This window comes from Desmodus rotundus, chromosome 12 (genome assembly GCF_022682495.2).
Source record: "Desmodus rotundus isolate HL8 chromosome 12, HLdesRot8A.1, whole genome shotgun sequence".
NCBI classification, from domain to species: Eukaryota; Metazoa; Chordata; class Mammalia; order Chiroptera; family Phyllostomidae; genus Desmodus; species Desmodus rotundus.
The window spans coordinates 63654986-63724899 of NC_071398.1; the positions used below are offsets into that span (position 1 = coordinate 63654986).

General features: G+C 54.8%; 1 protein-coding gene across 2 annotated transcripts; it reads right to left on the bottom strand.

Annotated features, from left to right (window-relative positions):
• Window positions 1-8687: 8687 nt before the first annotated feature.
• On the bottom strand, window positions 8688-60410 carry SYT6 (synaptotagmin 6). 2 transcript variants are annotated; one of them, XR_006656848.3, is made up of 8 exons: window positions 60248-60378; window positions 49099-49364; window positions 47128-47686; window positions 20448-20568; window positions 16982-17153; window positions 15447-15597; window positions 11787-11855; window positions 8688-10216 (listed from the first exon to the last, which is right to left on the bottom strand). XR_006656848.3 is itself a non-coding variant. In XM_045203671.2 (7 exons), the coding sequence occupies exons 1-7, from the start codon at window positions 60408-60410 to the stop codon at window positions 10145-10147; spliced, it is 1566 nt and encodes a 521-aa protein (XP_045059606.2). In that variant the 3' UTR covers window positions 8688-10144. The 2 variants fall into 2 exon arrangements, 1 of the variants encoding a protein (XP_045059606.2); XM_045203671.2 differs by lacking the exon at window positions 11787-11855 and having other exon boundaries at window positions 15468-15597; window positions 49099-49447; window positions 60248-60410.
• Between the last annotated feature and the right edge of the window lie 9504 nt (window positions 60411-69914).

Here is a 69914-nt window from a genome sequence, read left to right on the forward strand (position 1 = left end):
TGGAGAGAAACAATCGGGAGGAAACAATTGGGAGGAAACACACTGACTGTCTTTCTCTCGGCACGGACACCTTGTGTTTTTTACAGTCAATGGCGAGAAGGTGGGTGAAGGGCAAGGAGAATGGATCGGTGGGGGGACCCGAGGAGCAGCTGCCGTGCCTGGCTCTCTGGGGTGACGGTCATTGTCTCCTGTTCCTGCAGCCTCTAGGACTTCCTGCTTCTGAAATTGTGTGCCCGTGCTAACCCACTGGGCAGAAACTGGAATCGGTGCCTGTCGCTTGCACAAACCTTCCAGCTGCAAGGAAAAGGAGCTGTGAGATATTTGACATTTAAAACGACAGCTGGAACGAGAGAGATAACGACTGACACGTTCATTAAAATCACCACTTTTGTTTCTCCTCACGCTCCATGCTTACGTTATTCTAAATTAATTACACAGCCACTCGATTTCTTCCTTACCTCCCCCTGCCTGCTCCCTGCCACCCTCTCCAGGTTCAGGAGCAGCACAGCGCCATATTCCTTTTGTTCTCAGGTTGCCCAGTGTGCAAGGTGAACAGGCCTCCAAGGAAAGAGGGCGCTGTCCAGGCAGGTATGCTGTCACCTGCTCCCAGGGTGCAGATCAGACTGAGCGACAGCACCCCTGTTTTCCAGGTGAGACTAACAAGCCTCAGAGAGGTTATTTGACCCATCCAGGGTAGACTGGGGAAGCTCGGAGAACAGGACTTAACCCAGGGCTTCCGGCTCTCGGCTCTTGAGTTTTCCAGATGTGGAAGGGATGAATCCACCCTCATGTGGCAAAGCTGGCAGCACACAGCATGTCCCGTCAAGTGGCCCCTGGGATTAAAAGACTGGAGAATACAGTTCAACCCCTAGCTTCACTGCCAGGGAGAGAGTGAGCTGGGGGCATCTGGGCAGCTACAGGTTCGAAACAAGGAGGCAGAGAAGAACCCACGTACTAAGTCATATCATGCGTATTTGAACCATTGGAGAAAGAAAGTTGCTGGTCACTCAAGGAAGACAGTGTCTGGAGCGTGTCTGGTTCTTTGATTTCACAGGCCGTTTTAACTGCAGCGTGTCACTGCCAGTAATTTCTCCCGGGAGATGAAAGACCGTGGTACAAAGGGCCGTGGCCCTTTCAACTGTGATTAGCTGCTCATCTGCCGTCGCAGGGGCTCCTGTTCCCTGAAACACTCAGGGTTTCTAGCCACGGGTGTTCATTCCTGATTCCCCAGCCCGGAGGGTCCCCGCAAACCTGCTCAGGCACAGTCCGCAGGTGACGCCGCCGAGGAGAGAAGGGATGCTACCTGTCAGGCTGCCCGAGGCACCTGCCCACTCGGTGCTCTGTGTCTCTCTGGATAATCCCGGCTGTCTCACCACACTTCCCCGGTCTGTGTGGAAAAAAGAATCGCCTTGGGGGAAAGAGTCACATATGTACCCACTCCAACCCCCGGTACTAATTTACTGTGAGTTAGTCATCCTCAGCTCAGACCTCTGCAAGAGGAGAGGCGCGAGAAGGCGGGAGGGCTGAGCCAGCCGGGGTGAGTGTCTGAGTTTGCAGACACTCCGAAGTCTTCTGTCTGCCCTCTCCCGTGGCAGCTCATCACTGGATCTCCCTTTTCATCGAGTCTAATGGCACCAGCTTTGTCTGGGGCTGGATATTGCAGAGTGATCAGCCCTGACCGAGCTCAACACTGCTTTCCAGTTACACCCAGACTTCACTCTCCCTCACGTGTTCCAGCATACAGCATGTTTATGGGGTGACTGGCTGGGGTGGGTGAGGGCAGACTCCACAACACGTTAGCTGTTCCTGGAGGAGTAACAAGTGTAGGGGATCAAATCAGTATGCATGACAGGTGGCAAAGAGGTCATGCAGGGCACTCGCCAGGAAGGGAAGAGGCTGGGATGAGGCTGGGGTCTCAGAGGGTACAGGTAAGGGATGCATGCATTTAGGGGTATATGCATGAATGGCTGGGTTAGACAATCTCCAGGATGTCTTAAATCTCTGGTATATCTCTGGCACTGCTCTTACCACGGCATAGAGTAATTTTAAATTTGTGTGTCTGCCTCCTCTGAATTCTGAGCTCCTTGAAGAGCTGTGTTTTGAGAAGGCAGCTTAGCATTGTACTTAAGCATGTGAGCTCTGGGATTTAATTATCTAGGCATAGCTGTGTGACTCTGGGCAAGTTTCATAACTTAGGGTTGGAGAATTAAATGAGATAATGGATGTAAAGCACTTAGAACAGTGTCTGGCATATAGGAAGTGCTTAGCACAGGTTATTATTATTATTAATTTGTGTGCCCTTAGCCCAGCATGCTACCTGATGTGCACTAGGTACTCACCACATGTTTGTTGAGTGAATACCCGTGTGCATGCAGAAAAAGGGAGGAGCCTGCCTTCATGGGAGTGAGTCCAGCTGAAGTTGTTTAGTGTTCTGGGCTGGGCTGGAGGGTTGAGTTGGGTCAGTAGGTTGGGAGTTGGGCCAAGATGTTTGCAGGTGTGAACAATGACTTCTACAGGAAATTGGCAAGAGCTGACTTCAATGTGAAAGGTCTGGGTAACTGGTTTGACTTCCATGACTTGCTTGCTGCTGCACCAAGGACCAAAACTGATGTTTATCAGTAAGAACCCTGGAGGTGAGGATGGGTTTGTGGTCAGAATGTCAGCAAATGGCACCGTGTGGGTGATTATACTATCCTCAAGAGCTGGGCCCTATACATACTAATCAAAGTAATCTACAGATTCAATGCAATCCCTGTCAAAATCCCAATGATTTTTTTTTGTAGAAATAGATGCATCCTAAAATTTATAGAGAATTTCAGGGAACCCCAAATAGCCAAAACAATTTGGAAAAAGAACGAAGTAGAAGTATTAACACTTCCATATTTCAAAACTTAGTACAAAGCTATAGTAATTAAAACAGTGTGGTACTCACATAAAGACAGGCTTATAGACCAGTGTAAGAGAATAGGGTGCCCAGAAGTCAACCTTTACATTCATGGTCAAACTTTTGTCAATAGGGGGCCAAGATCATTCAATGGGGAAAAGACAGTCTTTGCAACAAATTAGGTAGGAAAAACTGAATATCTACATGCAAAAGGATGAAGCTGGATCTTACCTTACACCATATACAAAAATTGACTCAAAATGGATCACAGTTCTAATTATAAGAGCTAAAACTATAACACTCTTAGACGAAAACAGGGGAAAGCATCGTGGCATTGGGTTTCGCAATAATTTCTTGGATATGATACCAAAAGCATAAGTAATGAAAAAAGAGACAAATTGAACTTCATCAAAATTAAAAACTTTTGTGCATTAAAGGACGTGATCAACAAAGTAAAAAGTCAGCCCACAGACTAGGAGACGATGTTTGCACATCACAAATCTGACAAGGGCTTAACACCCAGAATATATAGAGAACTCCTAAAACTCGACATCAACAACAAAAAATTCCCAGATCAAAAACGGGCAGAGGGCTTGTATAGACATTTCCCGAAGAAGACGTACAAATGGCCGATAGCACGTGAAAAGACACTCCACGTCACTAATTGTCAGGACGATGCAAACGAAACCCACAGTGAGACACCACTGCATACCCGTTAGGACGCTTGCCGTAAAAAACAAAACAATATCAGCAAACAGAAAACGGCGAGTGTCGGTGAAGATGCGGAGAAGCTGGAACCTGTGTGCACCGCTTGTGGGGGTGCAAAATGTTGCAGCCACTGTGGTAAGTAGTATGGCAGTTCCTCAAAATGTTAAAAATGGAATTACCATGTGATCCGCAGTTTTATTCTGGTTATACACCCATGACTGAGAAAGCAGGGGCTTGAAGGGAGATTTGTGTATCCGTGTTCATAGTAGCGTTATTCACGATAGCAACCGCTCCAACTCAAACGTCCCTTGATGAATGAATGGAAAAGAAAATGTAGTATATCCGTACGATGGAATGTTCCTAAGCCTTAGACAGGAAGGAAACTCTGACACACGCTATAGTAGGGACAGGCCTTGAGGACATCATGCTACGTGAAATGCTCCAGGCACAAAAGGACAAACTGAGTGTGATTCCCCTCGGGTGTGGTACGGGGACTGGGCAAATTCGTGCAGACACGTCTGTGTCTGAGGTGGTTTCTGGGGGCTGGAGGGAGGCGGGAGCGGGGAGCCGCTGTGCAGTGCGGCCAGAGCGTCCGCTTCACCGGACGGGAAGGTCTGCGGACGGGCGGCGGTACTGGTGGCACGACAATGTGAGTGCGTTTAAAGCCGCTGACCTGTGCGCTCAAAAGTGGTTAAAATGGTAAATTTTATGATATGTATATTTTACCACAATTAAAAAAAATCCTCACCCAAGAACATACATATTGATTTTGGAGAGAAGGGAAGGGAGGGAGAACAAGGGACAGAAACATTGATCGGTGGCCTTCTGCACGCACCCTGACGCACCCCGACGCACCCTGACAGCGGACCAAACCTGCTACCTAGGCATGTGCCCTGCCTGGGAATTGAACTTGTGACCTTTGGATTTATGGGATGATGCTCCAACCAACTGAGCCACACTGGCCAGGGCTTAAACTACCTTTTTTTTTTAAAAAGGCAGGCACATAGCCGAGGAGAAAGAAAAAGAGATGGCCCCAGCAAATACGGGTGAAAATCGAGTTGGAAATCAAGTTCCATTTGAGCACTTTGGATTCGCTTGTTATGAGGAATCATTTTAGGAAGCCCTTGGTCGTGGTTCATCTGTTGTTGTTTGTCAGCATGTCCTTCGGTCAGCTTTGCTCGGGCAAGCCTTCGTTATTATTCACATGTTTACATGGCTTTCTTTGTCCTTGACCTCTAAGTGTTTATGGTTCCCAAAGAACCTCAGCTTGTTGTGTGGTGCCCGTGGGGCAGAGCCCGCCCCCAGTCTTCACATCTCGTTGCGGTGTGCAGGCTTTCTACAAATCAACCCACCACCCTGCCCCCCAACCGCTCGGCCAGGCAGCACCGGGCGCTGCAGCTGTCTGCTAGGCATCTCTCCGGTGTCTCTGACTCAGTTTGGCCCAAGTTGGACTCATCATTTCCCCTGGTTCTGCTGAGTTCCTGGTTTCTGTGGGAGGCACTATCATTTTTCTGGTGCTGCAGGTGTACAAAACATACGAGGCTTTTTTTTTTTTTTAAAGATTTTATTTATTTATTTTAGACAGATGGGAAGGGAAGAAGAGAGGGAGAGAAACATCAGTGTGTGGTTGCCTCTCGCACCCCACAACTGGGGACCTGGCCCGCAACCCAGGCATGTGCCTTGACTGGGAATCCAACCAGCGACCCTTTGGTTCCCAGGCTGGCACTCAATCCACCGAGCTACACCAGCCAGGGCTCATATAAGACTTTTGAATCCCTTTCCCCTCCCTGTCTTCCAGGTGTGCTCAGCTGTCAACCTGTCTGTGCTCACCACTTCCTGTACAGGTGCCTGTCTCCCGGGGCACTGCCCACGCCTCGCTCAGCCCTCCATCCCCCCTCGAGTCTCCAGTGTCTCCTTGGGGGCCTGCCATAGCCGTGCTGGCAGTGTGGCTGTGACCCAGCCAGGGACAGGCCAGTCCTGTTTCCTGGGCTCAGGGGGGCATCTGGAGAGTGCTCACCTCAAGGAGGAGTGGGACACAGCACAAATCATGAATTCCCAAGAGGCTTGTGGCTGAGCAACAGGCCGAGAAACTGAGGCTGGGAAAGTGGGGAGGGTGTGGAGCTCGACTGCAGTTCATAATCAGGCAGGTGTTGCCCCCACAGGTGACCCACCCATTTGGCAGCAGAAGCCAAGCCAGCAAGGAGGGAGGAGAGGCAACAGGTGCATCTCCAGTGGAGGCAGCTGGCAAGAACGAGGTGGGGCCACATCTATGGCCTGGTAGGCTGGGGTTCAGGGTAGAGGAAAGGAGAGCCCCTGGGGCCGAAGTCCAGCATTCTGTCTGGACCGACTGGTGCAAGCAAGGTGGCAGTTGTGCTCACAGCCCATCATTCCCCTGGGGTTCAGGATGCTCGGCAGCCCCAGAGATCCTCAGCTCTGGGCCCTCCCCTATGTGGACCCCTCAGTCTGGAGTGTGCACCCCCTCCCACAGCTCCGGGTCAGACGCCCCCTCTCTCTCGAAGCTGCACTTCTCCACACAGCTGGGGTGTTCTCCCTGGACTCCAGCGCCTTTTGTTTCTCCTCCCTCACTGCGCTCACCACTTCCTCCCTCTTCCTCCCTTGTGCGGCTGACACTCTGTTGCCAACTGACTAGACTGAAAAGCTTTTTGTGGGCGAGATGCAAGCCAGAGGCTTGCACAGTCGTGTAGCCCAATAGATAGTGCTCGACGTCATCAAACAATAAATAAACTACAGTTTCCCTTCATTAGTTCCTCTGAATCAGCCACTCAGTAGCTGTCACCCTCCTGGGGGTCTGCTAAGTTCACTGGTCTTCCTCCTGCTTCCTCCCTTGGGCGCTTGGACCCCTTCACGAGAGGCCACGTGAGTAAATAGTTCTGGGCAATGAACTGTCAAAGGAAAGTGACATGGGTTCCTTCCGGGCCAGAGCACCGAGGCCACTATGAGACCTTTCTGAGCCCTAGAAAGGGAAACCTTGGGTGTGGCAACCAGCAGCTGGCTGCTGTGTCATCCTAAGTCCCCCTGAATAAATCGGTGAGCAAGCCCCCCTTGCTGACCTGCGGTGGACACCTAGTGTGAATGACAAGTAAGCCTTTGCTGTTTTCACCCACTGGCCCCTGAAATCTGAAGGCTGGTATTGCTGCATGACCCAGCCCAGCCAGACGGGCACACTTACCCCGTTGGTGGGTCAGATCTACGTACCACTAGCACATGAACGGTCGTGCTAGCCACTGGGTGGCCTGCCGGGGAGGCAGAAACGAGGGGAAGTGGCGTCACTGGGCAGCACAGAGCGCTTCTCTCCGCAGTCTAGCTCCCTCGGTGGCATCTCAGTGTGGAATGCCAGTCACTTAGATGCAGAGGTGCATGAGTGGGTGGTGCCTCCCCCTCCTCTCTAGGGGCTGCCTTCTAAATTAACTAAGAGCTAGGGGTGAGCAGAGACGATAGCCTATGAAGTTAGAACGCTCTTTTTAATTTTCCAATCTGCAATCAGACCTTCTTATCACTCGGCCACATTGTGTTTTATGAGAATTATCAGTTCTCTCCCGGTGGGCAAAGCGTTGCGCTTCCCAGACATGAGTACGTGACCCACTTACTGGGGGAAGCTCTGGCATCCGGAGGGGCTGCAGATGGAGCCGAACAGCTGAGGAAACAGCCCAGCCCCGTGCACCTTGTGTCCCGTGAGCCACAAGCCTGGCAAGCACAGGAGGCTCCAGCCATGTGGGGGGTGCAGGTATTCCTTGGACAGAATGAAAAAACCAAGCAGCCCTCTTGCTGATTGAAGGAACGTGGTTGCCTATGTGGAGCAAAGATGAAAAAGGAAAGCTTTGCAGGGTCCTGTGTGTGCTGACTGATAAACCTCAAGAGCGCACAGTGACAAGAGGAATGGGCAAGAGACAGAAATTTAATTGAATAAAAACTCCGGGTTGTGACAGGGGTAGGAAGATGGGAAGCAGTAATTAACAACCTAATTTTTTAAATGACGATGCAATTAATTAACGTCCTGAGTGTGTCGCGGGTGGGGGTGAGGGGAGGCGTGTTTCAGCCTAGAAACGCCGCTAAATAAAGGCGAGGGGAACTCTGCATTTGCAAAGAAAACATCTCTGTGCAAAAGGCCCTGATTATTGCAATGTCAGCAAAGCTCACAAGAGCGACCCAAGAGGTTTCTCATGGCGGAGGAATCTAACAAATCAATCAGCCTTGTGTTTCATTTTATTCGGGAACTTGTAATTCATTTTATTCTCCTCTGTGGGGGAGAGACGTCGGGCTAGATAATGAAGTTGGCAGACATTTGTGTTTCTCTGAGGCTTCCTGTTGAGGCCCCGTCTCCCCTGAGCACCCCGAAAGCCTCCGTGGGGTGGGCTCCCAGCCTGTGGAAATTTACCAACTTACTAAAACAGCAGGTGGCTAGGGTGGTGAGGGGGCGTGCGCTGACCATAATCTGCTCCGGAAGTGATTTTCCAAAGCCATGGGTGAGAGAGCTGCTTGGGCAGAAGCAGGAATGAGTGTCTGAGAGCAGTAACTAGTCCCACTTCCACGCCAATCACACGCCCTTCTCCAAAAGGCTAGCGTGGTCACCCTCACCCACCCACGGGTTTCAGATGACAGCCGGACCTGCATGCATTGTGAGGTCACCTCTGGAAGGATCTCTTCACACTAATTTCTGGGCTCCATATGAGCCAGGAGACCCGTTGTCCCCTGCAGAGTTGCAGGACCCACAGCACCAGCTCAGTGACTGAGGTGGCTCTCATGATGGGGTCAGTCAAGAAAAATGAAGTTTATGGCTTGAGATGAATCTTGGGTTTTCCCCCTCTGAATCTCAAGAGAACATGCATCTGCAGGGCTGCCTGACGAGGGGGCCTATCCACCCCCAGGCACCTGTGGAGAAAACCTGTCTTTATACCAATGACTCAGTTGCCCATAGCCTAAGCCTCAGGGGAGTTGGGGTTTATCTACATTCACTTCTCTAAGCTTGAAACTTCTCCCGCCACAAAATCCTGTTACCTCATGCCCATCTGCTCCTGTGTACAACTAGAAGACACCACCCAAAGCAGAGAAAGCTGGTAACTCGGCTGAAAATGAAGGTTCCTTTATTGAGTGGCGGCTCCTAAAGCACATGACATAGATAAAGAGTAAGACTCAGGTGTGTGAAGAGCTTGTACGTTCTTGCCGTTCCATCCTTGAAAGAAGGGTTCTTCAGCAGACCTGCCTCTTGGAAGTCACACGCACGGCTCTGGGGGTGGGCGGTGACTGAGCTTGCGCTGCAGTGGAAACTCACCCCCACACATCCCCCAAGGCTGCGTGGCCCGATCTGGGCAAAGCAACGTGGCCGCAGGGGTCGGCAGGAATGCGACTCAACAGAAAGGTGCTATGACAACGCAGAATAGTTTAAATATCTGTTTCCTAAAATGAATGTGGCCTAAGGTAGAAATCTAAAGAAAATAGCCATTCATTACCACTGAAACAAACAAACAAACACAGAAGTACTTAGCAGTTTATGGAACCAGAGTTCAAGACGAATGCTGTCCCAGAGTCACGGGGGCGCTGAAACGGGCTGCAGCTGACTTGCTCTCAGTCGAGAAGAGACTCTTCGCAGGAAGATGGGCTCCAACTATTACTGGGATTTCAAAATGCCCCGCCCAGAAAAGGACCTTCTATCTAGGGTTTTCTTCGAGCTGCGCAGGTGTTTTAAACAGCTCGACAGTTCATGGAATTGCACGGCCATGTGTGGTGCAGAATTCATCCCACAACACACGTACCTCCTCCACGAGGACAGTTATTTTCTAGGCCAAAGCCCCTGTTTTCAAACGAGCATGGCCATTGACTGCGGGTGCAAGAAAACGCATGGCATATTTAGTTCCAGCAGAACCACTTCTAGAGAAAGTGCTTCACTTCCCATGAGGAATCGAGACATTTTCAAATCATGAATGAGTCCACGGGGAGGGGGAGCCAGGAGCCCTGCCGGCCGGCCAGAGGTTCCCAGACATCGCAGGGCGCTCGTGGTTTCCACACGGGGCCAGGGTCCGCATCGCGGCTCACGTCCCACAGCGAGCAGCTGCAAAGAGTCGTCATCACCGGTCATAAGCCCCCGCATGGGCTTGTACCTGCAGGCCCCGGAGGAAGCGGCCATAGCTCCATCCCACTTCCTTCCTCAGGGTGGTGGGGCTTGGTGGAGACACAACATTTCGGAAATTCAAACCACCTTCCCCCAAAAGACAACTATTTTACACTGTAGTTTATTGATCCGACTTCTGGGCTGTCCACTCTTCATTTTTGCATACTTTTTTTTTCTTTCCTTCCCTTCTTGACAGCAGATCCATAAAAAGTTAAAACCACAAAAAACATCACCTGGGGAGACAGAAAGACTAAGACAGATCTGACCTCGGGACAAGGATCTCGGCCTTGACCTACAGGGGAGCAGGCAGGGCAGCTGTGAGCGCCGCACGGCCCCGCCCAGTGACGGAGCAGCACTGTGTTTAGACGGTTGGACGGGCGCGAAAGAACGGTGCTGAGTCCCTTTGTGTCGCTGGGCTGTACAGCTCAGGGCGTCGGCGGTGGCTTCGGAGAGGGACACGTGCTCTCGCTGTCGAAGCTGGCGGCGCGGCCCTGCCACTGCGGGGAGAGGAGCAGCGGTTAGTGGTCGCCAAGGGCCTTGGCAGTTCAACTTCCAGAACCTGTGGGGCCCCGTGCACTGAATTCACCTTTGTAAGCCTTCTTCAGTGTTGCTGGCAGCCATGCAAAACAAACAAACAAACATATGGAGACAGCTTTAGGGCTTCTGGTGGGGAATACCTGATTTATCTGCTGCAGAGATAATGAAAGCTTTCTTCGGTGTGTGTGTGTGTGTGTGTGTGTGTGTGCACGGGCGTGTTAATGAGGTGCAGGGACTGGGCCATTTCTGAGTGCTTCGGCCATTTCTCACACTGAAAACCAGATTATGTTAGCGTCGAAAGAGGCAGTCTGCAGAGTGTAGCCTCGCTGCCAAGAACCCAATCATGAATTATTAGCAATTTGTCTGGGAGCTGTTAGTACAGCTAAAAACCTGATACGGCCTTAGCTCTGGGCGTTCTTCAGTCTTAATGCTTCTTAGGGGCATCCACGTGTGGCCTGCCAGGAGGTAGGAGGTGGGGGTGACGGCAGCCGCCTCCCCTCTCTGGCATCCCCCTCTGCCTCACGGGTGGGTGATGTAATGAGGCCCAAGGGGTGACAGGAGAGGGCTGAGGAAGGATGAACCTGAACTTGAGCCATTCGACCCTTGCTCAGATTGAAAAGCCAGCCAGTCAGAGCTAGAGCAATGCGTTCTGGGCAAGGAGCTGACCCTGTGAATGTTCTTGACCCATCCGGGGACCATACGACTTCAAAGCAAGACAGCCCAGCCTTTATGTCAGTGAGGAGACCCCGTATGCTACTAGGTGGCCGCAGGACAAGGCTCCAGAGAGAGGTCAGGGAGAGGTTGAGACAGCTTTTCCGAAACCGAACTGCAGCCCCTGTGCTCCTCGTGAGCTCCTGGGGTCTCCGCTGTGGAGTGATGGGGTGAGTGGGGGCTGCCTGGGCATTGGTGCCTGTGTGTGGGTCAGATGGGGAGGACCCAGAGCCCCCCTCAACACAGCCATCTCTAGACAAGGCCGAGCCACCTAAGCAATAGACCATTTGCCGTCCGGCGTCTCCTCCCGAGAGCGTGGGAGACCCACGACGCTCTGAGGAGGCTCCCAGGACACTCCCAGGCCTGCCGAACGCCATCATCTCCCCGCTCTAAGGAAAGCCTCTGCTGTCCGTCACCAGGCTCGGTTCTCGTGGCCCCTTAGTACTTCCTGTCCAGGCCAACCTGCAGCTAACTTTCCTACTGACCCAAGGCTGGGCAGTCAGGATCGACTACCACACCACGCTGTCACCCAGAGCTCAGCAATCTTAGCGTGCTACACCCGGAGGCCCGCCTGGGAGACACTCCAGTCTAACTGCTTGTTCTTGAAGATAAGAAAGCAAAGACACAGAGAAGGCAGACATGTCCAGCTTGGGGCCGAGCCAGGATCCGAAATCAGGTCTCCTAACTCCCAGCTCAGTGCTCCTTCCACGCCGCCCGACTGCCATCTCGGCATCTGCCACACCAGGGGAAGAAGGAGACACGAAATATATGAAATGTAGTAAGACACCTAACCTCTTGGGGTCCACACCAGGTACTTACTCCTAACTCCGGGTGGCACTCTCGCTGCTTGCAGCCTCCACGTGAAAGCAATCACAACCGAGGGGTTCCCTGGTGAAATATTTTACATAAATAAATGTCCGGTTGTCGAGCCCATTGCGGCTTCTGACTCAAATGATTCTTAACCAGAAGGTGACATCCGATGATTATTCGTTTCAGAAGGTGCACTTTTTCTCTTATAACCGTTCATGTTAGTAAAAGACACACTGTAATTACTTGCTTTGCCCTTGGATTCCCAAGCCACCTAAACAACCTGGCTGACAGGCCCGATCAGAGGAGAAAAACCAAAGTGGCTGCACAGAGTACCTGTTTTTCTCTGTATAGCAACCCAACGAGAAGGCACTTGGAGCATAATTGTTTATCGAGGACAGCTGAGGAAGGCTTGCGGGCTCCCCTGCCAACCCCTGACTCTTCCTGTGACGATCAACAAAGGGAGGAGCTGCGTTCATAGACAATGGACAGGTGGATGATTCCAGGAGGCTTATCCTGGTGGCTGTGGACCAGCAGAGACCCGCACCTGCACACAGGAAGGTGATTGTCCCAGGGTGGCTGCGTTCCAGGAAGATCTTGTGTTGTTCTGAAATGGGGCACGTTCCCACAGAGATCTCAAATCTCTGGCAGATGACCTGAACTTGGCCCTTCAAAATAAAATGCCTTGGAGAAGGTCGCTGGCCCACCTGGGCTCTGTGTGTGGCAACAGCGATGACACGCAGAAAGGGAAGGGACACTGCCACTGCCAGGGAGGGATGCCGGCTGTGGCTCAGTCAATTTGTATTCATGAAAAAAATCCCAGCAGGGAAAAAAATACCTTTCAGTTAATTTGGTCCCCTCGACCTTATTTAAAAACCCCAAACAAAGGAGCAAGTATGGTGCCCTCTGTTCTCATTAATTAAAAAAGAGCTCTGGCTGGTGTGGCTCAGTGGATTGAGTGCCGGCCTGTGAACCGAAGGGTCACCGGTTCCATTCCCACTCAGGGCACGTGCCTGCATTGTGGGCCAGGTCCCCCGTAGGGGGCACACGAGAGGCAACCACACATTGATGTTTCTCTCCCTTTCTCCCTCCCTTCCCCTCGCTCTAAAAATAAATAAATACAATCTTAAAAAAATAAATAAATAAAGGAAATGACGGCAGCAGTGGAAACCTCTCTGAGAAAGGTACAGTATAAATAGAGTGCTTTACAGATCCGGTGCCATTTATCTGCCCAGGAGCTGAAGAGTAAGATGCCTTCATGTACTATACAAATGGGAGAAACAAGTTCCAGGAGCAAGACTCTTGTTCAGCGTCCAGAACAGGACTGAGAAGGGGGCAGGAGGTAAGCTCTAAGGGTGTTCAAGTAGAACGCATCACATGACCACAAAGAATGTTTACTTAATATTAGCCCGGTGGGTTTTCCAACGCATGTTTACAAAGATCCTTAAACTGATCAAGGTGTAGATATAACAAATTTGTACCGATGGAATCCTGATGTACCAAGATGGATGTTATTTTCAACTTCATACAGAGAACTGATCAGCTGAGTGGGGGAGGGGAAGTCTGGGGAGCTTGGTGAGCAAGGGCAAGAAAAAAGTAAAACCCAAAGGATGTAAGTCAATTTATTCTCTTTTCGTTTTCCATATACTGTTACTTTCCCTTCACTGTCTCATCAAATATTCATTTTCAAGGGCTTGATTCTATTTTATCTCTCTTTTATAGTCTGAATGAGTGAGTTGGACTCACTAAAGACAGGATTTGGAATCAATTATTTGGCTTAATTAGGTTGCATTCATCTCAAAAAAAGAGAGATTCTGGGTCGTACCACCTCTGTGCTGCCCTGCACCCACCCCCAACCCCAGCCTGGCCGGTTACTTCCAGTTTGCGTGGACAGCCCAGCCCCGTGACCGTGTGGGTTACTGCAGACTTGAGGCTAGAAAGGAGCTGTGAGATGCCGGCTCCTCCACCCAGTCGTCATTAGGGTCAGAGTTGCCTGGAAAAGCAGACCTGGAGGAGCCTTGCCCGCATTTACCAGCCAGGAGACCAAAGACCAGAGTGGGAACCGTGAGCTGCCTGAGCCCCACGACCCACCAGGGGCCTCTTAGCTGCGATTCTATGTCCCACCCCTAACCCATCCTAAACATTTAACTAAATTCTAGTCTTAAATGTCACCAAAGCATTTTTAAAAGGGGAGGGGCATGGCACCAGCGAGGTGCCAGATGCTGTCTCCTGCTCAGTAGCTGCCTTCTGTGTAGGTGGAGGCTGGTCGTGGTACCTCACCCACACTCTCCAGAGAGAACCTTCTGGAAAAGAGGGGGCAGAGGCTTCCCTGGGGGCTAGGAGCCAGATAGCTGAGGGACTGGCCTCAGCTCATTAAAGCTCCACAGCTGTGGTAAAACCAAGGCCACCACAAGAAGAGGAACGTGAGGCCTCAGATGGACAGGCACTTTGAGTCTATGCCTTGTTGCCCCTTGCTGGCCTCGGAGGCTGCAGGGTGGGAGCTCTGCAAAGCACACGCCTGTCCGGGGAGGTAAATCAATCGGGCAGAGCCTGGCTCCCCAGAGGCCTCTCTCCCACAGGGCCGATTCCACCAGTCCAACCCCCTCGCTCTCTGGAGACACCCGACTGCTGTAAACAGGTGGAAAGGGGCTTGTCCACCCCGAGAAGGGTGGGGAGCTGGCAGGTCCTCTGAGTTTGCTGGTCCCACGTTTTCTGGGTCACAGAGTAGGGGGACGAGATTACTCTGCTTTCAGGTGACTGTTTTTAAGCTGAGGGACCATGTGGTGGGAGGGCTCCAGCTTTATTTTTTTTATTAGCAGATTTTCCGATTTCGCACAGCTCTCTAGACTTCCTGGGCTTGGCGCCTGTTATGATGAGTCAATGATCGCCTGGTTTTCGAGGACACAGATTGGGGTGCGAGCTAGTCAAACGGGGCTTAACGCATGCCTGGCCACCACCCCCCATCCTGCCAATAACCACGGTGATAAATCGCAGGATCTTAAATTGGTGGCTTCCGGTGGAGGAGGGGCAGGCTGCAATTGGCACGGAAAGGGACATTTTTCTCACAGTTGAGAGAGAAATGACTGACTCAGGGTTATCCATTGAGTGAGGAAGGGCCAAGATTGAAGCCCAAGTCTCAGGAGCCCCTGGCACTGCTCTGTCTGCTCCATCTCTGCTAGAACCTGGCCAGAAAGCACGACACCTTAAAGCCTAGCTCGTGAGCAGCAGCATTCACTGGGGCAGGCTCTGCTCTCCAGGCAGTGAAGCCTGGCCCAGACTGCCTGGGTAGGGCCTCAGGGAGCCTACTGCTCCAGCAGGGGTAGGATTTCTCACCAAGTTCTGATCTCACCCCCTTGGGGCTTGCTCCTCGGGGACTGACTTGGCCCAGTAAGCATTTGGGGCTGCTGAGGAGGCCTCCTCCACGTTTTTATTTTCCATGTAAAACTGTGTTGCTTTCAGTTTGCTCCACATTAGAAACTCTTTGTCAGGTGGTGTCCTGTGGTCTTCTTCCTTTTCCTCCCTGCTGGTTACACTGGGCGAGAAGCGCGTGACCCCCACACCCTCCCCCGGGAAGGGCCCACGAAGGCGAGGCCTCGAAGCAGCCCGTGGCCATTCTCCAGCGCGCACTGCCATGCAGCAAGCGTGCCAAGGGCCAAGCGCAACCTCACCCACCTCTTTGAAGGATTTCTTTACCTCCACCAAGGAGTGCCAGTGGGCGATGGGCTTCCGCGGGTATGCCAGCATCTCGTTCCAGTGGTCCCTGCCCAGGCCTTCGGCGTTGATGCCCACCCGACAGACTCCGATGATCTCGTTGTGGCCCACTCTGAGGGAGAGACAAAGAGCGTGGCCCTGGGGACTGGACATGCCCTCGGAAAGGGTGGGCCTGACTCAGCACTGTGAGCTCGGGAAAGAGATGCCTGGCAGGGCCTCAGGGTGCCAGCAGCAGCGAGGCTTTGCCCAGCCTCCCTGGGGGGACATTGCACACAGAGAGGAGCAAAAGGTGAGGACAGGTGTCTCAGTCACCATCGTAATTGTTATCTATGCTGCACAGCTCAAGAAGCGGGAGGGCGACTCACAGCTAATAACAGCTTTTGAGACGCTGATGTGCTGAGACACAGTCTTGTCCAGAAGCCAGGACTTGTGAATTGGTCAGGAGGTGGGGGCCAAGCAGCCGCACCCCAACTCCCTGATTCACGGGAGGGGAAGCTGAGATTTAGAGAGACACAGAAATGTGCCTGAGGTCTGCACCTGCGGTTTGCAGTCTCAGGAAGTGGTGGGCAGATGGCCGGACTTTGGGGAGTTGGAGAGTTTAATTCTCTTCTTGTACTTGACTTGGCTTGCACATCACACCCACGCTCGAGGCATCGGCATTTGGAGATATATCAACCGGCTCTGAGCACCCTTTCTCCGTACCCCCAGCGGCTGGGGTGTGATTTGCCCACTCAGCAAGAACATCGATCCTTACTCAGACGTGTTCACCGAGCACCTACCATGCCCAAGAACTCGTGCTAAAAATCCTGGATTGAGGCTACACTGCATGGTTTCCTTCTCCCTCAGCCGAACTGGCAACGGGAGAGAGGAGTCCTAGTAGCTAGAGTAGGGGGAGCATATTTTGAGCCAGCCTGGGTGCAAGAGCAGGATGTGGATAAGTGGGAGAGAAGCGGTATCTCCGATAAAGGAGAAACCAAGGATGGGCACGCTGGGTCCGGGTTACGGAAGACCTTGAGAGTCCAAGGGAAGGGTCCGGACAGCAGGGGCCACTGATGGTTCTTGAGAAGGGCAGGTCCAGAAAGAAGGGGGTCTCCCACCAGGAAGGCATGCCTTTAGTATGTTGGCTGGAGGGAGGCGGGGAGTGATGGAGGCGGCCCAGCCATCCCTGAGCAGGAGGGGTTGCAGCAGCAGAAATGGAGAGGACAGAGAGGCCCTTTAAAGGACAGATTGACAGGACTTGGTGGCAGCTAGAGGAGTGGGAATAGTCAGGACCCAATTCAGGGGGACGGATGGAAATGGAGCAGCTGGGAAGTGAAGCCTGAGTTTCTGCTTCAGGCTCTTTCCGTGGATTTCTGTTTTCTCTTTTGGGTGCAGCCAGATTTGAGGCCAGTGGGCATGTGAGCTGTGGACCACAGGTCCAAGGTTAAGGAGCCCTGCGCTGCATTGGGGTGGGGGCGGGGGGCAGGGAACTGTGTCCCTCTGGGCCCCGTACCCACCGATCATAATCCATAACCGAGATGAGCAGGCTGACTTGGTCCATGTTCTCTGGCGGAATGTCGAAGATAACGGCCTCGTTGTAGACGGGATTGAGTGTGTTCTTCTTTATGGTGGTTTTCTTCTTCTTCAGCCGCCGCCCGTCACAGAGCAGGGACACCTTGACGTATGGGTCTGTGCCGACAGGGGCAGTGGGAGGGAAGGGAGCATGTTAAACAGATGTCCTCCGACACCATCTGCAGCATAGGGACAGAAGCCCCCCACCTACTGCTGCTCATCAGATGCTATCAGCGGGTTGTTAAAACAATTAAACCACCTGGTAATTTATGTAGCGCACCTGTCTCTGAGGACACTGGTGCTTAACAAACCTCAGGATTCTTAGGAGAACGCTTAATGGACTTGCACTAATGGGGAGGCTGGCCCCAAATCAGACAGGACACCTGCCCGCGGGCCTGCAGTGTATGACCTAAATCTCGGCTCCATCACGGCCGCTGGCTCCAAAGGCGGGGGAAGCTGAACAAAGGCACCCGATTCCATTCAGCTCCTTGGAGTCCCTTTCTCTGGGGGGTTTGTCAGAGTTATTAACCAAAGAATAAGTGGGGCAGAAACAGAACTCAATGGCACCCAGAGAGGAGCAACGCATGAGAGTAAATGAACAGTGACAATCACAATATTGTCTGTGTCCGCCCCACCTGACGAAAGGACTATGGGTCCCACTGTCCCAAAAAGCTCACTTCCCTCTGGCACCCAGAAGGGGGGCAGTAGCTGGCTTTCTGCTTCCCCCAAAGCCATTTCCTGCTCACTCCTGGGCAGTGGAGGAGGAGGGAGCTGTGGCTGCGGGAGGTGGCCTCCTGGTGCCCATGTCTCAGTGGGATCTTGGATTCATTCTCTCCATCCGTGAGGAGATGTCCTTTTAATGAACAGTCACAAACCTCCCATCTTTGCCTCTTTAGTTTTCTGAATGGGGTTTTCATAGTCATCTTTCTACCCTGAAATTTTCTACTCATCCAAGTGAAGTGACGCCGATAGTCTCTCATAGCACAGGTGTCTCGGTCACCACCATAATTGTTATTTATGCTGCACAGCTCAAGAAGCGGGAGGGCGACTCACAGCTAATAACAGCTTTTGAGACGCTGATGTGCTGAGACACCGTCTTGTCCAGAAGCCAGGACTCATGAATCGGTCAGGAGGTGGGGGCCAAGCAGCCGCTCCCCAACTCCCCGATTCACGGGGTGGGGAAGCTGAGATTTAGAGACACAGAAATGTGCCTGAGGTCTGCACCCTAGCCTGTCTGACTCCAAAGCTCCCACTGTAAACCACTGGACTCAAAGTAGCGCTGACCTGATGTGGCAGACGCGGGGGGAGTTTACTCACTCACCGCCCCTTCTGGGCATAGTGCCTTTTATTATTTTGTAGTATTATCACGGTTCCCGTAGATAGGCTTCAGGAGTTGATTCATGACCAGTTTAGCTCAGGGAGAATAGGAAGATCCTTGGTTTTAGAAGTCAACACCATGTAAATCAGGAAGAGACAGTGAATAAGCTCTATTTGTCCCCTTGTTCAGGCCAACACCAAAGCAGTGTGGACTGAAGGTAACCTCAAACTCATCCTCAGAAACAGGAGATCTAGTCTGAGAGGCCCTTGGCATGTACGCCCCTGCTGCACCTCCACCTGGCAAGGTTCCTCAAGCTATACATTCATTTTCATTCATTCATTCATTCATTCATTCATTTATTCATTCCACGTTTATTCGATGCTCACTGTGTTCCATGCCCTGTTCCAGACACTTGATTATATCAGTGAACAAAATCGGCAGAAACCCCTGACAATAAGAAGACCCTTGCATGTTCAGAATCAAGCTCAGATTTAACACCAGATGCCAAACCCAGGTAGAAAAGAGGGGCAAATGTGAGAGGGAAGTTAGAACCGAGCATGAGAAAAATCTCCGGCCCCCAGCCTCCGAAGGGGAGCAGCCTTGACACTCACCTCAAGCTCCCTCTCTAGCACATCATTTTAATTACACCAGAGAAGATATCGGGAGGACTTGGGCAGCAAAAACCCATTTCCCTCAGCAGGCTTGAGAGTCCTCAGTGAATTTCTGTCCCCGGCACACAGTTATATTGATATTAAAATGAGATCTACCATGGCTGTATTTTTGGAGGAAGCTGACTGTGCTGGAAAAGAATCTTCAAGCTCTTCCCCACGTCCTGGTGAGCAGCAGTAGCACTGGTGTGTATGTGTGTGGGGGGGTGCTATCTGGGGGGAGCTTTCGGCCTGGAGGCCAGAGCACAGCAGGGAGAGATTCAGGGCTAGAGAAGAGGCTCTGAGTGATTCAAAGCTACAACAAAGACACAGTACGTACTCCAGCATTTCCCCGAAACCTTGTTTTTCAAGGCCTCCTGCCCCTCTTCTTCCAACTGCACCTGGGCGCAGAAGTTTTCAGTGGGACCACCCCTTCTGTTAACTGGGATAACGCTAAGGAGTTTTGCAGGAAATAGATAATTAATGGATAACAGGCACAATCTTCCATACACTCCAATCCAAGTTCAGAGGCCCCTCGGGCGAGGCTTTTCACTCCGGCGAGTCACAGGAGAGCCCTGGGGTGGGGCCCCCGGGAGACCAGCGCAGCTCTCTCCTGCACACTTGCTGGTGTGCCTGCTCTTTGGGAGGCTTCGCCCCACTTCCCTTCTAGGGCTGATTTGAGCTGAGGGCGGGGGTAAAGGCTCCTGGGACTCAGCTACTTCTCTGTGATAGCAAAACTCCAATACCTCCTCTGACAACAACCTGCAGAATCGTCACGAAGGAGCAACCTCTGCCACCACGTCCAGCCTGCAGTCTCCACAGCTGCCCCCAAACAGGCGTTTCCTTGGTGGCCAGAATAGGACTTATTTATCTATTTTCCTACAGTTCCCAGCAGCTTTCCTGGTGCTAAGGCTGAGGCTGGGAGCCCTGCAGGAAAAACTCAAACACAAGCGCAGTCCGCTCTTGGGTGGCTTTCCTCCTTTGGGTCCGCGGGCTGCCGTAGGCCGTGTGACCTACAAACACTCCCGCACTCAAACTCGGCACAACCCAGGCAAGTCCTGGGGCCTCGTGGAAACTAGAAAGATTTCCCTCAGTTGTTTCTCCTATGTATTTACCGCCTGTTCTCGCCCTCCTCTGAGAGAAGGAACAATGGTAACGGCTGATATCTGCTGAGTGCTCATTACGTGTCTGGCACAACTGTAAGCACTTACATGAGTTAACTCATTTGTGCATAAAGCAACCTTGGAAATTATGTTTTCAGATTAGGAAACCAAAGCGTTACAGTGCAAGGAAGTGGCAGGACGGGAATTGGGATCCAGGCAGTTTTCCTCCAGAATTACCACTCCTTTTCTAAGGAAACAGACAGTTCTCTCCCCTTCTCTTTCCAAGCTGTCCTGTCCGGGCTGCCGAGAGGCCGTGTGCAGGCCACGTGGGCAGGAGAGGTACCTGAGTAGCCTGTGATGTCCATCGCCTTGAGGTTCCGGCATTTGATCACCGTGAGGGTGAGCCTGCCTGCCGTGGGCAGGTAGCAGAGGGAGAACATGATCTCCCCCAGATCCACGCTCTCCTGCAAGGAAGCAGATAAGAGGTCAGGGGAGGGGTCACAGCTCCCTGGGCAGCTGCTGCGGGGCCATGCAGCCAACAGCACAAGAAGAGCGGCACAAATGCCCTGGAAGCAACGGTTACATTTTAGCCACAATAACCCCTGAAGGAGTGGTTCTCAGTATCAGGTCGGGCCCCGGGGGAAGAAGCTGGAAGCTCCCACAGCCCCTCTGAGATGGAGCGACCGAAGGCTGCTGTCTCGGTTTCCCCACCACGGCCACCCTCCAGGGGCAGCGTGGCTCTCTCACAGCCTGTCCTGTTTGGGGGAGTCCGAGCTGATTTGTTTATGTACTTGGGGGACCTGCCTGGGGGGGCGGGGGGAACCTCGGGTAAACAGAATCCCCTGGGCTCTAGGAATTGCCCTCAAGGCTGGCTCCCTCCGCGGACAGCACTGACCGGGCAGGCCCCTCTTTTCTACAGGGCGTCCTTCCTCAATGGGACTGCGAAAGGTGGGGGCATGCTGGGTGCCGAGTGCACATTTTGGTGAGGAACCCCCCTCCACCCAGTTCTCTGCACCCAACAGTGAACTCCACCCTCAGTCATGGGGCCCAGACGGGTGGGTGGGGCCCAGAGGGTGACCTGGAGGCAGAGAACAATAACAGGCCCCAAGGCCCGGCCCCAGAACCCTCTGGGGTTTGTGACTGGGCCTCACCCAGCCTGATGGCAAGTTGGCTGCTCTTGGCTCAGGGGATCAAGGGGGATATTGTCACCTAGCCTTGCAGACAGCAGAGGACTGACTGAGCTATTTGATAAAGGAAAAACACGCTGATTTTGAGTAAATGGATGGGGGCTAAGGAAACAGAGGGGTGGCCACACTCCTCTCTGGAGAGCCTGGTCCCACGGGTGGCCATGCCAGGTCCTCTCTCTGCCCTGCTCTCATTTCCCAGGAGGTTTCAGCCCCAGACCTGGGCGCCTTCCTAGCCTTTTATCCTCATTAGAGATGCTTTAGACTTTGGCTTTAATAAAACCAGAAGTGACCAGGGGCTGCAGAGTAGCCAGTGTGTTATTGCTTTCATCTCTGCCTGCTGTCAGGGGAGGCTGCCTGAGGGCCCCTGACTGGTAATGAGCTCCCACAGCCGGAGAGGTCATGCTGTCCAGAAAGCCGCAGAAACTCACATGGTCCTCTGGACTCCTGACCCAGGGGCTGCTGGGGTACCTCTGAGCCCAGCGGCGGCTGGCTGCGGGTCTTGGCTAGTGCTTGGAGGGGGTGAGCCTGCTGCTGGGGGTCGGGGAGAAGAGCCAGGGTGTTGGCTCCTAGAGAAGTCAGAGCTTAAAGTGCAACCTGCCCCCTGACATCACGGCCCATAACCACAACGCCTTCTCCTGGCTGCAGTGCCCAGGCGTCTGGGCAGTCAGATTCTTAAAGGCACAGCGTTGCTTTCCCTGGGTCCCCAGCAGCCCTTCTGCAAGAGCTCATTACAGTGCTTCTCTCCATCGTGCGCTCATATAGCCCTAGAAAAACAAATTCCTGTTGGTGGCCTGCCTAGGGATGAGCAGTGAACCTCAGAGGCTTTGGTGCCTGTGCCACTAACTAGCTTCGAGATCTTGGGCACGTCATTTCACATCTCTGGGCTTCAGTCAGGAAAATGAGCCAGTTGTCCTACATGTTCTACCCTTAAGGTCCCTGCCAAGCCACAAAACCAAAGATTCCAAGTGGAAAGCCTATCAGCAGCCACCGCCAACTGAGATGGCCCAAGGATGCCCGCCTGGCTGTGTCTCTGGCACAGCAGCAAGTTGGTTTTGAAATCCAAATGCTCTCTCTCATTGCTCCAGCCCCCCCCTGCCCCCCAGCCCCTGCATGTTTTGTTCTTCCCCAGGACCAGCTTTCTTTCTCCTAAATAGGCAACGAGTAGCGTCAGTGCCTCCGGGTCCGTCTTGGGAATCCAGGCTGAGCGCAGCAAGAAGATGCTTCCCCACCTCAGAGAACACTTCTGGTCTCTTAGTCATTAAGTGGCTTGTCTGCATCTCTCATCATCAGCAGAGAAGCATCCGCTATACTTTCAGAAAAGCCACAGGAGACCTAAGAGGATCTCTGGAGCACTGGGCAGGAAGTGCTAAGTTACCCTGGGACAGGGGGGCCTGGCAGAGAGATGGGGTGGAAGCCAATTTGGCTCCGTGGGGTAAAGCAACATCCAGGGAGCAGCCCTCCGTGTAGGCCTGGGGCTTGGAGCTGCGGGTAGAGACGTGTTAGATGTGGAGGCCGGGCGCTTGGGTCCGGACCAGCTCCCCTGGTATCTGCCCGCACGGCACCACACCCTCCCCTTCACAGCCTACAGCTCGACCATAACTTCCGTGTTGATTGCGGGGATCATATGACAGATGCGGTGTTCCCCTAGATTGTGGGCTCTCTGAGCACAGGGCCAGGGGCCGGATCTCTCTCTCAGGTCCAGCCCTCTGCCTGCTGCGTTGTAAGTGAACACCGGCTGATGGGACGATGGTGGAGCTCGTGGATTCGGGGTCAGGCAGCTCGGGGGCAAGCTCCAGCCCTGGGCCCTGCCGTTTGTGAGCAGTGGGATGTCCCCTGCCAGAGTCCTGGCCTCCAATCTGCAGCACAGGGCTCAGAACCACGCCTGCCTCTAAGGGCGGTAGCCACGGTGACATCAAGTAATTTGTGCGAAGGGCTAGCACGGTCGGCGCTCAGTGAGGATCTGCTGCTCTTACAGTTATTCCTACTACATACGGTAGTACAGAGCTCACGATCTCGGGGTGGGGGGGAGGGGCACGTGAGTAACACCGTGTGGTTGGATCAGTACTATGAGAGCGGTGTGGGCGAGACGTGGAGGAGCAGAGGGGGCCAACAGACTCTGCCAGGGGCCACAGGGAAGGCTTCCTGGGGTGGGTGACAGTCGATAGGATCTAGCAAGCTGGGCAGAAGGGGGTTGCTCGCGGAGAAAAACAAGCAAGGGCTCAGTGCGCGTGTAGACACAGAGGGAGGGGATGCGAGAGGTCTACGCCCCCACCGTGCACCCTGGCCCCCAGCAGCCCAGGTGAGCCTGGTACCGGGGAAGAGCCCAGCCTCTTCTGCCTCAAGGGCCATACTCGGGAGCGTGTCATTCATTCGTCATCCACCTACTAAATGCTCAAATATGGGGAAACAGTAGGAATAAGACAGACAGAGTCCCAGCCCTCTGGGGAGGGAGACAAAAATAAACTGAACAAGAGAGCACCTGAGGGCAGCAAGGGAACCGTGACTTGGCGGAAGACATGGTGGATCTGGTACACACCCAGGGACGTGAGGGGCAGCTGCCGAGCTGGAGCTCACCGGGGCAAGGGCGGTGGGGGGGGGGGGGCAGGGTGAGGGCTCCGGGGAGGCGGGGCCACATCTGAGGAGTTTCAGTTTTATTCCCTGTGAAAAGCAGAGCAGTTTGGAGACCTCAGCAGGCGTGTACAGAACGGATGACCAGGGGCAGAGTGGATGGAAGCCAGAAGGCTCCAGATTGCTCTCCCTCCTGTAGCCTCCACACTGTTCTGCCTCCTAAGTGCCCCAGACTCCAAGTCCCTCTCTTTCCCTCCCCTCTGCGCTACCGTCACTCTGGCCCCCACCACTGCCCGCCTGCACCTCCCAGCTTTCTAACTCCTCGGCCTCCCGCTCCTGCCTGTCCTTGCTGTAACCAGGGGGTGTTCCCCTGCTTGAAATCCTTCAGCGGCTCCATTCCACACCTGTTTTGTGCTTGGAAAACCTCTTCTTCAAATGAAATACCACCCAGAAGCCCAAGTGTATACAACCCGATGAAAAGTAGCTCAGAGACGGGGCGCTGGAGCTCCTCCCTTCCACCCCCTCCTCGGAACGGAGTGGCAGTCGGGTTTCTTCAGGACGGGCCCTTGTCTTTCCTGCCGGCCTCTCCGTTCCAGGCGCCCTACACATCAGCCGTGACAGCTGTTTGCACTTACTGAGTGTTTACCATATGCCATTCAGTCCAAAGTGCTTATATACATTCATATAATCTTCACAAAACCCAATGAGAGGGGCACTGCCCTTACCCCGTTTTCTCCACGGGACACTGAAGTACAGAGAGGCTGTGCAACTTGCCCAAGGGCACACAGCTGCTGCACCGCAGAGCTGGGGCGTGCAGCCAGGCAGCTGGGGAGGAGTGGCTGCAGAGCCCAGGGTTTGGGCCACTGCACCTCCCAGACTCTCTGCGACTCTGCCCTCCCCAAGCCCTCCAGGCTCCTGTGCATGACCACGCCTCTGCCCTGTTCTTTCTCCAGCCTGAAATAACCTCTCCCTACCTCTGAATGTCCTGGACAGCACTGTCCCTCCAGGCCTGCTGTCCTGTCCCCTTCTCTTGGGTCACCTCCCCTCACTCCCCTGGTCTGACTTGGGGAGTGCTCCCATTGTTCCCAATTACAAGTGCCCTGGAGCAAAGGCAAGGCCCCTCAGGGACAGAGTCTGTAGGACCTGGTGACCCACTGGATGGGGGACTGCAGTGGAAGAGAGAGGAAACCGTCACTCAGCCACCCCCGAGCCCCCATGCTGGCTCAGGGCTCTGCTGGGAGGGGGAGTCAGGGGGTGGGCGGTCCTCCAGGGTGCTGAGAGGACCCCTGCTGTGAGCGCTGGGGCTGCTGACGTGGGTGAGTCCCTCCCTGCTCCTCTTCAGGCCTGCGCTTCCAGGCTCCAGGGAGAAGCTGGGGGTGGCAGAGGAGCAAGGGCGGGGTGTGATGCTCAGGCTCCCTGCTGGGTTTTGTTTGTTCTGAGTTCCAAGTCTGTCTTCTCTCTCAAGTGCTTTCTGGCCCAAGGGCTTTTGCAGCGTTATGAATAAATAATGGAGCAGAATCGAGAGACGCCTTACAGAAACTCCATAAACTCCAGCTGCAGCCTGCGGTGTGGACACTGTGAACTCGGGACCCCGTGGAGAAGAGGGGGACCCTGCAGCTCATGTGGAGTTGGGAGGTGCGGGCAGAAATGGGTGAGATCCCTGGGGGCTGGGTTTGATCCCGGGGGACACTGAGAGACCAAACCATATCAGCGGGAGGCAACTGCCACCATATCTGAGCATCTTCAGGGAACCAGATGGTTTTATTTAGGAAACTTCTTCCCAGCCTCTCCTTCGTGAACCTGCCCTTGAAAAGTTGTTGAGTGCTTCACACGCACCATTACTTTTGGGCGAACATCCGTGACTCAGAAGCACACTGGGAGGTGCAGATCTCTTCCTAAGGACTTTTGAAAAGATGGGTGCAGAGGGAATGGGGCTGCAAGGGGGTGGAAAGAACTAGAGGAGAGCAGCGTTTGGAAAGTTCTAGAAGAGGTGGAGGCAGTGCATGGTCAGGCTGGAAAGCCTGCACCACAGGTACCTGTCCAGGAGAAACCAAGGCCGAGGACCTCACCTCTACTCTGGTCCGTTCACTGGCATCTTCATTAATGACAGAGAGGAGTAAAAGGCACATGAATGAAGTTAATGCATGAGAATCCGTCCTCATTTCCTGGCTCAAGCGGGCCTGCTGCGTGGCTGTCAAATAGCTGTCAAGTCTCCCCAGGAAGAGGGTGGGCATCTCGGTGGTGAGCATCCCACCTCCGTGGAGCAGGGCTGTGGGGGAGAGGGGCTTTCAGCAGGAGGGAAGATGTCCTGGTCCCAGTGGGGTGTCCTCCAGGCAGCTGAATGGTTCTGCCAACAGGAGCCCTGAGGCCAAAGGGGCAGGGCTTTGGGCGCAGTCGAGGGCACACACTTGAGCTGCCGCAGACGGGTGGCTTTAGCTTCCTTCTTTCTTTGCTGACTCGGAGGTGTAGGACTTCCCCTACCTCCTGCTCCAGACTCCCCAGAATCTCTCGGTCTTGCTGGGGTGAGGCTGCTCTGTGAAGAGCCCCTTTTAGCCTTTCATGGAAATGACTGTCTGCTCTTGAAACTTCCGCTTCACTCCCTCCCTGCCTCTGGCTGTCCCTTCCCAGGCTCTGCTGGGTCTTCCTCCTGCCCCTGCCTCCAGATAGAGTTCCTCCGAGCTCAGGTCTGGGCCTTTTCTCTCCTTCTCATCCATAATGGTCATGCCTACCTCCAAGGTCATGACTCTGAGCTTGTGGCCCCTTCAGAGACCTGTCTTCCAGACTCTAGACTCACACAGCCAACACGTCTCAATGGGAATGTCTCACAGAAATCGAACACTTCTCAGAGGCTCAGAGGCAAACTTGGTCTTCTACCCCTCTTTTCCTTTTTAAAAAATTTTTTTATTTATTTTTAGACAGAGGGGACAGGTAGGAGAAAGAGAGGGTGAGAAACATCAATGTGTGGTTGCCTCTCAAGCTCCCCACATTGCCCAGGTATGTGCCTTAACTGGGAATTGAACTGGCGACACTCTGGTTTGCAGGCCAGTGCTCAGTCCACTAAGCCACAGCAGCCACGGTATGAGGTGTTCCTCAGGTGAAGATCTCCTGCATTGGACTCACTTGAGGAAGCAGGACTTGATTCCTGAACTGCATCCAAGATCTGCTGAGTCAGAATCTCTGAAGGTGGGGCCTAGATGTGTGTGGATGATTGACACAAGCTTCCCAGGTGATTCTTATGTGTCTGCAGCTTGTTAACTTAAGGAGATTCTGAGGCTGCCCTGGATCCCACCCTGTTAGCATCTCTGTGACATGAAACATGCCCCCTTGGAGCGTGACCAAAGTCGTTGAGTACCAGTGCTGCTGACCACAAGATCATAAAAGGGACTCTTCTCCCTGGTTAGGTGATGAGGGTTCCGATGGATCAAGCCATGTGGGACCCTCAAGGAACAGCTTGCTCACCATTGCCCTTCACCTTCTCCCTACACACCACAGGCATCCCGGACAGCTAAATTTTAGCAAGAAGGCATCTCACACACATATAGAGGATTTAAACAAAAACTGGGGAGTGTTTTAAAGATGTCTGGCCTCATTCTGTAACGACTCCATACGGCATTCCTCCAAGTGCGGTTCCCTGACCAGCAGCATCAGCCCCACTGGGAACTTGACAGAAATGCAAATTATCGGGCCCCACCTTCACCAGGGGGTGGGGTCCAACAATCTGTTTTAACAAGCCCTCTCAGGGGGTCTCAGGAACTGAGAACCATCTGCTGATCGAGTTAAAAGAACCAACTGAGCATGTCCACTCTGGCCAGGATTCCGAAGTTTCTTGTACTTCATTCAGCCTATTATTTTGGTGATCAAAGTCAAGGGAGAGGCGAACTAGCAGATAGAAAGTGTCTAACTAGTTTGTAGAGACCATGCTGGGCACTTAACATATATTTAATTCATTTCATTCATACAACATCCCTCTGAGGAACCCACCATTACAGCCAGATCGAGGTTCACAGAGGTTAAGCCACTTGCCTAAGGTCTCAGGGTAATTAACCGCATCTGGATGTGGACTGGTGTGGTCACCTCTGGAGGCCTTGCTCTCCTCCACCCCTCCCCTGCCCACCCTCTGCCCCTGCTTATTGAGGATCAGGTGACTAAGGGCCCATGTGGGTCTTGAAGGTGACATTTCTTGGTGTTCTGGAAGCAAGGGCACTAGAAACGAAACCTCAGGGATTTTGACTTTACCTCCCTCCACCTGCCACAGGCTGCTTCCCCTGGAAAGGGGACAGATGGGTGATTTCATAGCCTGTGCCACAGATTTCGAGGGGGAGCCATCTCCTGCTAACTTAAACCAGCCAGTGTGGCACCCTGGCCTCAGCCTGTCATTTGTCACAAAAAACACCTGTATGTCATCCTCTCGCGAGGAGCTAAGTTGCCCGTGGACACTGCCTTGTAGGAGAAGTTGGGAGAGGAGGAAGCTGGGCCAGCGGTGGGCAGAACCCCTGAGCCAGAAGCTCTTGTCCCCACATGGAAGCTCTTGTCCCCATGTGGAAGCTCAGTGGAAGGGCCCTGGGCTCTCTGCATGCACGAGGGGACCTTGCCACCTGAGCTCCCCTGGGGTGCGGCCACTAGGACTGGGAGGAGGAAACCCTTAAGGGCAGACAGTCGGGCAAGTGAAGTGTTTTCCTCTGTCTCCTGCAGGGTTGGCATTCTTTCTCTCACTTTCATTTTCTTGCTTCCTGAAGTCCTGAGGTGGGGTGAGGGGATGGCGCGCAGACCCTGTGGGCTTCCTGGGAGACCCGAAGGTGTCATGTCTCAGGATTCATTCCCTTGGTGGGATCTTTGCGGACCAGAGCGAGGCAACTCCCATCACATGTGACTAGGCAGCAAGAGACTGAGTGACTGGTCAACTCTCCCAGCCCAGCCTCCACACTACACCCAATCACCAAGGCCCCTCTTTAAAACATCACACGTGTTTCAGTGTCCCATCATCTGGAACATGGGAAGCAATCCCTGCTGTCCAACCCAGTGCCTCCCAGGACGCTATGCCCTCCCCTCCTACTCCCGTCTACTGGTTAATCATAAAACATGGACGCTGTGCCTTCACAGCCTGGAAGGCCTATATCAGATTTTACTCCATCTTCCCTTCTCCAAAGGCAAGAAGCTGTTTTCTTGACTATCTAATGCAGGGGTGTCAAACTCATTTTCACTGGGGGCCACACCAGCCTCGCAGTTGCCTTCAAAGGGCAGGATGTAATTTTAGGACTGTATAAATGGAACTACCCCTTAACAGTTAAGCAAGAGCTTGGTGCTGCCGCCAGGTAGAAACAAGATGGAGGGCCAGATCCGGCCCCCGGGCCTTGTGTTTGCCACCTGTGAAATGTTTCAAGGCATTTGGGCCTCATTTAGACCCAGAAATTTTGGCTGGGGGCTCTGGTGGGAAGCTGGGGCTTTGACTCTTCATCTAACCAGAGGGGAGGGATTACAAGTCTGAGCATCAGTACACACAGCCCCCCTGGGGTGTGCATGGGGTTTAGGGCAAAGCCTGGAGTTCAAATCCCTGCCCTGCTGCTTTCCAGCAATGTGGCTGTGAAAGGCATTGAAGTTCTCCGTCTCTGACAACTAGTATCAGCCACCCTCGAGGTGGTCCCCTACCAGGCAGCTGCTTTGAGCCCGGGGTTTGCAGGCATGTGAGGAAACCGAAGGAAGACTTTACTGTCTGCTAGTAGGAAAACCAACATCCACATGTAGCAAGCATATGATTTGTTTATAAACCTCCCAGTCTCCTGCCATGTGGGCCAGGCGGTGGACCTGCACCACTGGGTATCCTGTTGAAAGCCCACCTGGTGGGCTGAGAGCCAGGGGTAGCCTGTGGGTTTCAGAGGCCACCGGTCCTGGCTTTAGGGCCCACGGGAAGCTGCACTAGCTTGCGGGTTGCCTCTTTCCTCTGAGCCCTGACCTTCCCTACCCATCATCAGCACCTTCAGCATGTGGGGTTAGGGAAGGCATCTTGTGGGTCTTCTGAGGCTCCAGGCTCCAGCAACAGCATACACTTAGAGCTGACATTGACCTTAGAGCCAGAAGGCCTGCGTTCAAATCCCAGCTCTGCTGCTAACCAACGGACTGATGGGGGTCGAGTCACCGTGCCTCCCTGAGCTGTGGCCGCCTCAACTGTGAGGTGCAAGGGTTGCAGCAGACGACCTCACCTCCTCTCCCGCACAGCAGGGTTAACCGTGGGCGTGCTTGACTGGGTGCACTCAGAACCCTCGCCTGGTGTCTAGCGCAAGGCAGACCCTCCAGACCTTTCCTTAAACATTCAGCTCCCTTCCTGCTCTGTCCTGCTGTGGCGCTGCGTCATCGGGCGGCCAGCTGGGGTTGGCTTCAGCCATCGCCACAGTGCATAGTGACCATACACCGCTGCTGGGAGGGTAGGGCAAGGCAGGAGGGAGCCTGGCCTCACCCCCACTCTGTGCAGGGAGGCTGTTCTGAGCCAGGCCCCTGGACCTCCCTTCCCCCTCTGCTCACTCCTGAGCACCGCGATGAAACACCAGATTAGCTCCATGATTCTCCGCCTCCCAAAGTTAGAGACTGCGTTCTGCCAGTGTCAGCTAGTGTCTCCAATTGGTGAGCGGCTGACACCAAGTGCAGAGCGGCAGGAACAGACAGCGAGGCGCAGGCCGGGGGTGGGGGGGGGGGCATGTCGGGGGGGGGGGGGGAGGGGGGCATGGAGCCCAGGCTCCTGCCTGTCCTTGTACCAGCGCCACGGCCCAGGGGTGTCTGAGCTCCGAGAGAAGTTATTGTTGAATTAATGAGCAACCTGTTTGGAGGGACTGCCTTTTGCATTGAGGAGTCTCGCGTGGGGGCAAGGCCCCAGCAGCCCCTCCCACTCCTCACAGGGAACGGGGACTCACTGTGACAGTTAAGCAGAGGCCTGGTCCACGGCAGGAAGGCGGGCCTGGGGCCACCCGATCTGTGAGCCGGCTTTCACCACCCTACCTCTGAGCCTTGGCCCTGTGTGCCTGACCACTTCTGTCCTCCTGTTCTCCACAAATACCCTTCCCTTCTTAAGCTTCTGGAAATTTAATCCCAGAAACATCCAGGCCTACCCTAGCGGATGCATCAACTTTTTCTGTCTCTGGGGCATTCATAGGACTTTTCTAAGCAGCGGGAGGCCTCTGGATCTCATCAAAATGTTAATGGTGGTTACCGCAGGATAATTGGCTTACAGTCAGCAGTGTTTCATTTTTTGTGGCTTTCTGTATTTTCCAAAACATCTAAAACAAGAATATAATACTTTGCTTTGAGGCAAGGAATGGTAAAATATATTATAGTCATATAGCTTTTAAAGAAAATGATCTCGGTTTTGGTTCTCTGTTCTGTCACTTTAAAACTGTGTGACTTCGGGGAATTCCCTCAGTTTGCCTCATTGATAAAATAAAAATTCTGATTTTTGACTGTGTTGAGAGGCTGAAATGAGATAATGTATTTAGAAAGTGCTTTATAAACACACTGTATTTTATTGCTGTTAGAACAGGGTCAATAAACTGTGGCAAGAGCCTCAGAAAGCCCTTTCTCATTGATATTTTATTACATCCTCACTGTGACCTTGCGCCCTACAGGTTACTTCCCACATTTTACTAATGAGGGAACAGAGAGGGGATGCAACTTGTCTGAGGCCACGCAGCACAGGCAGGGTTCCAGCCCCGGGCTCTGGACTCCAAGGCCTGCTTGCCTGCAGGTTCTGAGAGCTGGCACGGGTCTATGCCTTGCAGAGGCCTCATGGATGCTGAAGCACAGGCCAGAGCTGACCCTGTCGCCTCGGACAGTCTTACCCCCTTACCAGTGCCTCCGCTTCCCCAGGAGTGAATCAAAGAGGTATCTCCCCTCCCTTCTCAGCACATGGGAGACACAACCTCAACTGGAAGCACTTATGGGCTTATTCTAACCTCTCGCACGGGTATCGAACAAGTTGCATAATCTTCAGGACACAAGGTCCCCCCAAATTTCTTCTTTCCCTAATGCACTTTCTTAGGACACCCGAAAAGTGTCCCACGCCGCGGGGCTGGAGTCCTCTGGGGAAGGGGAAAGTGACAAAAAGCGAATCCTTGTGTCAGGGAGCCAGCGTGTGTGGGTGGGTGTGCAGAGCCTCCGAACCTGGCCCCAGGAGGCACCCGCTGGCCCCCGAGGGCCACGTGCAGGCGGGTGGGCTGAGAGCTCCTCCCCTGCCAACCCTGGTAAGAGGAAGCAGTCGCTCAGCCAGAGTTTCTCTGGTCAAAAACATCACCCAGATAGACTTGGGGAAATAATTTTCCTTAAGGAATGCTCACTCCTCAAAGAGAGCTGGGTGCCTGCCCAGTCTTAGAGAGGATTTACTAACACCAAAAAAGCAAAAACAAGCCCTGTCAGCAAGAACTGGAATTAAAGGCACTCACTGCCTGCCTTTTCCCCAGGCCTGTCTTCCTCCCCCCTCCCAGACCTACCAAAAAGGCCCAGAAGCAAGAAGAGAGTTTGCTCCCCATGCTCCCCACTGCTCCTTAAAAGCCACCCGACAGCCTTGACCCCCCACTTCAAGATGCCTAGCTATCCAGGGTCTGCCTCCTTGGGCAGCGTGCCAGCTCCAGAATTCTCCCTAATGACAAGTCCCTCTGCCTGCGGCCCTCTTAGCCCCTTACAACCGAGCCTTTCTCTGCCCGCCTGCCCACCTCTCCACTGCGCGCCAGCTCTCAGTTAATACGATGCACTGGTTTGGGGGAGGAGGGAAAGAAGGCTCCTCCGGGTCTCACTCTAGCGGGCCCTTGGGAGTGACTCAGCTGGAGACGGTTTCTGACAACGTGGGGGAGGCATTTTCTAGCAGGTGCTTCAAGTCACAAAGCCAGCCTGTCCCCAACTTCTCAAAAAGGGACATGCTGATCACAGACACAGGACATACCACCAGAGTTGTTTTCCTCTCTGGACATTGGACCCTTCCCAGCACGTGGCCCAGTGTGTCTCACTACAGATGTGTGAGCAACCGAAGGCTCCAGGGGGACGTGGACTCATTCAGCCCCCTGGGGGAGGAGCCTCGCGGTAGTCTGCTCTGGGCCAGGGGGCAGCCGCTCCCCACCCCTCCCATTCAAGGACAGGGCTCCCGTGTGCAAAGCAGCTGCCTGCCTGGCAGCAGGGAAGGGCCTAGGGGGCCTGCGGGGTGGGGAGAGGCAGAGGCAGTAGCTCCTTCTTTCTCCCCCGAGTTCCCCTTTCCTCTTTAGGATTTTCTCTTGGGTTCTGGCTGCCCCATCTTCTCTGCACTCTCAAGTTCTGACCCAAGTGTGCACCCAGATCTGGTCTCCTGGTTCCCACGGCTGCCCTGAGGTAGCCTGGCCAGGGGGAGAGGAGCTGCTCTCCGTACTAAGGTGACGGAGGAAATAAGCAGAGACGATGCAAATGAGATACAGGTAGATGGCCTTGGGAGTCTTACTCACTGGGCCCCCGGGGGCTGGGACAAGTTCACAGGCCCCTCTCTGCTCATTTATGGGGAGTGGTATCCTCTCTCTTCTCGATGTCCACCTGTGCTGTCCCAGCAGCCTGTGTGTGTCCTTCCTGCCTGAGACCCCACCCAACCCTCCCCCAGGCCTGGGTCTCCCTCTGAGGAAAGGTTGTTGGCAGCACTGGGAGGGTGCAGATGGAACAGGCTGGCCCCTCCTATCTCAGGTGGCCACTGCACCTGTCCCCTAAGGCGGGCCTTCCTCCGCCGCAGAGCAATGGCCTGACAGGCCCCTTTCCTGGCGCACAGAATGTCAGTGGCTATAGCAATTCTCAGTTAACCAGAGAAAAGCAGCACCCTGTAAAACCACAACTGCCATCTCTGGATGGTGGAGCCCATCCGGGACCCACGGAACCCCCGCTGCTGCTGGAGGCGGCTCCGGACTGAGCCGAGCACCTTTTGGGTTCTGACTGTTGAAAGCTGGGGCTAGCGCCCAGTCTGGGCGCAGGCGCTGGAGAGAGCTCAACTGCCCAGGGCAGTTTAAAGAGCGGTCTTGTTTGTTGGTTTGTGACAGTGACGGAGCTTGGAACCTCGGGGACAATGGAGAGGGGCCAGCAAGAGATGGGACCAGCATTCCGTGGGAGGTGTGGCAGGGAAGACCCCTGAGGCAGGTGCTCACCAGCAGCCCTGTGCCAGGTGGGGCTATTCACTGGGTGATGGGAAGGTCAACACCCAATTCCCATGATGACAAATCTCCACTGAAGCTTGTGACTCACTTCCTGTTGCTTGGGGTGCGGTGGAGCTGGGCTTGGGTCCCGAGACAGAGTCAGTGAAGGAACAGCCACTGGAGGCCCAGAGGAGAACATTCCAGAAAAGACAGGAAAAAAGAGCCAGAGAGACCAGGAGAACACCTGCTTTCCCCATCCCAGGGGAGGCAGGACCTCAGGGACAGCTCCTGGGAGGGAGGCAGCAGGGAGAAGAGCTAGGAGCGCAGAGTGGGGCCGGCTCACCAGGGTTTGACTCCCGGCTCTGCCTCTCACTGGTCTGTGACCATGAGCGAGTCGTCTGAGTTTCCTCGTCTGGCAACTGGGGATAGTAATGGTTCCCACCTGCAGGGTGGTGGTGAGGATTCAGTGTACCCTACGGCACTCAGAGCCGGGCACGCAGGGGGCCGGGGAGACCCAGGGATGCCCCGCTTCTACCTGCAATCGGAATTCTGCGTGTACACAATAATCCGAGTCTTGTTCTCTCATCTGTGCCCCATCTCACCTCGACTTCCTCGCCCCCCAACATGTACTCAGACCGGTGATTTCTGATCACGGCATAAAACAGCTCCTGGGGAAACCAGTTTCATAGTCAAGGACGTTGGTGCCCTCCCTGAATTCCAAGCTGTGCCAAGGCCAGGCCATCCGCAAGGTAGAACTCCAACATCAGTCTTCTGAAACAACCACTGGAATTTCTCAGGCCACAAAGCCAAGGGCAATGCCAGAGAGGAGTACCCATGCCAACACCTTGCCCAGCCCCTCTCCCCACGATCCGTCTCCCTACTCTAATTCCCCCACCCAGGGCCACGTGGAAAGTGGACTCGATGCAAAAGCCTCCGTCCCAAGTTTTGCTGCCGCCCTAGAGAGACCCTCAAGGTCATTCTTTGTAGAGAAAGGAAGGCATTAGATATTCAGGGACAGTGAGTGGGTGTCAATTCAGACACAAGAGGAAGATGTGGCTACAGGGGACGGGTGATGAGGATGAATGAGGGCCAGATGGGTGCAGGGTTGGCAGGGGAGCGGGGTGGACAGGGCTCCCTGCTGGAGAGGCCACATCTTTCTACATTACTGCTGACACTAAAATGCCATAAAAATAGGCTAGCAACCAGACTGGGCCACCGAGACTCTGCAGCTGGCCTTGTCTCCTTCCTCCTCCAAGGTATAAATATTTATGCGTAACGGGGGACTCTGAGGTGGGGGCTTAGCTGGCTTAAGGTCGGAGGTACTTTGCCAAAGCCTCTCTTTCTTCCTCGGTTTTCTGGCTTATTTTTCTTGTTGACTTGTCTATTTCCAGTCTCAGAGGAGATGGGGAATCTCTTTCATGGAAGAGAAAATGATGTCCTCTTTGCTCTGTGCCTTTTAGGACACTTCACACCTTGAACTCCAGGTCTTCCCTTGGCCGTCTTTCTTACAAGATAGAGAGGCTTGCAGGCCCAGAATGACAGTGAGGGGGCGATGACCTTGGAGTGGAAGTGTGTGGGGGAGGGGAATAGGGCGAGAGAATTTCCTGTGAAAACCTGGAAGGCAGTGGACAGCACAGCACTGGGTCGCACGGGACCTGGGTTGGCCTTTCAGTTTGCACGGACTCACTGAACCACCCCAGACGTGTGTGACTTCTCCCGTCTTCATGTGCTCATCTGTGGCAATGGGCCACTGGGCCAAATCATCCCCAAGGCCTACCCAGCTCTGGCTGCCCAGAGTCCACGAGAACATGCACACATAACGCTATGGTCCGCAGGAAGCTAGGAACCCCTCAGAGGCTGCCCCCGTTTCCCCAAGGCCGCTGCTATTCTACTCAGAGTTTCACCGCGAGCCCCGTCTCCCTGAACCGCTGCTGATCCAGGGGGCCCGCTGCATCCCTTCCTCCTGAACAATTCCTGCAGTTCGAGCATCCTCCACCGTTCAGAGGGGATGTTTGGCAGTCGCTGCCTTTGTGACCAAACACTCTCTCTCTGGGGGATGTCGCTGTGGGTTATCAGGTGATTGAAGCAACAAGGCATGTGCGCTGAGCAGTGAGGCGGGAAACTCCTAAGTGCCCCAGGGTTGGAGGAATAGATTTCCGCCGATGTAGGAGATTGTTGACTAATGATTTCCCATTCGTTCTCATGTAAGGGAAAGATGAAATATTTATACGGAGACAAGCACACACTAGCTAACTCGGGGCACGTGGGGCCAGGCAGGGCAGGGCCGGCTGGCCCGTCAGCCGAGCTGCAGCAAGCTGCTGGCGGACAGGGAGGCAGAACAGGGCCGCCGTGCAGCTGCCCCTGGGAGCTGGGCTGTGCAGGACACCAGTGGGGTGGGCAGTGGGGCTGTCTGGATGCTAGGAATTTAGCAACAACGAGAAGGGAACTGTTGCCACTGTTCTGAGAGGCCGTTTCCTGGGAAGCTGCAGGGAAGGACCTATTGCAAAAGGCCGAATTTAGAAACGACTTCAAGGAGAACACCCGAGGCCAGTCGAGCAGTTATTGAGCAACTCAGTTTACAGCCAGGTCAGAGCCCTGTCTGGCCCAATCAGCTTTATTTTCCGGCACTGCACAGGAAACCTTTGACCCCACGTCCCCAACAGCAGCTGCCGGTCCCAGTCTGCCGGAGTGGAAGGGTTTGAGGGTCAGTGCACATCCATTGTCTCTGTTACAGGGATATGGACTTGGCGCGGCCCCTGGGCTGCAGGGGCCCTGTTGCCACTGTGGGAGTGGGTGCCCATCTCACGAACTGACGTACTGCCTGTGGGATGGGGCCTGGCCCCACACCCCACCTCTCTACTTTCAGGGTTCTCAATGGGTTTTCAGCCACCATTTTCTACAGGCCTCTTGGCCCCTTGGGGAGTCCCAGACAAGTCAAGGTCCTCTCAGCTTCAGAACCTGGCACCTGGTGAGCCACATTCTCCAGATCTGAGCTTTGTGCATGGAGGGACCCCTTGGTGCGCCCCCTCCCACTTTCCTCCCCATCTCAACAGGACATGAATTCTGAGAACAGGGCTGCAGTTCTTATTTGGAAGCAGAACAAGTTGCTCTTGGCTTCCGACCCAGCTGTCCTTTGTGTGGCCAGGGGCTGGAGGGATTCACTGGATGGGGGCCTGGACTGGACATCCCACCCACAGCCTGAGTGTGGAAATGTAGGAGGAGAGCTTGGCATTCCAGAGCATGGAGAGAATGAGGCAGGGCCTGAGGCAGTGTGGTGGTGAAGGAACGTTAGCTTCTGCTAGGCAGCCCCATGCAGCTTCTGAGTCAGGTGGCAGGCCAGGAGGGCACCGCCAGGGCTTGCCGGGGCCAAGCCGCTCACAGCATGGCCGGCCAGCTTCCTACATTATTCAGAGTGGCTCTGGATGACCAGCTTGCGGAGCAGGCTTCACAGGTCTGGGCCAGCAGCCCAGGCCCGGCCTTGCTCCCTTCACACCTCCTGGGGCTTCTGTGTGACCCTGATCTGCCCTGCATGCCTGTGCTGGAAAGCTCTGTCTGCTTCTACCCCGGCTTGGTCCTGCCTACAATGGTCCAAACACTCAGGAATTTAAGGCACAATTCTAGGGATGCTGAGGCCTGGCTGCAGGTCCCAGATGGAGTATGTGGTCCTGGCCTGAGCTGCTCTGAGCAGGTTGCAGCTTTTACCCACTCCCCCACCCCCCACCCCCAGCCTGCCTTTTCCCCAAGGTATGGCCTATAACTGGACACAGCCTGCGACACACGGCGAAGCCAGCTTTCCTTGTCCCTTAAACCTCATTTCAGGGACTATCCACGTGAGGAAGTTCCCCTAAAATGGTAAACCCAAGTCCCATTTCCACAGATGATCTCGTCCCCCCGCCAGACTCCACCAAAACGGATTTAGTCAAGGCTGATGCAGGTCGAGATGGTCAGGTTGAGACCATTATCTGCATCTTCCTGGAGCCTCCATCGCCTCTGACCCAGGGGATCCTCCCTCTCTTGCCCCAGAAACATTGTGCCCAGGACACTGCCCCTTTCTGGGCTGTCTCCTGTGTCCCCAGCTGCTGGCCATCAGTCCCCTTTGCCGATTTTTCCTCGTGGTCCTCACATCTAAACAGTAGAGTCTCCCCAAGGCTGTCTTGGGTCCTCGTCTCTTCTCGAAACGGGATTGCAGCTAGTCTCGTGGTTTTTGGCACCATTTCTGTGCTGACATCTCCTCCATTTATTTCTTTAGCCAAGGCCTCTCTTCTGGACCCTAGACTCTATATCCAAGTTCTCATTCAACATCTCCACTTGGGCGTCCCAAAGGTATTACAAATAGAAAGTGTCCAAATCTGACCCCTAATCTTCTTCCCCAAATGGGCCCTCCCTCCAGGATTCCCCGACTCGGTGAATGGAGATTCCCTCCTGAGCTGCTTGGGCTGAAAACCTGGCGTCTTCTCTTTCTCTACACCCTCGACCCTACACCCCGTCTGTCAGCAAATCCTGCGTGTTCTGCTTTCCAAATGCAGGGTGGGCTGAAAGCAGGTCTACAGTGGTTTGTATGGAAAATTATACAATAATCAATAAATAACACAAGAATAAACTCTGTGTTTTGCATACTCACAACTGTAAACCTACTTTTCCCCCACCTGTATACCCAGTCAAGCCACATCTCACCTCTCCACCTCTACCTTTGTTCCAGACGCCATTGTCTGGTTTCCGTGGCAAGAGCCTTCCACCTGGTTTCCATGACTCTGCCTGGCTGTGGTCTGTTCCCAACCTGTCAGCTACAGCGATCCTTTTAAACTCGCGGTGGTGGAGCCCCTGAACCTCTCCTGCCCCTTAGCCTCCCCCATTTCATCTTGTACTCTCTCCCTGCCCCAACCCCATTTTTGCTTCAGCCACACGGGCGCCCTCCACGTTCTTCAGACAAGCCAGGCATCCCACTACCTCAGGGCCTTTACAGATGCCTTTCTCTCTGCCTGGCCGTCCCTTCTTCCACATGTCTGCACAGCTCACTCCCTCTCCCCTTTCAGGTCTACTCAAACGGCCCCCTTTGGGGAGGCCTCCCCCATGCACCCAGTTTTTCCCTGCAACCCTCTCTTCCAGCCACCCTCCCCAGCCCCACGGCCCCCAGCACGTCCCCACTTTATGTTCTCTGTGACACTGTGTGTCTGACTCATCCATTTGTCTTCTCCCAGGCAGCATCAGCCCGAGAGCAGGGGCCGCATTCACACCTGCCTCCCCATGCCCGGGGCTGCGCGTGGAACCTCCCAGTGCTCACATACGTCGCTATGGAATGCACAGTTCCCAAGCTGTCCCTCCTGTCATCCTCAGCTCTCTTCTCTTGGATTGCCTCCTTCTCGGTGCCCTTTGCTGGCCCCTCTTGACTGTGGGGGTCCCCCAAAGCTCAGTTCCTTCTCCCGAATTCTCTTTCTACCTTCGCTTACTCTCCCAGCTTCAATAACCACCTCTATCTCCCCCTCTTTCCTTTTAATGCCACTTAACTGTGCTCTGCTGCTGGCATTTTTCATTCCTCTGAGACCTCCGTTCCACTGTAAGCCCTTCGAGAGCAAGAACCGTATTTGTCCCTCCAATAGCCAGTTGTGCTAGGACCCAAGTAAGTTCTCCGAGGGATCTCTGACAATGTGTTGAGTGAACGAAGATCCATTATGTCTCTCTCTGGCTCTGCCTGCCTCCTGGCCAGGCCAGAGCTGGGAGGCTGACATCCAGGTCGGGTACTTGGAAGGTGCGCACCAAACATCTGATCAACGAGCCCTAGGGAGGCTTCCTCCCAGGGTGATCTCGTGAGCAACAGCAGGTCACGTCAGCCAAGTCTTTGGCCTACTTGGAAAGGCCCTCTGCGGCTACCCTTGGACCTCATGCGACTGGTGTGTGTGGACACAAGAAAAAGATACAACAAAGCTCTTTGGCAATGAATGCAACATCATTTGAGGAGGCCAGCCTTCCCTCAGCACAGGGGGCCTGTGAGGACCCGCATGTGCCCTTGACAGCAGAGTGCCCCCTGCCTCCCCCTTAGACTGTGAGGGCAGGAGGGCAGGACTGGAGTTGAAGTCCTTGTACTCCCCACTCCAGCCGATGGCTGGTGCTTAGTAGTCACACCACAAATAGTTACTGCATTAAGAAAAGGAACCCTGTCGCCATGGCTGGTGTGGTGCAGTGGATTGAGCACCGACTTGCAAATCAAAGGGTCGCAGGTTTGATCCCCAGTCAGGGCACATGCCTGGGTTGCAGGCCAGGTCCATAGCAGGGGGTGTGTGAGAGGCAACCACACATTGATGTTTCTCTCCCTCTCTTTCTCCTTCCCTTCCCCTCTCTAAAAACACATTAAAAAATATTAAAAAAAGAAAAGAAAAGGAACCCTGTCTTATGTAAGAGAAGTTCTTCCTAGAGCCTTGCCCCAATCCAAAGAAAACAGGGAAACACAGTCTCTCTCCTCCGAACCCCCTCTTTTAATGCTCTCCCCGCTTACTTCCATCAAACTAGGCCTAGGACTTCCCTTTTCTAGAAACCATCTCAGACAAACCTCCTCTGACCTTGGTTTCTTTTCTCCATCTCGCCTCCACACCCTGCACATGGTTTGCAGCGCAGCCGCTGGCACAGTTTTGTCGTAAGCCTCCTGAACTGGTCCGTCCCCACCTGTGCACCCTGTGTGTAAGGCGGCCACGGGCTCGGGGGGCCACTGGGCGTGCTCTGCAGTTCCCATCAGCCTGCGCACTTGGAGCTTGGGGGTTCACTCTTGGCCACCCTCTCCACAGCCCAGCTCCCAGCCTGTCCCCAACAAGTGCTCAGGGCTGCGACGGAGCAGCACAGGGCTGACACTCAGCACACGTTTGTTGAATGAAAGAGGGGTGAAAGTCAAGGTCAATGCCCACAGGCAGAACACTGGGAAATGGCAGTGGAATCCAAGGGTGGGCACCAGAGCTGCCCCTACCGCGAGAAGAATGAGAGAGGCTAACCAGCCACACGGGAAAACACAAACCAAACAGCCTTCCGGACCCTTGACCTGCTGCACGTTTTCAGGAGCAAAGTCATCGCACCCCTCCAGCCGAGCGAGGGCCACGGGCTCTGCTGGCGACCTGGTTCCGAATCTTGTCGCTCAAGCCCTTTCTCCTGGGTGACTCTGGGTGAGTCACCGTAACCTGGAACCTTCGCTTCTCTACTTCCATACGGGGGATGATAATAAGGATGGTGGTGAAGATGAATTCTGATAAAGCTGGTTGTGCTCTTGGCTCCTAGTAGGAGCTCAAGTAATAATCCGTATGTCACCAGGAAGTGGGGGACCTTGGAGGCCACAGGTGGGGAGGGAACTCAGCCCCGGCACAGGAATATGCCGGGTGGGAAAAGGGGGAAGATAGCTTGTTGGTGCAGCCTTCCCTGTGGCAGAAACCTCTCAGAGGACATTTCCTGGGAGCTGAAAGAAAGGACTGATTCCTACTGCCATTTAAGGGAGGTGGGTGTGTCTGAAATTCTGCCCGGTGGCTTATGATCTGTGGGGTGAGGCCTTTACTATGGAGACCGCACTGCAGGGGCTGGGCACCTCTGCCCTGGGAAAGCGAGAGAGCTGAGTCCTTCTCTACAGGAGAGACCAAGAACCTCAGAATCGCAGGACTCGGCAGCGGGTTTCACACTGAGAAACTGCAGCCCAGAGAGGGAAGTCACTTTTCCAAGGTCACGCAGGAACACATGGCCTAGCTAGGACAAGAAATAAAATAGGAATGACAATAACCAATAACCAGTCAGGTCAAGTGGCGGGACTGAAGTGGGGGTCAGGCCTGGGAGTGGTGCAGGGACCCACAGGCGGAGCTGGAAGGAAAGGCACGTGCGAATGTGGCTCGGGATGCTGCTCTGTGACAGAGCTGTCCTAGGCATCCTGTCTGTGTCTTTTATTTAACTTGCTACGTATGACACCACCATGATCTGCATGCCATGATTATCACCCCCATCTTGCTGATGTGGAAACTGAGGCACGGTTTAGATAATGTGGCTGAGGTCTGAAAGCTAGAACATGAGGAAGCTAGAACACAACACAGGTTTGTTTGGCACCCAAGCCTAAGCTCTCTGCACACAGCTCTGCTCACTCCCCGGCGGAGTTGCTCCAGGGAGACACTCAAGCCGCTGGCGTCACTTGCTCCCTGCCGACTCGGAGTCCAGGCTCCCCGGAAGTACACGGAGCACTCCATCAGCCCCCAAACAACACACACATGCACACGTGCAACACACGTGTATACACACGTGCACACACACTCTGACCTGCCGGGGACCTGGCAAGGCAGAAAGACAGCTGAGTCCATTAACACCAAGCACAACAGATATTTATGGCCCCAATTATAGCCTTCGCCTCCCGCCGCCGCGAAGGAGCTGGAATGGCGACAGGAATAGTACGAGCACCGAGGTCTGAGGCCTCTGTGGCAATAACTGTAAGATTAGAGAGATGTTAGCAAACCTCAGTGACAGCGGCTCTATTAGAATGATAAATTTACAGCTTTATGTGGAAATAATGAGACTGGGGGCAGAAGAGTAGGGGAGGGAAGAATAGGGTGACTTCAGCCAATCAAAGCTCTGGGTGGGGAGAAAGTGACAAGCCACTGGGAAAGCCCAGCAGCCCATCAGGGGACCTTAGCGAAGCTGGGCAGGACAGTGGAGGGGGTGCATCAGGGCAGCCCTGCCTGGGGATGGCGTGGATTTAATGAACTCTCGTGATTCCTTCCCACGAGTGGGCTTCTCAATGGGATGGAGCAGCGGAGGCTGCCGACTGCCCTCGCATGTCTGCTTTGCCTACTTCTCACAGCCCTGTGGCCTGGAAGGGGGTGCAGTAGCTCACCGGTTGCCTAGGCTCCGCCGGAACCACCTGGAGGTGGGGAGGCAATTGTCCCTGTGGCTTCAGGTTTGCAATGAACAAAGAGCTGGACTCCTCGGATGCACATTCCTCCTCACTAGTCTCGAAGCTTGTGTTCAGTGGTTGTGAGAAGCAACACAAACACTCCAGGTTTCGCTACTTCAAACCACCTGGAACAAAGCCCAAGACAAGGGACACGCCTGGTTCCACCTGTCAGGGCTGCATCTGAGTCTTTGATTCAAGCATAAGAAGCAACAAGGGGGCAGCATTCATGGACTCATGTGACCTAGGAGAGCCCTCCTGGGCCCCTTCTCCTTCTAGCCAGACTGTGGGTGACTGACCCTTCACTTCAATCCCGACTGGTTAATCTCTTTGCCACTTCAGACCTCTGAAGGGACACACAGGCTGGGTCTCTCCCCACCAACCCTGGCTCTACCCCTTTTCCAAATGGCTACCTCCTCCAGGAAGGCTTCCCAGGTTGACCGAACCCAACTCCTCTGCTTCTTTAATGACCCTGCCCTTGTGCGCCAACACAGATGGTCCCTGACTTACAATGGTTCGACTTAAGATTTTTTTACTTTAAGTGGTGTAAAAGCTACATGTGTTCAGTAGAAACCGTACTTCAACGTTGAATTTAGATCTTTCCCTGGGCTAGCGATACATGGTGTGCTACTCTCTCGTGGTGCTAGGAGGTGGAAGGCAGCCCCAGCTCCCAGTCGGCCACTCGATCTCGAGGGCAAACCACTGACACAGCACGGTGTGTTCGTGGTGTTAGGGGATTGTGCCCAGCTGTGGGCTAATGCAAGCTCTGGGTGTGTGTAAGGCGGGCTCGTCTAGGACGGGATGTTTGGTAGGTTAGGTGTATTGTACGCATGTTGACTTGCGATATTTTCAACTTATGAAGGATTTATTGGGACAGAAGCCCAGGATCAGTCGAGGAGCATCTGTATGTGGTTGTAATTGGATTAACAAAGCCATTGGTCTTTCCACAAGAATGTGCGGAGTTCTTACATGTGCATAAAATGACATGCTCGGCCCTGAGGGGACAGTACAAGAGAAAGCTAAATGTGGGACAGAAGTCATTCCCAAGCCACTGGGAGCAATTGGCAAGACAGAATATGATTCGGGATATAACTGAGGGACAAGGAACACAGAGTAAATCTGGAGGAGCGATGGCTGACTTCAGGGACGCTATAGGAGGTGGGTGGGTTTGGGCCGGGGGGCGGGGCATGGGGTGTGCGGGGAGAGGCCTGCCTTCCAGGGGGTACCTTGTGTGCAAAGGCAAGATGCAGGAGGCAGGAATGCCGGGCGTGTTCAGGGAGCAGCCTGCGAGGCTGAGGAGCTGCGGGGGTTCTGAGCTTGGGGCCCAAGTGCAGCTCTTGGGAAGAAATTGGCAGAGGGCTGTGCTTGTCTGTAGCACCCCTGCCGCGCTGGCTGCAGGATTTCACATACACCAAGCACTCCATCATTCCTGCTGTCTGTGACTTGGGCCTCTCTGGCCTCAAAATAATTACAAGCTTAGAGTCAGCACCAAAAAAAAAAAGGATAAAAGCATCAGCCTTCTTTATTTCCCTTCCCCTTCTTTTGCCTAATGCTTTGCCTGCTGGAGAGGTCCCCGGGGGGGCCTCACTTAGGTGTGACATCCAGTGCAGACAGACTATAAACAAGACAGGGAGAATGAGCCTGGTCACTGGCTCCCAGCATCGGACACTCCCAGGCCTGGACACCCTCCGTTTTCCTGGACTCGCTCTGCTTCTGGCTAGAATGCTTCCCCTTCCTCTTTGCTGATAAGTTCCTCCCCGCCTAGCTTGATGGCCCTCCTCTGGGAAGCCTTTCCTGCTGCCCTAACTCTCAGGTCTCCCAACCTCACACAGTGCATAGTATTTGCTACTATGCTTTGCTCGTCTCTGCAAGGACGATTCCCAACTCTGTAATGAGATGACACATTCCTGTGCGTGAAGAAGCTGCTGTCTTCCTCACCACCCCCCGCCCCACCCCCCAGCCCAGTGCCCAGCACAGGGTTCTACTCAGAGGAGACGGAGGAAGACTGTAATGATGAGGAGGAGGAGAGTAGCAACGGTGATGATTTGTCCAGCACCTTTGGATGATTTGCCTTTTTTCTGGAGCTGGGCTGTGGAAGGGGAATGGGACAGGAGCAGGGAGAGCCACGGAGTTCTAGGATCTCGGACCCTCGCATCCAGGTGAGGGGTGTGCTTGGGCAGACCACTGCCTCTCAGGCCCGGAGCCGACGTCCCAGGAAAGGGAGCACTCTGGTGAGAGGGGGGCAGCCCTTGGCCCTCGTGCCTGCCTGTCTCTGAGCCCCTGGGTCTCAGCCACAGTGTGGTGGTGTGGGGAGGACTGAGCTGCTTTTCTCTCCCTGCACGGTCACTGTAATGAAGGTGTTGCCTTAAAAGACCACCAGGGAAGAGCTGCTCCAGGCGTAAACTCCAGAGTGACTTACAGAGCAGGGCTGCGGTGGCATACCGCCCCGTCTGCCCGACACATCTGGTCCCGTCCATCGTCCCTGCCGTTGGTGCTATTCTGGGGATGACATTTCAGGGAGGTAAGGGTGGAGGAGGTACTGGGACATCGGACTGGACTTGTCAAAGCTGGCACCAGCTATGAGAATGGGGTGTCCCAGAGACCCTCCCTGGGGCAGAAACAGGGCCCACCAAGTTTCTTTCTCTCTGAACGTAACGAGATTCTTACCCTTTTTTTTTACCAGAGCAGGGCTGATTTTCCCCGCCTCTCTCCTCAAAAATTCAACTTAGAGATAATGGGTGCTGACCACCAAAGGGAGGGTGTGCCGGCTGAGCGGGGTCACCCGTGCCCCAGAGAAATATCAAGGGAGACAGTCAGGCAGTTAGCACTCAAGACGCCAGGTGCAAGGCCATTGGTGCCTTGTGGAAATGCCCCTGCTGGCCTCTCAGCTGCCTGGGTGGACTTGGAGAGAGACACCCTGCCCACACCTGCAGGGTGCAACCACATACCTCCTCACCCAGTGCCACCCAGTGCCCTGGTGCATGCCGCCTACACAGGACCGAAGAGCCCGGAGCTGGCCTCTCCTATTCTCTGTGCCAGAACCATCCTCCCTCCTCTCCTCAGCTCCTCAAAACCTGCTGGGTAAAGTCCAGTTGCGTGTGGACAGCCCAGCCCCTCTCTCCCGCGTGGGGCCGAGCCAGGTGTCCTCTCGGGCTGGCTCCCCCACCTCCCAGGCTGGCCTGGGCAGGCAGTGCCTGCGAGAGGGAGCTCTGCTGTGGGGTGGTCACCCGCATTGGTCATTAAGTGCGCCCAGTGCCCCCCGGGCACACGCCAGGATTGCCTTGCCCTGCTCCCTTCATATTAGGAGCTGTCACGTCTTGCTTTGGCTAATGCATGTGAGTGGAAGTGACACGTGCCACTTCTACGCGGAGGCTTTAAGAGACAGTGCAGTTTGCCACATCCCCTACCTCCTGACGTGGTAATGGGAGCGCATGCCGAGATGGAGCCTCTGTCGGCCTGGAGCCCTGGCCAGCAAGGTGGAGAGAGCCCCGGCCAGGCTGCAAACCCGTGCGGTGTGAAGAGAACTGAAGCGTGGTGGCTTTAAGCTAGCGCTTTTCAGCCTGTTTCATCTCGCGGCGCACGTACACTAATTACTAAAATTCCGTGGCACGCCGAAAATCATACTCTATCTTTTGTCGATGTGACCAAAAATAGGTATAATTTTGGTTCATTCACACTGGAAGGCTATTGTTGTGTTGGCTGTTGTCACTTTTTGATTTGACAGTCTAAGGGGAACGAGGTCAGTGCCCCTGACTAAATAGTCAGGTGTTGCGCGTTTTAAAAATTCTCACAGCTCACCGGTTGAAATCGCTGCTCCAAGCCACCAGATCCCAAGCCTGCTGCTGCCGCATAATCTGGCTCATCCTAATTAACGCAGCCTGTTCTTGATTGCCTTTTCCAGGATGCCGCTGTCTGACTCAGTCCAGGGGCCTGGCCCAATCCTTACCCACGATCAAAGACACATGTACCATCACTCTGTAGATGGTAACCTGAGGCCTAGCAGGCAGAGCAGAAGCAATAAACATTCCCTTCCCTTCTCACCTCCTGGGGGCTCTGCTGCCTCCACCCCCACCTGGGGCAGAGCGCAAGGACTTCCCTTGGGTGGATTGGGCCAGGGGTCAGTTTCTGCTCCCCCTTCATATCCTGAAGGATGAAGGCCCATCTGCCTCCAGGGGTGAGGGAGCTGAGGCACATCCTGCTCAACCCAGAACCAGGAATCTTCCAGAAGCCCAGAGGGCAGGCTGTACTCACACTTGTGGCGTACTGGATGTCCTTCCAGATGGAGGTCTCCCGGGACAGGTCAGAGGCCTCAAAGAGGTTGTCCAGGATGACCTCCCCGATCATGTCGTGGCGGGAGAAGCGGTCGAAGTCGAAGACGCTGAGGTGCAGCTTGCGGTCGGCCAGCTCCTCGTAGGGCACCGGGAAGTGGAAGTTCTCGTCGAAGGTGGGGTTCAGGGTCTTGCGGTGCACCCGCGTCTGCTGCTTGCATTTGCGGTCGGGCAGGAGGTAGATCTTGACGTAAGGGTCAGAGCTTCCGCAAAAGTCCTTGGCGGGGAGGTCGAAGGCCTTCAGGATGCGCACGATCAGGGTCTCGGTCTCGTAGTCGTAGCGCAGGCTGAAGTTGATCTTCCCGCAGCTCTTGGCGGCCTCAGATTTGGCATCGTCCCCGTCCACCGACTTCTGCTTGTACAGCTCGGGCTTGATGCGGCCAATGCTGGTCGGCTGCTCCGCCGCAGGCGGCAGCTCGTTGCCGTAGTCCACGCTGGAGACGTGCATCTGCCGGGGCAGGTGGCGCTTGAAGGACGTGTGCCTGGCGGAGGGCGGGCGGGAGGGCGCAGAGGGCGTGGTCAGCGCCCAGCGGGACTGGAGGCACGCAGACCCAGACCGGGGCCTGGCTCACCCATTCCCTGGGGACCCCCTTTCCCTCTGCACGCACGTTGTGCACATGTCGTTGCATGTGGTACACCCCTTAGTGTATGTAAAGTGGTTGGTTGCAATGGGGCCGGGTATATAGTAAGCTCACTCAATGGTAGCCATTATCATTTTCCCTGCCTTTCTGCTAACTACCTGCTTTCTAGGTTTCTTTCCCACTAGACGTGACTCTGGTTCCCACATTAAACCATGAGATCTCTTAAGAGGAGGACCATCCTTTCTTCCCCTGGATGTGGCTGGCCACTGCCCCCCCCCCCCGGAGTTCACATTACTGGGCTTTGCTGCCAGACTGTAGAGGGTAATTCTGGCTCTGCCACTGTCTAGCCATGTGACCTTGGGCAAGTTACTTAACTTCTCTTCGATATAAAATGAGGCTAACAATTGCACAGGATGGCTGTGATGGTGAAATGAGCTCCCACATATAAAGCACTTGCTAGAACAGGGCCGATGTGTAATGAGTGACATCCTTAGCTCTCACCATCAGACAGATTCCTTCACGGGCTACTCACAGCAGCCCTAGGAGTCGTTAGCTCAAGGTTACGGTTTGGGAAAGTGAGGCTGGGGAGACACGAGCAACGTGCTCATGGTCATGCGGTGAACTCTGTAGGTGGGGCCCTGCACTCTGATTCCTGGCCTCCTTTCTCTGGGCTGGTCCGCTGAGAGCTGGGGGTGGGGCAGGACACCGCAGGGACCCAGGAACCCACAGGAACCCTCAGTTGTGAATAAGCACAAGGCCTCGTGCCTGCACGCATCGCTTCTTTCAGAAGTGTTTCTGGATTGAGAGTAGGTTCTTGTCGTTCTGTGGCAGTTGTTGGTTTTGAATTTTCAGTTGCAGAATGCCATGCATCCAACCGCTGCCATGCAGGGAGCTCTGCCAAAGGTTATGAGGGAACCCTCTTCCCAAACCGTAAGACGCTCTTGCCCTGACCCCCGCGCCCTGCAGACTGCATCTCCGAAGCGTTGTTGACATACTGCTAGATGCCCCCTGAACTTTTGTGCCTCTGGGCCTTTGCACATTCTCTTCCCTCTGCCGGATATCTTTCTCTCCCTCCAAACACCCAACACTGCCCACCCACCCACACAGCACCCCACCCAAAAGGTCCCCCTTTCCTGAGGTCTTTGCTGGCCCACCTCCTAGCTGATCACCGGCACGGACCGAATCATCTGAAACGCTCTCCACTCAGAGCTCACTTGTTGTTATTTCTGGCCTCTGGCCCTCGCAGGCTGGGATCTCTACTGAATGCGGGAATGGGCAGGTGCGGGGTTAGGGAGGGGGGCTGCAGCCCTCACCTGGTGGATGACGCGGGCTCTGTGGTCTGTCTCTGCAGCCGCGTGTGACGCGCGATGTGCTCTCTGACCGACATCTGCACCTCGGCGGGGATGTCTGGGGACGTGTGGCTGATCTTCACGGCCGCCTCCAGGAAGCCCAGGGAGTGGGGGTCCTTCAGCTTGTCCGCCATCTTGCCTCTGCAGCGGGGGCTCCGGAGGGTTCCCGGGGGCGCGTCAGCAGAAGAGGGGCTGGAGGCCTCCTTCTTCCTCCAGGGCGTCCAGCGCAGCTTCCAAAAAAGAAAGAGAAAAACTGCCACCAGGGCCACGCCACACACAATCACCACCACTGCGAGGAGGCTGACAGAGGTGCCTGCCCTCGGGGAGCCAGGCGGGGAGGGGCAGCGACACGCGGGGTGGGGGGTGGGGAGCAGGGAAGGGGGTTCGGAGAGGGAGCACACACAAGGGACAAAGACGGAAGAAGAGAAAAGAACGGTCGTGAGAACTGCTGCCTGGGCGAAGGGGTGATGGCTGTAGGGCTGACACTCCACAGGCCACTCGCCTTCACGGCTCTGACTGTACAGCCCCGCCCCCCCACCCCGGCCTGGGGCGCACCCTACGGCTTTCTGGGCTGTATGCGGGAAGGGAAAGTAATTTGTGTAACAGCCTCAGCAAATGTGCACATTCGCGAGGCATTCACATTTGGATGCTGTTTGAATTTCTATTAGAGCAGTCACGCCGGCCAGACTTCGAGCAGAGTCACTTTTGCGCGCAGCTCTCTTCCTCAACAGGCTGAGGGGCCTCAGCGACCAGAAGCTCCAGGAACTCATCCATCCCCTCCCCTGCCCCCGCCGAGCGCAGAGCAGGAGCTCAATAAATGGTCCCGGGGTCGACTTGGAGTGAGAGAGATCGCGCATGATCGCTCTGAGGCTCCGGTTAGGTCACGTGCATCTTCTACACTCAGAACTCTGCGCACAGTAGGCTCCACAAATACTTGTATTACGTTGGAACCCAATCCACATAGTCTATTTCGAAGCTAAGTACAAATGACCCCTGCAGCTGTCTTTTTTCCCATTGCTGTGGCTATTTGAGAGTTTCATAGTAAAACTGGCATTTTTGAACGTTGTTATTGGTTCAAGGGGGGTGCTCTCTGCCCCACCCCCAGGCCATCCCCAGGCCACCCCTGCCTGCAGGAGGGTGTCCGTATCCCCAGGGAGCTGTGAGGATGCCTCCCTTCAGGAGGAGTGACTGAGCAGACCTCCCGTGCACTTTTCAGAAGGACCTCTGAGTGGAGGGCTGGAAGGCTGCAAAGCAAGGGGCCCCTGGCAGGTGCACGCAAAGGTCGCTGTGGACAAGCCAGCAGAGAAGTCTGGTGCAGCAGCTTGCATGGTGATTGGGAAATTGAGAAATTCCACCACTATGACCATCACACCAGATTTTTTGCTACTTTGGCAAAGGACAGATGCCTTGGTACCTGTCCTTGAGCTCACGCATGGTGGGCACGGGTGACTCCCTTTGGAAGGACGTGTCCTCACCAATTCTCCCTCTTCCCTACCTGGCCCCTGCAGGCCTGTGAGTTTGCAGCCTCGGGATTATCCTGTCCCAGGGCCTTAAGAATCTTTTTAAGGTGAGAAGTGACCCTGCAAGTACTGAGGCAACGCTGTACTTCTGCAGATAAGAGGAGTGGTCCAGAGAAGGGACTCGCCTGGGGTCAAGGTCAGACACAGAGCCTGGATGGGGGGCCTGAGGTCCACCGCCCAGCCTGGGGCTCTTGCCACTGTCCCAGCCTGTTTATCACTGATTAAGCTGCAGGCGACTGGAACCCTGAGATTTTTATAGCCGTCTGACTCAGGGCCTAGCATAGAAACTGGCCCATGAGAATAAATGAGTAAATGAATGAATGGCACATAAAGAAGCTGTAATTATCTCTCAACCAACATTTACCGAGCACTTGCCTTGTGCCAGGTGCTAAGCTCTGCTTGGAGTACCGAGATGCTAAGTCCCTCTTGGGGGGACCCAGAGCGCTCTCATAGCACACAGGCCTGGGGAGAGCGTCCCCATCCAGGGGATCTGACAAGGAGGTGAGAGCATCCGCTACCCTCTCTGGGGAGCCAGCACTGCCTTCTGACCCTCTGGCTGTGAAGTAATGGCCTCCATCAGCTACCACCTTCGCGACTAGGGATTAACGGCAGAGAACCCTCAAGTCCTTAGCCACCGGCACCAACCCCCAGCCCCCTGCACAGAGACACCGGGGCCTTTCCTTGGCCAAAGGAGCTGGGGTTAGTCCTTCCCCCAGAGACTGCCAGGGACGGGGAAGGCTGGTTCTAAGTCATCTTGTAGACTCAAAGCCTCTGACGTGGTGTGCACCCACCTCTGGGACACAAGAGAGAAACATAGAAGGTTTTTAAAATATTTATTATCTTAAAATAAGACATCAAGCCCTGCCTGGGTGGCTCAGTTGGTTGGAGCATTGTCCCGTACACCAAAATGTTGCGGGTTCCATTCCAGGTCAGGGCGCATGCTCAGGCTGTGGGTTTGATCCCTGGTTGGGACAAGAGGCAACTAATCGATCTTTCTTTCTTACATCGATGTTTCTCTCTCCCTCTCTCTCTCTCTCCCCCCTCCTCTCTCTCAAATCAATAAAAAACATTTCCTTGGGTGAGGATAAAAAAAGATATCAAAATTTTAACATACATACGGGTTGATAGTAATAGTATTGGATCTAGTCAAGTTATCGAGTGTTACTACCTCCCAGGCACAAAGCGCTTTTTGTGTACCCGCTGATGTCACACTCTCCATGGGAAGAGGAATGGTTATTGTCCTCATTTGCAGATGAGGATGCTGAGGTTCCGAGGACTAAACTGATTGCCCAGGGTCACACAGCTCCTAAGCGGTGGGCCTGGGGTTCGACCCAGGCCGTCCAGCTCTGCAGTACCCAATGCAAGGACGCGTGCTATGTACATCATGGGGGCAAATAACATACACTGGAGGTCTTAGAACACTTTTGGCTGTTATGGGTTGGTGATCTGAATGTTTTGGAGACTGTTTCTTCAGGCCCGTAGGCCCCTGGGGTTCGCAAGGGCCACCACAGACAGACGTGTCCTTGCTCTGAGTATCTGGCCCCCTCTAGACCCCTCTCTGCTCTCTGTCGCAGCTGCTCTGGGTGCCTTCTCCACAGTGAGTCATCTTAAGACAAAAGGTATTTCTAGGGCTTTGGCTTTCTTTTGATCATACATCTTACTTGCTCTGGTAATAATTAGAATTTTAATAAGGAAGGGGAAGAAACGGGGGAATCCAGAGAGCACAAAGTGCATTTAAATGCTCAGCCTGACAAAAAACTGAATTCATAAATGAAAAGAGGGGTGGGGGAAGGGGGTGGACCGAGGGAATCAATTTTTCCTTGGCGCGGTTGCCATTTTGAAAGCTTCTCCACGTGACCTGGCTGCTGTTCCCTCGAAGCTGTAAGGGAGGCAAGGGTATGGATGGTTGGGAGTCAGCACCCCGCGCTCAGTACTGGTTCTGTAAGCCCATGCGGCCGCCTCTGCCCACAGGATCTCCTGCCAGGACCCACGACAGGCAGGCAGTGGGGAGAGAACCAGGTTCTGGGCTTCACCCGCACAGGGGACACAAGGAGGTGGCACGGCTGGTAGGAGCAGAATTAGGCCGGGGCAGGGGATCATCGCACAGGACTCGGCCCCCTTCAAATCAGTATATGTGGCCTTGAACGCAGCCAGCCTGATTACAGGCACGCTGAGGCTGGGAAGGGTAGGTTTTGGAGGCCTAAGAACTGTGTGCAAAGGCCCACACCCCCTAAGACACGTACCTTCCTACCCTGGGCCCACTGGGGCCGCCCACCAGGGCGCGTTGCCCTCTAGTAAGCCCCAGGCGCGTGAGTAGCCTTCAAAGCCTTTCCCCCACTTATGTCTTGTTTGACCCACAGCCCTGGGAGGCAGGTAAAATTTTGATGGGACAGCTCAGCCACCATGTGAGTCTCGATCCAGTGCATTTCGTATATATTCCAGGCACCAGCTTCATGACAGAAGAAAGGTGTGCCTCTATTGAGGGGGAAAGCCCACGAGGCGGGAGAAAGTACTTCCTAAGTATTGGTCTTCTTCCCCCATCTTCTTCCTTCTTTATTTTCCGTTCAGCCTCGAGAGAAAGATGTACGGCCCAGAGTCAGACTGGGCTCATTCCATGCCTGTTCTCACTGGCTTTAAACTCTCTGACTTTGGCAGGCTACTTACTCTCCCTTGGCCTCAGTGTCCTCATCTGTAAAATGGGTATAATGACAGTGTCTACCTCGGGGGGCATCGTGAGGTTTCACTGGGATCAGAAGTGGATCAAAAGCACTGAGGAGCTGCCCTGGAAGGTGGGCAGCAACATCCTAAGTATTAGCTATTTCTATTAGAAGTAACTATGTCCGCCAAGTCTAGTTTTAAATATCCCCTAATTTTGAAATTTGTTTTGTTGGCAGCACACCTACAAGCCGTGAACCCTCAGGCACAGAGATAGCTTTAATTGTGTCATTACAAACCAGGAACAAACTCACTGGCAGAAATAGTGTAGTTGATATACAGCTAGGTCTCTCGATAGCGCAATACATAATGCATACATTATGAAGACTCTCACATCTCCAAGTCTCTCTGTCAATACTCATTTGCTCGATACTTGTCCAGTTGTTTTGTTGTTGCTGTCGCTGGTTTTGTTGCTACTGGTGAACAGGAGTGAGCTCCAAAAGGAAATCAGGGACAAAAAGTCCACAACTGGCAAGGTGCTGTGTGTTTGCAAGGTTTTCTTGGAAACTGGGGGAAAGAAGTCCGGGACTCAATACTAGGTGTGACACACTTTCGTTCAGGTATCAGAGGAGTCCAGTCTTCCCGGGGCACCTGGTGTGGGAAACCACACTGAGCAATTACCCAGCAGCCTCTGGGAGAGCAAAGAGCTATGGAACTGGGCTTAGGAAACACCTGGTGACCTGGCCTGAGGAGGGGCGCATGGCTCCTGGGCGGGCTGGGGGAGTGGATTTCACTGGGGTCAGAGCCGGGGCGGACAAGCCCGGGGAGCACCAGAGCCAGCATCACCGCAGGGCACGTCCGCCCACGTTTCTAATTGCGTGACCTTGGGCAAGTTACTGAACTTCTCCAGACCTTGGCTTCTTCTTTCATTTACTGGGGGTTCTAAGGGTCCCTCCTTCGCAGAATCACTGTGAATATTAACTAAACTAAGATGAGCACAGTTCCCAGGACGTGGTATTTCTTGTAATACCACGTAGCTTTTTGGTAAAAGCTCCCAAAACATACACTGCTATTGTTCTTCACGCTTTGTTTTGGTGGAGGGTAATCATTTACTGGGTACAGAGTGGACCCAAGACGGGACCCTCTGGGGCAGGGGAAGGGGACACCAGACCAGAGGCAAAGCATCAGAGAGACCTCAGGCCCCTTGTCCCTTCTGGGAAGTTAAGGTCTCCCCGAAGACCTTCAGGGCAGGAACTGCTTGTCACCTTAAGTGGGACAGTCTGGCAGGGGTGATGGCTGCGTCCCTGGGAAGTGCTAGGTTATTAATCCAGGGCTTTCTCATCTCCTCCCACCCCCTACCCAGACTGACACTTCTTTCTCCGAAGACAGAGCCCCGGGCCCCGCCCCTTCTCTCCACCCACAGCGTTAGGATTCATGGGCAGTTCTTATCGCTTGCTATTGTCCTCATTTTTCTAATGGGCTTCCAAGTCAGGAAAATCCATTTCGTAACAGTAACAGGCATTTTTGTTAACAGATTGTAATTGAAAAGATAAACTGGGACGAGGAAGCAAGAAGAAAGGACTGCTTTCCCTGCTCCCCTCAAAGCCAGAGGAGGCTGTCTGCGGGGCCGGGGCTGGCGGACCCTCAGAGGTGCGGGTGCTGGGCCAGGCACAGTGGGAGCTGGGGGGCCCAGAGCTGTGGGTCAGACGCAGGCAAAAACAGACAAGCACGACCCAGAGACCAAAAGCAAAGACAGAGGGGCTCACACAGTGGAAGGGGGCCTGGTCTGGGAATGGAGAAGACTGGGCATTATTACTACACTACGAACACTAGTAATATTATTCGTTACTTCTACATGGTCTGCATTGCACCTGCTTATATTATCTCACTTAATCTTTTAAGCCTCCCTAAAAAATTATTATTCACCTCTCAAAGATAAGTTAACTCAGTGTAGAGATATTAACTAAGAAACTTGTTCAAGAGAACATCACATTAAGTGGAAGAGCTGGAATTTGAATCTGGGACTTTCTGATGCCAAAGTCCAGGCTCTTGAGCCAGGCCTCTGAGGGGACTGGAGGCTGAGCTGAAGAACGGCCAAGTTGAAGGCTGGGCAGAGTAAGCGAGGAGGCATTTCTTTGTTATAATCAGGGAAGGGTGGGGGGCAGCCTCTGCTCTTTGCCCTGATGCTGCAAACCTGGGCAGAGCCCTGCAGACCAGGATGATGGCCAACTTCCTCGTCCCCATCCTTTCTTCTTCCCTGGAAAGTGGAGACGCTGCTCGTTACCCATCAGCCTCCAGACCAACAACCGATGGGCCCTGGAAAGTCTCGCGCGGAGATGCACCTGAGAGATAGCTCTCTGTGTGTGTGTGTGTGTGTGTGTGTGTGTGTGTGTGTCGTGGAGACGGGGGCCCTGCTGCTCTGAGGCTCACAGATGTGGGCCATTAATAATGAGCTCCGCTGTGGCTTGTAAATTTATTAGGAGAACCTGGTGTAATTAAAATTCCGGGTTAGCAGGAGGGGGAGCAGAGAGACTTTGCTTTCTTTCCTTCTTTCAGAGATCCAGGCCAAAGTACCGATGGGGATAATTAGCAGAGTCCAAACAGAAAAGGAATTAATGCTCCTGAAAAAGCTGTGATGGGGAGAGACAATGCTGGGCTAATTACGGCCGCACCAAGCTTCATGACAGGGTGCGCTTCCACCTTCATTAAGGGATTCAGAGATAACACGGAGACGAACGTGGAGTGGCACAGCTAGCAGAGCACTGGCATTCGCTTAGCAATTATTAGTATTATTTTGACAGATGGTGACTGGTCAGGGCGTGTGGTCCCTCTGAATGTGGAGATCATGGCCGGGGTGATGGTGGGGGGGCAGACAGAGAGCCAGAAAGATCCTTTACCCTCTGCCCCTCTCTTCCTGTTTATACCTGCAACTAGTCAGAGGAAAGGTCTCCTTGGGTCCATGGGGAGCCAGAAAAACAGACCAGCCATAGACAGGAGGGAGGGATGAGGCGGTGTCATACACCGGAAGCGTACAGAGCTGGCTGCCCAGCTCGCCTGGACTTTCCCAGGCCCCTCTGATTTCACTTCCGGACTGTGGCCCACTCAGTCTGTCCGTCCTCAGGGGCCACTTTTTCTAAGTGGGACCAGCAGGGAGGACACCAAGCTCTGGCAGGTCTCTCCCCCACTCCAGACAGCCGGACACAGACCCTGGAGAAACCTGGCCTGACCCAGAGGCCTCAGTCTCAGGCATCTGTGGTCATGTGTTATATCCCCAACTCTGTGGACAGGGAGGACAGGGTAACGTTAGAACAGTTGGAAAAGAACACATCTTTTGTACACAGCTTGGAGGGATGGGGCATTCTGAATCTACCTCCCCCACTCTTGAAGCTCCCGCAATTAGAGGAGAACTTCTAGAACATAAATCCAAGCACCCCACATACTGGACCCTGGTTCTAGAACCCTGAAGCTCAAGACACACCATAGTGTCAGAACAGCACCGTGCAAGATTCTCCTGCCAGAATCCTCAAAGGAAGGCAAAGTCTACGGAATGCCTTCCTCCCAGCGAGAAGAGAGGGGGTGGCTGATTACGCGGCTATAGAAACAGGACTTTTGTGTTTTGGTTCGCAGGCCGGCACTCAATCCACTGAGCCACACCTGCCAGGGCAGGACTTTTGTGTTTTGATGAAATGCTGTGCATTTACAGTTCCTTCACAGGCAGGAGAAATATTATCTGTGTGCAAACGACCGACTTCAAAGCCAGGTAGCCGGATCGTGGAACACCTCCGGAGTCATTACAGAAGTGAGCAAACATCACATACATCTCACCAGGGTTCGCCAGCAAGAGAAAACCGTCGCTGGCTGCTGGCCTGGGAGGGGCAGGGCAGCTCAGCATCTCCCACCAGGTTCCTGCATTTTCCGGAAAACCTCTGAACCTCCCTCTGCTTACTACACCTCAGATCCAGAGCTCACACTACCCACACCCAACACTCTGCAACTTGTCCTACAGAAAAAGTTGAAAAAACCAGTGGAGAGCCGCCTGCCAATGTCCTCTCGTGGGGTCAGGGGAGGGTATTAAGGAAGAAAGCACACCTTTGTCTTTAGAGCTTTTAAAGAAAAAAGGAGCTTGCCTATTGCTGGGACAGTTTGGGCCGAGGTGTTTCCAAGCCGGGGTCTGACTGACTGAGATTCCCTGGCAGCTCCTAGCACAGACCCTGCCTGGCACAGAGGGCGTCCTAGGGAGCGAGAGTAGACTCCGCATCTCAAGTGTCGAATCTCAGGGTGTTTCTAGGAATCCCGGGAACGAGAGACGTAGAGCGGGAGGAAAACGGGAAACGTGCAACGGTGAAGGGGACTGAGCGTGCACGAGCCACTTGCATTTTTCGTGCAACTGCAAATAATTAAAAAAACCAACCAACCAACCAGCAGACTCCCACTGGAGAATCTGCACCCAGGCAGTGGCTCTGGGATTCTGGGAGTAGGCTGAGAGGCCGGATACCTGGGGCCCAGTCCCGAGTGCCACAGCCTCCCCCAGACCCTGAGCTCACCGGAACCCCAAGACCCCGCAGCAGTTCTCAACCCCTTTCTTCCTTCTGCTCTGATTGAGGACCTCCTTCTGCACCCCCAGCCCCTCTTCTTGACCCTCAGTCTTCCTGAGGCTTGTGACTCAGCAGCAAAAGTTGAAAGTTCCTCGGGGCTGCCACTCAAACTGGAGCAGCCTTCCGGGGAGGTATACTGATTCACCTGAACCGTGGGCTCTCACTCCTCAACCTTCTCTCACCCTCGGCCTGGTGTCCAGGTAGGTACCTGTCACTCCTGAGGACGAGGAGGTGTCCCTCTGGAGTCGGAAGGCCAGCGCCTCCAGCTGTCAGGATGTGCTACACACATGTCCCCCACCCCCAACTACCCGCACCCAGCATTTCTGCCCCGGACAGACAGGAGGGGTAGCTGCCACCCCAGGTGGAGCTGGACAGGTGTGTCCTCACCTTGCATCCCCTTTGGGGTTTGAGGGCTCAGGACCAGCATTAAGGGCCATACCGGGGAAGCATCATTGGAGGAAGGATGGAATGGCCAGGAGGCAGCAGGAAGTGACGCCCTGCCTGGGGGAGACGAGTCCTGTAGGTATGGGGAGTTGGTGCAGGAGGTGAGGGCCCCGGAAGCCAGTGTGATAGTACTTACTGGGTCTAATCTAGTCTTGAGATTTTTCAGGAGGAAGAATCAAACCCTACAACCTCCATCAGTGTACCACCCTCTAAAAGTTCTGTCCCCTCCGCTGTAGGAATCAGCCCATTGATGAAACACTCCCAGGCCAGAGAGAGAGAGAGAGATAGAGAGAGATAGAGAGAGAGAGAGAGAGAGAGAGAGTGCAGCGCCCCAACAACAGCGCGCAAGGCTGAGGGGGTCCCGCCTCAGGCTGCACAGACCCCTCACGCGCAAGGCTCCCCTAGGCCCGCTGCTGCTGCCGCCCGCGTCTCCTCTATCCCCAGAGGCCCTTTCCTAACCCAGGACCTCCCTGTACCTCTGACCTTTAACCTCACGTGAAAACAGGGCCCTGGAACCTGCAGCCTGCGGGAAGCTTTCCCCAGTTGGACCCGCTCCCCGCACCGCCGCTCCAGTCTCGGGGTTCTGGTCCCGGTAGAAGCGCGTGGAGACGAAACTCCCGCCTCTCGCAGCCCCTTCCCCCCGTTCCCGCGCCGGCGGTGCTCAGCCGTGGGCCACCTCCCCAGACCACTCGGCCCCGCGCCACCGGGGTCGGGGTCGGGGACCGGGAGGGCTGGAGTCTGTGGAGCGCCAGGCGCCCCGGAGCCTCGGTCCCTGCAGGACCTCCCCGCCCCCACTCCGCATTCTCTCGAGGCCTCGCGCTGCACCCCACGCCCCGCCCCGGAGGAAACGCGACCCGGCACTCCCTCCCGCCCGGGACCCTCCAGGCGTCGGGATCCGGACAAAGAAGCGCGGCTGCGGCGGGCCAGCGTGGCCGCACGGCTCTGCCGTGGCAGGTGAACACCCGGGGCCCGCCGGCCGCTCGCTGCCCACCCTCCCGCGGCTCCCGCCGCCAGGGCGCGACGCGCCATTCCCGCTGTCGCGACTCCGAGGAGGCGCCGCAGCTGCGCGCCGGGCCCCGGCCCCCGCGGGGCTCGGGCCCCGGACTCACCGGCTCCGGCGAGCTCGACTCGGTTCGGGCTCCCGCCTGGGCTCGGCGGCTGCCCGGGGCTGCGTCGGGCGCAGGGTCCGCGCCGCTCGGGCAGGAGGCGCCCGCTAGGCGAAGTCGGCGAGAGGCACCGACTCAGCCGCGCACCGGCCGCGAGTCCGAGTGAGTCAGAGAGACGGAGGGAGCGAGTTCGAGGGGCGGGGGCGGGGGGCGGGGGCTGCGACACCTTCCCCGCGCCCGCCCCCCCCCCCCGCCCCGGCGGAGGCGCAGGAGCGACACCCGGACACAAAGCCCTCGTGCCAGCCGCAGCCCCAAGTTTCTCCCCGAGGGACCCGGGGAGCTCGGGCCACGTTCCCCGAGAGAACAAACGGACGGACAGACGGACAGACGGGCCCCGGGACCTCGACCCCCGCGAGGAGACATGTGACTTCCTCGGCCGGGGTGCCCCTGGTCTCCGGCTCGCTGCACGGCCCCCTTCCCTGGCAGATGGCCCGCAGGGCGAGGGGAGACCGAGGGAAACTGAACCCCGAGGGCCGCCGCACCCCGGGAGCCCAGCTTTCCGCGGGGCCCCCTGCAGGGGGCAGGGGCATCCTCTCCTCCGGGTCCCCTTCGGTCTCTCCCTTCGCCCTGCGAGCCACGGGCCAGGGCCCTGGCCGCGGCTGGCTGCGAATCCAGAATCCGGAGCCGGAGTTCTCTCTCCAGGTTCCCGGGCTCCCGGGGCCAGAGTTGCGGGGGTCGGGGGGCAGCCAGGGCGACCCTCCGGGAAGGGAGCGGGCCTCGGGGTTCGCGTTACCTGCGTCGGCCGCGCTCGGACTGCGCTCCGGGGGCTGTAGCTCGAAGCTCTGACAAGTCTCCACGTCCAGCCCGAGAGGGGGCGGCCGGGCCCGGCACAGCGAGGCCAGGACAGCGAGCGCCGCCTGGCACCGAGGCCCCCCGGCCCCCCGCACCCCGCTCATGCCCCAGACACTCCGGCCCTGCGAGCCGCCGCCGAACTCGCGCCGCTGCCGGACTGGGGCGGGGCAGGGCGGCCCCGAGAAGACCCTCCCCGCGGCTGGCCCCTGCGCCTCCGCTCGGCTTTTAATCACTTCCCCACGGGGTCCCCGCCCCTCACGTGGCATCCCGCGGCAGCTGGCGAGTCTGGCGCCTCGCGGCCGCCCCCTCTGCACGCAGCGACCGGTCTGCGTCCAGGCGGGCTGGAGGCACGGACCCCGGCCGCCCCGCTGCCGGAGGGTGCGGGGCCCTGGAAAGGGCTGGGGACCCGGCTCCGCATTCGCGGGCTGTGCGACCTTGGGGCCTCTCTGGGCCCCGATCCCCCCTCTGTAAGGGAGTGCAGTGGTTACGAGAGCTTCACGTGCTGCCTGGGGATATAAAGATAGTGTTTGTGACAACGCTGGGTACGCTGCCACCTGCCACACAAGTGGCAACGAAACCGATAGACGCCTTCCAGAGAGAAGGACGACCGGCGGGGGGCGGGAGGACCGTGGCCGAGGCTCCTGGAGGGAGAAGTTAGTCCATTTGCCCCAAGTCCCAGTTTCGGAGGCAGAAGACCCTCCGGCTGTGCGGCATTGCGAACTGCAAAAAGTCTTTCCGAGCCCCGCAATCCTGCGGTCCGCGGTACCCGCGCGTTGCCATGGCGACGGGAGGCAGCGGCCGTCTCTCTCCATGGCAACTGGAGGGGAAAGTTTCTGGTGAATAGGAACAGGGGGCACTTCCAGAGGGCGCTCGGTTCCCACCAGACCCACCTCCCTGTATCCGTACAGCACCGGGGAGATAATATACGTCGCAATTAAGCAAAGCGAAGGCCAGGAAAACCAGAACTAAGCGGGAGGATGGAGGCTGGAGGTAACGCAGGACTGCACTCCGGCAACTGTGGCCTGAGGTTCGCAGCAGGTTGGCTGAGGAGCTCCGAGGAGCTTCACCCGGCTCTGCAGACGGACAAGCCGCCCCCAGGCGCGGCCCTGCAGGGAGGCGGGTGCCGCGCGTCCTCCTCTTGCGGGCGAATGGGCCCCTTCCTATGCGGGGCTCGCCCGAAGCTCCAGGCTCGCGGCCCTTCGCCTTCCCGGAGCAGCTGGGAAGGAAACTTTAGCTGGAGCCTGTGGAAGCCGTGGGACTGGTGTGTACCCGGGTGGCGGGTGGGGGAGGAAGGACTTTCCTCCTAATTAACACGGTAATTTCTGAGTGGCTGGGGCGGTGACTCATGTTTCGGCGGGAGGAGGTTCGGAGCCCCAGCTCCTGCCGGCCCGCACCATGCACCATCTGCACCAGCCGCGCTAGCCCGCCCTGGTTTGAGCACAGCGGACAGCTGGTGACCCGAGGCCAGAGGGCCAGGCGAGGCCTGAGAGGAGGACCCCGACCTAACCAGGCGGGTGGTCCTGACAGGACGCGGCCCCTGGCTCTGTCCACGGTGCTGAAGGACCCGTCGGTACAACGGTCGCAGGGGAACAGGGTTAAGGAAGGGGTGGTGCGGGCAATTCCGGCGAGTTCTCAGCTTCTGCCCTGACTCCTGCAGTAGGAGAGGGCTGGAGACGCAGGTGGGAGGAACTGAGCGAGCCTGATCCGGGCGACACTGTGCAATCCAGACCGCCTTCCTGCAGGAGGTGTTTAGTTACTATTCCAAGAACAGGTGAGTCTGTGGAGTCCCCATTCACCTCCCGGTGTTTCTAGAACCCACCTGAGGAGCCCAGGGTCCCGTCACACTCCCCTCCACCAACAAATGCAAAGCTCAGCACCTGTGCGACGGGAGCTCAGAGGCCCCTCGTTACAGGCTCATTAGCAGTTTCTGAGGAGGCAGGTTTGTGTTTATACAAAATACAAATGTGGAAGAACACTCTCTGCCCATGTTTATGGCACCTCTGCCACTCCTCCCCCTCTCGAGTTCCCAGGGAAATTCGCAGAACAAAGCGCCTTGCCTTGTCTTTGCAGAGAATGAAGAAAAAAAAAAAACGAAAAAGAAAAAAAAACCCACCACCACTAGGATTCCAGGGGCCCAGACCTGTGATGCAGAGAAATCAATATTTTGCTTAACAACCGGGGGGGGGGGGTGTGTTGAAATTTACATCTAAACTAAAGGCAAAAAAGCCTGTTTGGAGCAGAGCAGGTGGCAGGAGATGAGAATTAACAGATAATTTCTCATTGTTCCTGGACTCAGCCTCCATGCTCGGCAGGCAGTTCTGCAGCGTGTCTGGTGCCCGGCAGCAGCTCTGGACCTGGCCTTTCTCAGCGGAGCAGGGAGAAGGAGGTTCTGCTCTGACAGGGCTGCAGGAAGGGGCTGGGGCTCTCGGCCCGTCAGTAACGACTGGAGGTAGAGTGCGCGTGAGTGAGCGTGTGGGGGAGAGACACAGAGAAAGACACCGAGACAAAGGCAGAGACCAGAGAAAGAGAGACAGCGAGGCAGCCATAAGACAGACACTGAGAGAGAGATCAGAGAAAGAGGGACAGAGGGACCGGCACGCACAGCAAGCGACATGTAAAGGGACACTCATTGAGAGAGGTATAAGAGAAACTTCTTTTCTTACAGGAAGAGAAAGCCTCACCCTAGTGTGTCTTCCATGCCCACTCCCCCAGGTCAGTTGCTGATATCTGTAGTCACACTACAGCCACACAGCAGGAAAAAAAAATCCTTATGTAAAGCTGGGGGGTTTTCTCTCTAGAACCCCCTTCTTCCACAAGTCCACTCTTAAATCACACCTGTACTTCTTCCTGTATAAGGAAACCTAATTCAGACTTGCAGGGTCCTACCCAGACCCAGGGAGGGAAGGCGAGGACAGAAGTGAATTGTTGCCCCTCAATGCTGTGTCTCAGGGAAGGACCATTCTGAGCTTTGGCTTAGGGGTGAGGAGAGAGAAGGAGAAGCAGAGACAGCATGGCATCGTGGCAAACGGGCGCTGGGCAGGGCGCCAGCAGGCTGGGTCCTGGGACTGGTGCACCAGACCAGCCATGGGGCAGCCACATCCCCTGTCAGGGCATCACTTTTCTTGTCTGCGAGATGATGTGTTGGAATGAGGAGCTCTTCAGGGCTCCTTCCAGCAGCAGAACTCTACAGTTTTACATGGGGGGCGGGGAGGAAGGAGGTGGACAACTGTGGAGCCGTTTTTCCTGGCGCTGAAGAAGAGGGTGCTGTTACAGAGGCCCCCGCTAGCTTTGCGCTTCCCCTCTTCCACGGCCCTTATCTCATCTGTAGCCATGGCTGGAGCCTCCAGAGTCTGGGACCTGCCACCACCACCCCCCTCCACCAGCCAGACTGCTCCGAAGCAGAGAGGAGATTTGGAGGTGGCGGGCACTGCGGTATGAAAGGGGGTTTGAAGCAGAAACCAGCGACCACCCACTCCTTTGCCCTCTTCTCAGAAAAGCCAAAATGCACACCCTCTGCCCCCACCCCCACCGCATCCAGGCCTCTTAGGCCTGATCGCCTTTGGACAGGTTCCCACCCCGCTCTGAGCAGCCATGTCCTGATGAGTTATGTTACAAACAAAACAACCAAAAACAAAATAATTTCTTTAAATAACGTCTACCTCAGTAGGAAACTGCTCAGGCTGTAGGCGGAGAGAATGAGCTCCTTTGACATGAGCCGACGTGTCATACTGTCTTCACACGTCAATGCGATTTCTAAATAAGGAGCCCTTTCCCCCTCCCCTCCCCCGGAGATGTAAGGGGAGCGAGCTGAGGTGCACAGCGGGGTGGTCTGCCCTGCAGGGGCAGGCGGAGAGGCAGGCACAAGTGGGCTCCTCGCGAGGCCACACCAGGGGGCTCTAACCCAACCTGAAGGGCTTCCTCTCTCCCCCCACCCTCCGCACCCATCTCCTGACTACTGAGGCCCGTGGCCACATTCTGCAAAGGTTTTTTTTCTAAGAAAACAGACATCAGTTGAACCTGCCCTACTGTCGGGGGAGAATTAAGATGTTGTCCTACATTGGACAACATTATTTTATGTAAACTTTATAGTAACTTTATGCCATTATTTCAAATAAACTCTGCTATGGAATCTCTATGGGGTTTCAGCCAGAAGAGCTTTAACAGTATTTCCAGTGGAGGCCACCCTCTGCCCCCATCCCCCACCCCAACATGGCAAATCTAGCCAAAGCCGGGTGACTAATGCAAACTCTATCATTCCGAGGCATCATCAGTGTTTTCTGGAATTCCTCCCTGCCTGAAAAGATGCAGAAGCCCAGAGTCAATGACCAGTCTGGCTTTCATTCCAGGAAAGATGCTCAGCAATTCTCAACACCTGAGCCAGGGGTATAGTTACCTATCTCTCATTCCGTCCCCCACTCAGAGGTTTCGCTTCTGTTCTGTGCTCTCTGCTCAAGCATACAGTGTTCCAGGGCAGACCTGGGAGGGCCGAACAGGGTGTGAGCTCCCAGCAGGCTGGGGAAGCAGATGCAGGTTCAAAGGCAGAAGGCGCCATCATCCTGGAAACAGCTTTAGAGCTGGACCTGACCCTGGTGGGTCCAGGGTTCTCTCTATTATTTAAGAAGTAAGAAAGATATTGGAGGGAAAGGGCTGGGAAGGAGGCCAAGTGCACGCCTCTTCACACTGGCCTTGTGTAGAAGAAAAAGCTCCGGTGACCTGTGTTCAAGTCCCGGCTCTATCACTTACCAACTGTATCACTTTAGCTTTCCGAACCTCAGCTTCCCTGTCTGTAAAATGGGACAAATAAGGCCTGATTTATATTATACAAGGATTGTGTGACCTCAGATTAGGTTAACATCCTAATATACTGTGACTGATTCATGGCAGGTGTTAAAACAAATGACAGTTCCCATCATCCCCTTTCCATCGCTCAGATCACAGGGGGACACCCAGCAGGCACACTGCCCCGAGGTCAACCCTTACTCTTCCATCGGGCAAGTCCCTAAAGATTGCCAGGGGGGGAGTTTATCTCATGTAACCCTATAACAAACCCAAGAGGAAGAATGGAGGATGTTACAGTCCATTTGGCAAGTGAGGAAATTAAGTGACTGGCCCCAGGTGACACAAGCTTGGAGGTGGCAGAGAATTGGAATCCAGGGCTTCCGACTCCTGGTTACTGCCCTTTCCTTATACTGAGGAGGATGCTGAGGGTGTGAATAATTTTACTTCTTTTACCAAAAAGGTTATAATGCTTTAAAACTGACGTTTTAGCTTAAAACACATTTGGAAATGCATTGCAAAGCAGTGGAAGATTGATTCCTGGGTCTCTTTGCAAAGCCTGTGGCCATCTGGCCTGAGCCATTTCAACAGCCTCTTGGACCCAGATGCTGGTCTAGAGAAAAGATAGTGTCGTCGATGAAACACAGGCCTGGGGAGGACAGCTTTGTGGCTCGGAACATGTTCGGCTGCTTCACTCTACACAGAGACAGGACTCCTGAGAGGCCAGCTCGGGGACTCTCTGGATTGCGTGTCCCGAGGTCACAGCCCCGCTTCCAGGAAAGGGCCAAGCCCAGATTCCTGTAACACCAGAACCCCAGGGACTGGAATCTTCCCCAAGGAGCCTGGAGAGGGTTAGCCATCTCAGGACTCTGGCTGTTCCACTAATGAAAAGAAACCAGATAAAATGCCAAAACTAATTAAACTGACAAATCTGAAAAGGCCCTGTCAAACCTAGAAGTCTTTGTCCTTGATTTCAGCAGAGCCCAAGCAGGAAAAATCAACAGAGCCTGTTTGGGGTCAGGGGCCATCAGCCCCCCCCGTGGAATTGGGGGGGCGCTGTACCTCCTGAAGACAACAAATCTGTTCCCCCAGTTTCGGCCTCCATCCATTCAGTGGAATAAAAATCCTTTTCCACCCCAGCGCCCAGCCTCTGCTACGTTCCTGCTGTTTGTTGGAGGCACAGTAATGGTTTTAAAGAGCCAGTCCCTGAGCTTTATCAATACTCCTGTACGTTTGTGAAACGTGGTACGGTGTGCACAACAGTCTTCCTTGTGAAGCATGGTACGGTGTACACAACAGTCTTCCATGTGCTGTCCCATTGCATAATCACAACAACCCTGAGAAGTGGATTTTATTATCTTCATTTCCCTGGGGAGGCCCCAGAGAGGCTAAAAATAGCTGACTGGGGACTGCAGCTAGCAAGTGGCAGAGCCAGAACCTGAGCTGACTTTTCAAGGCGTTCATTCATTCATGCATTCATTCATTCACTCATTCAGCATTTATTGAAGCCCTACTAAGACCCAGTTCCACACATGAGGCGCGGTCCTGTGTTGTTTCCCACGCACGCCAGCCTTCCATCACACGCATGTGCGGAGCCCTAAGCACGTGGGCCCTGTCTGGCGGAGAGCACGAATCGGTTGTGGAGAGAGGCCTCGTGTGGAACTGGTTTAAGATGAGTTCTCTTACCTCGTCGCTGCAGAGCTGCCCTCGCCCACCTCAACTGTGCAATTCTCTCCTCTGACACGATTCTCTCTGCATTTCCCTCCCTCCCTGCCTCTCTCACCCCGTCCGGGGCTCGTCCCTTCTGCCTCCTGTTTCTCTGAGTGACCTCATCCACTCCAGGGGCTTCAAACACTGAATAACACTAATGCCACTGTGTTAACATGTCCCGAGCCTGCACTCTGGGCCAGCCTCTCTCAGTGCAGCCCAGGTCACCTGCTTCTCACGGGGACCCCACTCCTGCCTGTAGCTTGCAGGTTCCCAGAGGCAGGATTTGACCCAGGCAGCCTCATTCCAAGGACCCCTGATTCTGTCTCCCTGACTCCCCTGTCCCTCCCTGGGATCCACGTGTGCGTGTCCATGTTCCTGTTCTGAGCGACTGTACCCCAGCCCTCTGAATCCAGTATGGCCACCACAGAATTCATCTTTTCCCCGCACAGCCTGCTCCACCTCCCTAGGGAAGGACGTGAAACCCAACATCTCAGAACCTCCTTCATTCCTCCCACTCCCTTCTCCACCCACATTCCGTCTGCCGCTGAGTCCTTTTGTTTTATATCTCCAAAATATTTGACCCCCTACCCCACCTCCCATCCTCCTCAGCACTGTGGCTGCCGGAGCTCAGGCACTTAGCACCCTCTTCTGGGTTCATGACAGTCACCTGTGGGGTCAGATGACGACGTCAGGGACTTCCCAGGGCCTTTGGGTGGTGGCTAACACTCTCTGGTGGGTGCAGCACACAGCCCCTGCCCCCGTCCACCCTCTGGCCTTCTCTCCAGGCATTCCCTGTGTCCCTGTAGGCCACCTGTGCTGTGGTCACAGAGTGGTCCTTCCTGTCTCATCCCCACACTCCACCCAGCCCTCTGTGCCTTTGCTCTTTGTTCCTCTCCTCCCCCCTGCGCCCTCTCTCAATTCTGGAACTTTTGCAATTGCGTGTTTCTCTGCCCTGAACAACTTTCCTCTTTTGCTCCTCACCCAGCTGGTTCCTACAGGATGTAGTGAGGCATGGAGGTTAAGAGTGTGGGCTTTGGGTCCAGACTGCCTGGTTCAAATTAGATCCATCATGTGGTAGCTGTGTGACCTCGGCAAGTTACTAAACCTCTCTGTGCCTGTTTTCTTTCTTTCTTTCTTTCTTTCTTTCTTTCTTTCTTTCTTTCTTTCTTTCTTTCTTTCTTTCTTCTTTCTTTCTTCCTTTCTTGTTTTAAAAAAGACTTTATTTTTAGAGACACAGGAAGGGAGGGAGAGAAACATCCATGTGCGAGAGAAACATCGATTGGTTGCCTCTTGCACATCCCTTACTGGGGACCTGGCCCGCAACTCAGGCACGTGTTGACCGGGAATTGAACTGGCAACCTTTCAGTTTGCAGGCCGGTGCTCAGTCCACCGAGACACACCAGCCAGGGCTCTTGCCTGTTCTCTTGTTCATACAATGGAGATGATAATAGTATACCTCTGCCATCAGTTACTGAGAGCTTTAAATGAGTTGATACACACAAAGCACCCAGAACAGCCCCTTCCCTGACTTCCAAAGCTGTCTCAGATATCCCCTTGCCGTCTACCCGTTACACCCAATGCTTAACTTTGTCAAAAAGTTTAGCCACAGCAAGAGCCCCTCGACCTGGGGTCTGTATCTTCCTCATCTTTATATCCTCAGTGCCTCACACTTAATCCGCATTCAGTGTGTGTCAGTTGCTTTGAAGAGGGGTGGATGTGTGACCATGATACGGTGCAAAGTGAGTGTGTGAGTAGTGTTAAATGGACCAAATGAGGGAAGGCTTCCTGGAGGAGTAGAGTTTTTTAAGCAGGTGAGATGGAAGGAATGGCAAACCTATTCACGCTGGGCTGCAGGCACAGATAAGCACTTTATGTGAAGGGGGAGTGAGCAGAGTTTCCTGGCTCAAGCCCCGAGGATGGACAAGGTGAGAGAGGGGCCATCAGCCCCCACTTCCCCCCACATGCACTGCCCCATGCCCAGTCTCACTCAGTTGGGTTTTCATGGAGAGCCCCAACTGAGTCAGAAGACATGTGGAAGGAGCCCAGTCCCTGCGCACAAGGAGATTATGACGGAGGCACAGGACACCCGGAGGAACCTCCAGAGCCTGGGTCACGAAAAGTTTCCTCAGGAGAAGAAATGGCTCATCTTTCTCAAGTGCCAAGCCGTCGCTGTGAAGAGAGTGTGCGTCTGCTGGGACAGCTGACTGTTTTCCAGGATAAATTTCTGCTAATGACACAGAGTCATTACTGTGCAATTAGCGCTGCTGATGGAGAATGTTCAGTCCCCTTCCCGGCCCCTCCCCTCCCTTTTCACCTCTCTCTGCTCCTCCTCATCCCTGCACCCCTGTTCTCCTCTGCCCTCTCTCTCCAGGAGGCAGAGCTGGCTGTGGAGAAAAGAGGGCCCAGACTGGGCTGTCTGAGTTTGCATGTTGACTCTCAGGCTTCCCGCATTAACCAGAGCCCCTCGGAGGGGGAAACAATGGGTGGACAAAGGGCAGGGGGAGGCTGACCCTCTGCACATTGGAAAGGGAGGCTCCCAGGAGCCTGTGAGAGCAACTTGCCCTTCAGGGTGTGCAGTGCGGTCTGCCACCCTAGGGATTCAGTCTGATGCCCAGGAAACGGGGGATTTGCCCCAATCGTGGGGAACTAACACCCTGCTGAGGCCAGGTTACGGGCTGTGCGTGGGTGACACTGTGCTTGTTGAGGCTGCTGGGAGGAACAGCAGCTAAGCTTGATGGGAGCATATTTTGCTTCATTCTGAGTAATTATTTCCCTTGTGCGCCTACCACACACACACACACGCCCTCAGCCACACACACATACACACATAGGCCACGTCCAGACACACGTCTGGAAGGGGGACTTCCAGCCATGCTCCTGAAAGCCCCTGACAGGTTTTCTGACATGCTCTCCCTCTGCGAGGCTATTGAGTTTTTCGGAAATCGCAGCAATCTTTGTAGTTTGGAGAGGGGCAAATTCAGAAACTGCCCAGAACATCATGCAGGGATGGCCTGGAGACCACTGAGGCCTCTATTCCTGAAGGGGCTTCCTCACGGTGGGTGGAGAGTCGCCTACTACCCTGGCCAGCAGAAATCATCCTGATGGAGCCCAAGCCCACAGCC

Bases quoted from the DNA above. Each gene is read 5' to 3' on its own strand.
- SYT6 (XM_045203671.2), bottom strand. From the start codon at position 60,410: ATGAGCGGGGTGCGGGGGGCCGGGGGGCCTCGGTGCCAGGCGGCGCTC. The intron at 20,569-47,127 runs GTGAGTACAGCC...GCTTCCTTGCAG, and splicing joins ACATCCAGTACGCCACAAGT to GAGAGCGTGGATCTGGGGGA. The intron at 10,217-15,467 runs GTAAAGAAATCC...CTCTCCCCGCAG, and splicing joins ACTGGCACTCCTTGGTGGAG to TGGCAGGGCCGCGCCGCCAG.